Source organism: Glycine soja, unplaced genomic scaffold, assembly GCF_004193775.1.
Source record: "Glycine soja cultivar W05 unplaced genomic scaffold, ASM419377v2 tig00014833_1_pilon, whole genome shotgun sequence".
Lineage (NCBI taxonomy): Eukaryota > Viridiplantae > Streptophyta > Magnoliopsida > Fabales > Fabaceae > Glycine > Glycine soja.
Genome location: NW_021143704.1, coordinates 1 through 54,371, shown reverse-complemented (window position 1 = coordinate 54,371; position 54,371 = coordinate 1). Strand labels below are relative to the sequence as shown.

Sequence of the window (54,371 nt, the reverse complement as noted above, 5' to 3'; positions counted from 1 at the left end):
AAACCATACAAGATTTATTAGAGGAAAGTTACCCATTTTAGTAAGACAAAATGACTCAAGTATAGCAAAGGAGCACAAAAGAATTTGTCAAAGGGGGTACCAGTTAGTACAACTTGGTGGGTAACATTTATCCCCACTGCAAGTACATCTACCCCACTTGTAAATACAACGTCTGCAGCCTCTGAATAACCAAATATCTGGAACAAATCCAACCAAAGAGTTAGACAGATTGAGTTGTGAATGATATAATATTTATATGGAAGATTAGGAATTTGAATACATGATGGAAATACTCACGTTGACTTCAACAGTTGGATTCAAATTGCCATTTACTACAAAAGCACCACCAAGAATCACTCTCTAAGTTCTTTTTATGAAATTATTTTATTTATATTCATTCGGGTGATGCACGAATGTTTATTATAGGTACAAATTTTAGAACTTTCTATAATGTTTGTGTAATAAGTATGTAACATGATAACTCTAGATTACATATACCAGAATAATCTAATGTTTCTGGAAGCAATAATTTTAGATTGAACTAAATATTAAATATTTGTAAATTGTCTTACTATAGTCGGTGCAGCAACTCTTAACATATCCAAAGAACACCATATTTTATTAAGCTAGTAAAAGTTGGAAGATATTGTCTTAATAACATGTCAAAATATTGTCTTAATGTCAACATAGTTGGAAGATATTGTCTTAACTCTGGAGGTAATATAGCTGCATCTTCTAAGATATTGTCTCCACGGTGGTGGTATTGTTCTTCGTCGTCGTGATGGGGTTCTCTGCGGTGGTAGCGTTGTTCTTTGCCTCTGTGATTCCGTGGTGGTGGTGCTGTTCTTCGTTGCCGTGATGGGGCTCTCCTCAGTGGCTTTTGCGTTAGTGTAGCAGAAGTGCAGAACAGCAAAAGCCAAGATCGAATAGAGGTAAACGAAAATGACAAATGAGTGAAGTAGGTTATTTTAAAATGCCAGTCTTTAAAATAAGTTAACTTACAACTATTTTTATGTAAAAATCAAGTTATTGAAAATACCTATAACTACAAAACTAGTTATATTTATATAACTACTTTTAAATAACCAGATATTATATACCTAGTTATTAGTAACTATGGGAATTTTTCAAAAGCCCGGTTATTTTTTAGAATCTATAGTTATTAAATACAAAGACAATCTTTTTTATTCAAATTATAATAAAGTATTTCTTGTTTTTTATCATGTGTAAGAACTAAGAGAAAATTAAATATGTATTAACAGTAGTGTAAATATGTTTTATAGAGTCATCAAATCACACATATATATATATATATATAATATATATATATATATAATATATATATATTATATGATAAGTTTGTTGTTTTGATGATAACTACCTTGAAAGTCATGCGAAAGAATATTTTTAATTGATCATTGACAATGTAAAAACTTTTAAACTGGCAGTCTATGCTATCCACATTAAATTTGTTAGTAAGATATAATATTTTTTCTCAAATCAATGACTAAAAATTTAAATACATTAAATAAAAGCAATACATTAAATGACTTAGTTTAGTTGTTCTTATCCACATCTGGACCCAATTTAAAATTAAAAGTGGGTAATGTACTAAATGTATAATGATGTCCCCATTGGCTGCTTTGGAAAGACACGGATTACAAAACACACAATCCTGCTAGTCTCGCTGATAACATCAAATAGAAAAAACTTATTTCCACCGTAATAGCTTTCAAAGCTTTATAATGAGTAATTGTGCCAATGCACCCTGAATATACATCTTACCATCCCTCTCACACCTCTAATTATTTCCACCGCACAAAATCTGCACTATAAAGTCCATCACCTCCTCTTGTATTCACCAAATAGACTATTAGACCCAGAGGTCCAAGACTGACCCTAATCACACTTTATAATTATTTTTTTTTCGTGTTGGCATATTTCCTTTTTCTAAACTTTTTGTTCTCTTTTTGTTTGTGGTAGATCCATGAGCCAGAAAACAAAATCACATTCATGGGCCTTCGTTGCAGATCTACTTGGTTGGAATTCATTGATCGAGTCTTATATTTCTTTGCCCTCTCTTTTATGCTTTGTCTTACCCTTTGCGGTAACCATGGCCAATAAACATCTTCAACGACCATGATTTAATTGATTAATTAAATAAGGTAAAAGTTCTAATTTTTTCGTTATTCTAAATTGAGTTATTTAATAGTCACAATTACATGATTAATTTGTATTCTCCTTAAAAGTCATGGTCGATACCCACACGAATTGATTTGTTGCATATCTACACCAATGTCTTTGTTAGTTCAAGGAGGAACCCACACAAATAAGATCTTTTTAGGAACATTTTGAGAGAGAAGTAGATTAGTTAGGCAATTCATGTTTGGTAAACAAGGTACAAAAAGTATCACCAATTTTTCCAAATCATTTAATACTTTACAAAGCAACCACAGTTGTTAGAGTACTCATAATTTCTTTCAAGCCACTCACCATAATTATTGTTGGTACCAACAAATGGTTTATCCAAGTGGTACTAGACAGAGATTCCTTAAGCATGTGGTCAAAGATTTGAGTCTTCACCGATGCGTGTGGAGAAAATCTTGTTGAGAGGGGCATCCCACGTATGTTTTCCAACAGGTCCCTTGGACGAGATTAAAATCCTCTTGGTTGGCTGATATCCTTCTTTGTTATCATATACAACAAAAAATAATTGCCTAGAAACCTTATTTCCCATCCCCTGTTAGTAGTAGTAAAAGTAGGTACTGTTTCTGGTACAGGAATAAACATGCAATATACTTTATCTTTATTCCAACTGCTCTTCTCATAATTGGTGTGGCTATATTAATAATATCTCGTATGTAATCTAAAAGGCTAAACTATCATATTTGTTTAAAATATATGCTAGTAGCAGATTTTATTAACATCCAAATTAAGTTGTGAATTTATTGGCATTATTTTGAGATTGTGTGGAACAATTAGAAACTCGAATTGAAATAGTTAATCTTTCTAGCTAGACCAAACTCATGATTTTTGTTAGATGGGTCTAGCTTCTGGTTCTACATCCATACCAGAAAGTATTCGCACAGAGAGTCTTGAGGTGTAATTCGGCAATTACACAATGATAAAGATGGAAGAAAGTTCAGGGTTTCCTGTGTTATTTGGTGGTGAAAATTCAAACCCTCCTGATGATGGTGGCAAAGACAAGATTCTGGGGCTGCAACTTAGTGCAAGACTTCAAAACAATAGTCTCAAAGATAAGATATTTCTAGGGTTGGAACTTATTGCAAGACTTCAACACCGCACCAGAGGTTTAAGACATTTAACTAGGATACATGGTGTGGATTTGACGAACGAAACTCAGGATACATGCCCCAAGAGATCTATAAAGAAAGAAATATATGAAGAGGTGCTGGGAATTTCTTATTCCACGGTGAGTCAATCAGAGAAGGTTGTGGCACATGATCTGAAAGAGCCACATTCTGGTGCAATAAAGACCATGTCAGCTAGCAGGAAGCTGAACACAGGAGAAAAAACTGTGCTTTCGTGGATGATTGAAACTGGAACAATACTACAACATGAGAAGGTTCATGCGAAAATGACACAACAGTATTAACAAATGATGGTTATCACTGGCGCAAATATGCACACAAGATTATCAATGTAATTTTATTCCCCAGGTATTGTGCTCTCTCTTGACTCGGTGCACATGCAAGGTTATTTATATTTGTTTACATTTATGGCATGATTCATATATACATATATACCCGTGTGATGCTATCTGTTATAGATTGCATATATAAAATGGAGAATATTGACGAGTACTTCTATGCTCCTTGTTTCGTTTGCATCAGTCGTGGCTATTGTCCTTTCTTGCATATCAGTTTATCATTTGAATAACGATTCTTCATTTGTGGGAAAGGAAATGAGATGTGTGTGTAGAAGAGAGGGATAGAAAAGAAAATAATATTTCCATATTATAATAATTGAAATTATGACTATATATATATATATATATATATATATATAACTTTTCTTTTTCATAAAATTTGTTTTCATCTGTAGGAGGATTATGAACATGGAGATGAATTGTGAAGCTGGATTTATGTGCGCAAAAGTCTCACGTACAGTGCATCAAACGGGTGGTTCATGCACAGGAACCAATACCCAGGCTGCAAACAAAAAACAAATTATGCTGGCTATGAAAATTTTGAAAATGAAGATTATCTTATTTGTAATTTCAGTCTTTAGGCTTCCATTATTTCAGTTCAGTTCAATATACATACCTATATTTGTTTCATTCCCCTCTATGTCAGTTTCCCTCCCACACCAACACACCTACTTTCAATTCACTATCCTTTATCTATCACAATCTCAAAAACTCACTCTATATCTCTTTAACATTTAGCACCAAATTCATTCTGTTTCATATAATTTTTTTAAGATTTTCTTTTAAATGAATATTGCTCAACTCGAACATATGTGAAAAATTATGAACATATTTTCGAGTTGATAGACATAAAAGACACTATGAAGTTTTGAAAGTGTCAAGAATAAAGCAATTTGGTAGAGAACTTTGCTGAATCATTTTAGAATTTTATAAGGCTCAATGAAACACATAGTAAGTTTGCAAGACTTGAGGGCCCTACCAACTTCAGTCCATGCCCAAAAACACATAATAACCCATTTGAATATTATGCAAAATGTACCAATATCAAGATTATCAATCCTAGGAATCATGTTGTCAACACGTCAAAATAAATGGATTTAGTATGTTTTTAATACATTAATTAATCAATTTAATTTGAAATTTGTGATATATGTACATTTATATGGTATTCAAACACAGAAAATATTTTCAATTCAAATTATAATAACATATTTCTTTTTTTTTGTTATACATAACAGTGAATGCTAAATACACTCAAGAATTAATTCATATCAATTTTTGATATTATTTAATGTCTTAAATATATTTTTTATCCCTAATAAATTATTTCTTTGCATTGATTTCCTAATAAAATAATAATTTTATTTTTGGTCCTTGATAATTTGTTTTACCATTTTTAAATTAGCAAATTTTTTGTTTGCTCCCTGCTAAATTACTGAATTTTTTAGTCTTAACTAAGAAAACTGAAAAACAATTACAAGGAAATAAACACAAAATTTGCTAATTTATCAAGGACTATAAATAGTTCTAAGGACAAAATTAAAATTTTTGTTTAATTAAGGACTCAACGAAAAAGAAAAGTTTATTAAAGAGCAAACACAAAAATTAGATATTGATTAGGAATCAAAAATAAATTTATAGCTTTTTATTTAATTGAAAAATACAATATACTTTTAGAAAATCATTAAATAGAATACTATATCTCAAATTAAGAACTGATAATTTAAACACATTAAATAAATGGAGTACATTACATGGGTGAGTTTAGTTGTTGGTTTTCTCTAGATCTCAACCCAATTTCAAATTGAAAGAACATACATCGAATAAAAAGTGGGTCATGTACCTATAATGACATTCCATTGGCTAGTTCGAAAAGACGAGGATTGCCAAAAAAAATTATTCTGAGTTGTTGATAACATCAAATCAAACGATTTATATTTCTTTGTGCTAGTCCCGTTGGATCGCCGTGTAGGTTTCTAAAGCTTTATAATGCACACCTTCCATCTACATCTTAGTATCACTCTATCACCTGCAATATTCCTACCACATGAAATCTACACTATAAAGTGCATCATCTCCTCTTGTTCTCACCAAATAGGTTATTAGACCCAGAGGTCTAAGATTGACTTTGTCCACACTTTATAATTATTTTTTATCGTGTTTGTATCTTTTTGTGTATGCTAGATCCATGAGCCAAGGAACAAAACCCCATTCATGGACCTCCGTTGCAGATCTACTCAGATGGAATTCGTTGACCATGTCTCATATTTCTTTACCCTCTCTTTTATGCTTTGCCGTATCGTTTGTTCTAACCATGGCCAATAAACATCTTCAACGACCATGATTTCTTTGATTAACTATATAAGGTAAAATTTCTACCTCTTTTGTTATTGTAAATTATATCATTTATTAATAACAATTACATGATTAATTTGTATCGTCACTAAAAGACATGGTGACTACCCACACTAATCGATTTGATGTAGATCTAGTCATATCTTTGCTAAATAGTTGGGGGAAGAATCCATACGTATTAGATATTTTGAGAAACTTATCATGATAGAATTAGATTTAGGTAGACAATATATTGTTGGTAAATGAGAATAAATTTTTTACCAAGGTACAAAATGTGTCACAAAATTTCCAAATCATCTAATACTTTACAAAGTAACCATCATTGTTATAGTACCCATGATTTCTTTCAAGCTGCTCACCATAATTATTGTTGGTACCAAGAAATGGTTTATCCAAGTGGTACTAGACACGAATCCCTTAAGCATGTAGTAAAGGGTTTGAATCCTGACGAATGCATATATGGAGAAAATCTTGTTGAGAGGGAGATCCCACTTATGAGTGCCAACAGGTCCCTTGGAGGATAATAAAATCCCCTTGGCCGAAAGCAGATATACTTATTTGCAATCGTATGCAACAACAACAATTATTGTTGAGAAGTCTTACAGTCATTGCGAATAGCCAATTAGCCGCCAACAAAATGATGTTATTTTAAGAGTTTATTCTTCTGTGAAATCATTTTAAGATTTGTGATATATGCTATTGTTTTGCCATTATTTTCATTTCATTTTTACCTTCTGCAGACAAGATTTTGCAAGAAATTGATGCTGTATCATACAGAGTGCTTGGCTAACTTCTTTTTGGCACTATCAGAACATTCTATAAAAAGGTTGAATATGTGCTTGAAGATTGTAATGAGGTTCTCGTCAAAATCAACAAATTTGTCATCAACAAAGAAGGCTTAGTATGTGTGGAAACGTTGTGTATGCCTGTTACTAAACCAGAAAGATTTGAGTTGGATGCTTTTGAGTTAGATGAACCTGAAGATGCTGGCAGGTATGCTTTTATTAGGTTAGACTTTAGAAGCTTAATGATTATGTAATTTTCTTCATACTGCTTCTCTGGAAGAAATTATGCTTAGAGACAAAGATATTAGAATTGTTTCACTATTTTACTTTTATAGTAAATGTAATCTTATTCTATTGTTTGAGTAATACACTTTTAAGTGAAACAAAATTTGTGTGTAAAACTGAGGGATTTGGGCTGTTTTCTAAGGAGAAGGTATGCATTCCATAATAATTATAAGTGGTACAAGAATAATGTTTCTTCCATTTTATCTATGCAAGTATTTTTTGTTTATTGTTTATCTTCAGCTCTTTACTAATACTAGTATATGCTGTTTAATTTCAAGGTATATAGTTAGAAAGAGCATAAAGAGTGCAAAAGACATAGTTCGTTTCCCTTTCCAACAGGATGCCACCATACTTTACTTATTGCACACTGTGTACAGAGGCAGAGAGAATCTCCCATTACTTACTGTGCACTATGTAAGTTTGATTTGATCACCTTTCTTTTTCTTTTTTTTATAAGCTCTTCTATCTTTACTAACATTGTTTTTCTCCATGTTCTTCCTCTGACCTTCAACTCCTATTCTCAAAATAAAATGAAAATGCGTAATTCCCTTAAGCTGTTGGCATTCCCCTAATCCCTTCTCAATCCTCAGGTTGCCTTGAAATTGTGGAAACTCCAAGGATGTTTGATGTACCTGAATCTCAGGATTTTGACATTCCAATTTTTATTGAGATAAAATCCTTTTGGAATCTCCCGAAACAAATGAAGTGCCTCATTTGATGGATGAGGTAAAGAATAACTAAATGATGAAAATACTCTTTGACATTCTAACAGGCACACTATGAGTGGTTAGCAATACATTCATAATTGTCTCCACGCAAACTCGCATAAAGAAAAACCATATTGTTGTTTGATCTAGGAACTTTGAATTGGTATGAAACTTTAGATTCTAAGATAGAGGAAACTTATCCTAGTACTAACCCTTTGTTTCATTATGTCTGTCTCAGGAAACAAATTCATGTGGAACTATATAACCAATCAGAATTATGTAAGAACCCTTGCAAATCTCCAGTTAAGTTTTATTAAATTCTATGTTTTGCTTAATAGTGCATGATTTCTTTATTTTTTTCTCTTTAGTAGCTGGCTTTGGAAAGTTGTCAGTTTGATTATTGCTTACAAGATTGGCTTATGATGGTCTTCTTTAATGATGTACCGGAAAGTTGCAAGTTGCCTACTTCAGAGTTTTCTGTGTGCAAGAAAACAAAGAGAGGAGGACATTGTAAACTTTTCACAAGTTTTTGAAGGCCAGGCATGGAAAGAATCTGCACTGCTATTTAATGAAAAGTTTGGTGACTTCTGTAAAAAAAAAAGTTTGGTGACTAATTTTCTTATGGCAGTGATGCAGAAACTTGAGTTATGTTTTCTTGTCTTACTACTCTGCTTTTTCTGTAGATGACATACTTTGTTAAAGGATGAAAATTTGTTCTTCGTAACTATCAATTCTACTTTTATCTGAGTGATGATAACAGGAAAATGTGGAATTGTAGTTGTCCAGTCGGTTTGTTTGTCAAACAATAGTGATGTACTTCTATAACTTTTTTTAGGGTGATCGATGCCCTTTCAGTTAATGGATCAACTTTGTCTGATTGGAATATAAGTATATCAATCTCCAATGCAACGTGGAACTTATGTTAGTCCTTTTGCTCTTTCTTAGCAATCATATTTTGTAGCAGCAGAATAATTCAAGCATGCATAATTATGAACTTCTTATGTGATAGCCTACCAAAAAGTATATTCATCTTGATGCTATAATTTGTATCAATTAATTTCTTTTAAGTTATCCTTAACTGTATATTCTCATACCTGTACAGCCTCGGGATTTTTCTCGTTCCGGTGTGATTCACATGAGGTATTATAGACATCAAGAAAATAAGAAAATAAGCAGGGAATGAAGGAAGACAAAAAGAAAGAGTGTATAATGGAAAAAGACAGGGACATTATGATAAAACAAAAAAAAAAGTAGTCATTGATATTTAAATGAAGTTAATTTATTTGACAGACACAATATCCTTTCCCATGATGGGAGACATATTACACTCTTCCACGATAGCCTTGATGTACCCATGGACCAAACTCATTAAATCTGTGAGTTAGCCAGATTAGGCTTGGAAAAAAACCACATTGAATGCTCTACTTGTTTTAAGGCTTGTGGCACATCCTGATTATTGGTTAAACCAATGGTGTACAAGCTATGACCCTTACGTACATACCTATGGTTATTATATTTGGTATCTAGACATTTAAAAATATCATGATATCGGTCCTTTAATTTCTTTCCCCTCGTTAGTCACTCAATAATTTAATTTTCTAGTAAATTATTTTGTCAATATTTTAAAAAGGAATTCTTGTTCATATTTATCCTATTTGACTCAAATACGATTGTTTTAGGTGAGAGATACAAGGGATATTGAAAAAGAAAGTTAAAAATTAAAAGAAGACTAATAACAAAAAAGTAAGAGGCTTATTTAGTAACAAATTAAAATTTTGAAAACTTCTTTGAAAGATAAATAGTTTAAAACATCTTTCTAGAAATAGTTTAAACTTCTTTGAATAGATTCTCAAGTCTACTTTAGGCCTAAATATGCTTTTGGTCCCTATAAATTAATGTTTTTCTGGTTCCTGTAAGTTCATTTTTCTAATTTTAGTCCTTGTTCGCTCTTTTTCAATTTTTGTTTCTGTAAGATATTGTGCTCATTTTTTGTTCCTACTGTAAGATATTTTGTTCATTTTTGAAAAACATAAACTTACAAGGATTAAAAATGAGCAAAAAACTTATAGGAACCAAAATTTGAAAAGCATAAACTTACTATAAGGACTAAAATTAGAAAAATGAACACAATGACCAAATATCAAAAAACACAAACTTAAAAGGACCAACAACATATTTAGGCCTCTACTTATTATATGAATTTTCCATAAGGAACAAATTTTGAGCCAAAACAATAAGCAAACTTCCATTCTCACTTCTTTTTATTTTTCCTGTCAACTTGTATGATTTTTCTTATTTTTTTATTTTATCCAAATCACTTGGTTCTTTTTATATAATTTTTTTCTATATGCCAAGGAAATTCAGTAAAAAGTTCAGCTTAAAATTCAAAGTGACAAATTCCCAGTAATTTTTATAAGTTCGTATGTTCAAATTGCCAGCACCAGCGATTTCAGACTTTGAAATTTTTTAAGCATGGTATATTGATTTCCATTGGTTTACTTTCAACTTTCCTATGTATGTTAAATTCACTAGGCCTATTTACCACAACTTTAGGAGTTCAACATTCACTTAGGATCAAAATTTCAGCCAGTAATTCAATCACCAAAACTCAAATTCACAATAGACACAATCATAAGGAAACCTAAAAGTTCAAGAAAAGGTTCACAATCAAAGACTCTCTAAGAATTATGCATGAACATGTTAAGGACTAATTAACATGAAAGATTTGACTCAAATCAAATTATAGGCTAAAAAAATTTCATACACTCATGAACAAATGAGTTAGACAAAGAAACAAGAAAAATAAAATTCAACACAACATAAGAAATCTTACGTGACAAGTTTTATGACTAGACATGACTTTTATGACAAAACTACAATAGGTGAATATGTCATTCTAGATTTTTGAGGTTTTCTTCTACTTTAATGTTTTTGTAAGAATTTTATGGTTTAGGTTTCAGCCAAAAAAATTGACAATATAAAACTCAAAGGAACCTAAACTCAACACAATTCATGGTTCAAGAACAAGAACAAGGAATTTGAACCATAGAAAATCAAATCTAGCTTCTATAGCAAGCTTAATTGGTGGAACTTCTAAAAAATTATGTTAACAACATTCAGCACAAGACACGTGAGGAGATACATGGAGAGAAACGAAGAAACAACAATGGAGGAGAAAGTAAAGCTGAAAATTAGTGGAGGTTTAAGGAGCACCTACTTGAAGCTCTTGTGCTCTGATACCACTTGTTGGAAGCTTGCTTATGAAGCTTCTATGGAGGCTGGATCTTTGAGCTTCAATAAGGTCCTTCAATGGTGATTTTTAGTCATGGAATTGCAGCGAAAGATAAAGGAGAAGAGGTTAGAGGAGACGTCATCCACTAGAGAATAAGTCATGGAAGGAGAAGCTTCACCACCAAGAGAGTGGCTTGGATAAGAAGCTTAAAGAGGAAGCTTCAATGGAGGAAGAAAATACCAGAGAGAGGGGGAGGGGGGGGGGGCGAGGTGTGGGAATTGAAGGAGATTAGAGAGAGAAGTTGAACTTTGAAGTGTTTCTCACAAGTTTTTCATTCATCAAAGTTACGACAAGTGTTACTTTGAAGATGTTATATAGGTTTTTTCAATGCCACCTGGTTAATAGGAACAAATAAAGATTCAAAACAACAAAGAAGGTTGACAAGGAAAAAAGAAAACAAGATGGAAATTACGAAAACATAGGAAGAGGATATGATGTAAGTTAACAAGATTCAATGATGGTGAGAATAGATGTGATTCGGGAACCTACCAGCCAAGGTGAGATTTTGTTTAGAATTTGTAAAACAGACGGTACAGAAGAAGGGCTTAGATTCCTCAACATTTTGAGGCCATGTAGGGTGTAAAACATATGTTCCCTTCACAATGCAAACATATCAGGATATACTCGTGAAGATGCTGATGAGTTCATTTTTTGTAGCTACAATGGACACAACTGGGTATCTTCCAAGGTAGAATGGTTTCATGAGTAAAGAACACTCCAAAGTGAATCTGAAGTTATTCCTTTCTTGAAAGCATCAATAAGTGACAGTTTTTTCAATCTTGAAATCAGATTTTACCTTTTATTTTAATTTTGTATTTTTTAAACTTTTAGATAACAAGTAATTACGAAAACAATCTTAGTATTGTACACCAAAATATTTAGGACAAAAAATCTATTTTTTTTAAATGTAAATTAATTATTTCAGGGTATTAAAGAAATTTTATACATTTAATTAAAATAAAATCTCAATTTTCTCTCCTCCATAATTCATGTATCCTATTTCTCTCTCCTTAGTGATCACATTCTCGGTTCCCGTATATCCTTTCTCTCTTCTCTGTATCTCATCAGCTCACAGATTGATGCCGCACTGGGCATTGTGAGTCACAACGATGACTTTCAATGCGGTGTTGGACCCAAATTCAGAGTCTCTCTGGTGGAGCACGCTGTTGCAGCGTGAAAATTTGGTGAAGAGAGGATGGAGGGCATATCCAATGTGCAGGGGGAAAGGATATGAAAAAAAAAAAAAAACTAAGAGGCGGTAGAAGTTTCTGACTGTTCAGAGTTGGAAACTGCACAAACTGAGCAATGCCGGTGTGACGAAAAATGGTTATGACCAGCGATTGTACCCGCTGGTTGCGGTGGTAAAACCTGTGGGTGAGAGTAGAGAGAGAGTGCAAGTAAAGCAGAGTAGAAAAATAGATAGATGAAAGAAGCAAGAATACTCATGGTGAGTGCAAAATTTTGCTGCTGAATTGCAAAGATAGTCACGAACTGATGGTGGATGGAGCTTGAATAGTTTACTAGGTGAGGGAGACAAAGAAATTTGGAAATTTTGGATGAAACTTGAAGATGTGGTAACATACGAGAGAGAAAGATACCTTTGGCCTAATTATAGAGAAAGTGTGTGAAATGTATTTCCAAAAGAAAGGACAAAGGGTTGAGAATCTCTATCACATGCATGCTGATTTGTAATAGTGAGCCACAAATTCATTAACATGAATTTTAAATGTAACACAGGGAAAAAAAAACAAAGAAAATACTCTTTATAATCACATACCACATTTTAATTTAGACATATAAAATAGAGACATTATAGAAGAATGTAATTTCAATTCATTTATAAAGTAACATAATATAATATATAAAAAGATTACTGCAAAACTATATATATAATCTTCTTTTATATTTTTCTGGTCTCTTCCAACCTTGGATCTTAGGTCGTCACTCCTCTAAACTAGACCTTGGATTAAGCACATAGAATTTAGTATTTTCCCTCTCAACTAAATTCTTTCTCGCATCCTACTCCAGTCTTTAGCAGTTCTGATTGCAGTAATGGGCAATTTTTCTTAAGATACTCAAAACCATCAGAATGCATCACCGCTGCAATAGACATAATAATGAAAGAAATGATATGAGAATCAACTGTCAACTAACAAATAATGTAGACACCAAAATGATGAAAATATATTACAAGCTAAGAAGTAATTGGCTATGAACTCAAATGTAGAGTTGGGTTTGAAAGTTAAGCATGGAAACTCACCATCAAAGTTTTCAGCAGAAAATTTTTGACAGATGGACTTCAAGTGGGTAGCACAATAATGGTCCGCAAGAGCAAAAATATAGGCAACAGAATCTACAGATATGTCTTTACAAAGTATAGATTCACACATCAACATTAGTCTTGGCAAACCATACTTTTCTCCAGCAGCTAACAACTTTGCTATAAATGATTCAGACAACGAAGGAAAGAATGACGAATCCAACATAAAGAGCTCTTCATCTTCCAAAAGAGTGTCTCTATAAACAAAATGAAGTAAAGCCTGCTCAACATAGAACACGATTAAAATTAGATAGCCAACCAAACGATAGGCCAGATTTTAACTGAATTAAATAGCATATATCTTGTGTGGAACAAAAAACAGCTACAAAGGTATAGAGAAAAAGAGGAACTTTTAATGAATGTGACACCTTGAAAACCTTAGGTTCCATGTCAATAACAACTATCTCCTGATCATCCTACTTCAACGCATTAAAAAATTGAGTTTCAAACATGGTTGATCGAGCTGCCAAAACAAGCTTATGAGCATAAAACCTTTCTCCACCAACCGAGAAAGTAACATCAAATGATTCCTCATCCTCTAACAACATCCCAAAATGTTCACCAATATCAGATTCAGGAACCTGTATTGTGTTTAACTGAGAAGAATCTATGGACGACACTAAAACCGCAATAGTGCAATTTATCTTCAAGCAGTCATCCTTGAGAAAATTTGACGTCTCAAGGTGTCTCCGTTTGAAAAACCGCGTATAGCCCCTATTACACAACAAGTGCATCATTGATCACTACTTAATGTACACCACAAAAATGGATACAAGAGCTAATAAATCATGATGATATCCAAATCATATCACCAAAATCACAAGGTTCTCTAGTTCCTTTGAAAATTTAATTTTTATGTCTTATATTCTAATAAAAGAGCTATCTCTTTAACCCCTGACAATAGTGAAAAAAGATTAAAAGAAAAATCAATAACACTTTGCTTTATTTTAAAGACTATATTGTTTACATAAATGTTGGACATACGAATATAATAAGTTTGTATAGAGACTAAAACTAAATTTTAAAATATTAAAAAACTAAGATACATTTCAATATTTATTTTCTAAAAATAAAAATAAAGAAAACACTAACACTAACCACATGCTGCCATGGTTTATGAGAGTGTAAGGCCCAATCGTGAGGGAGTGACTGAAGTGGCTATGAACCTTGTGCTCTCCTTTCTTGCATAGGTCAAGCAACGTGAGATCGAACAACGCACGAACGTTGGTGCTCTTGGAATGGAGTGCAACAAAGACAGAGACATAAGCGGCATTATCTTTGGGGTCCCTACCATCAGGGAAAAAGTATATGGCCCATTGGAACCCTCCCACTATGAAAGTCTCACTCACGATGTATTTCCCAATGCCCATTCCTTTCGTTAGTGAGTAACCCTTGATCACAAACTCGTGGGAACCACTCATTGTCTCTGTCACCGATTTTGAACTCGTTTGGGACCCTAGAACACTCCTACTCACCATTGCTGGGTTGCACATCGCATGCGACATTTTCTAAGGAAGTAAATTTTTCTCGAAAAGTAAAGGAACACGGATTTGCACTGAATCAGATCTTATGTTTTTGGCTTCAATCCAAATAAGTTATGGATTTCATTAAATTTTACATTAAATAAATAATAAATGGCAAGTGAATAAAAGAACGATGGCATTTAATGATTTAAAGATTTTTCTTTTATACTTTAATCTGATCTTTATTCTTGAAGCTTTTGTGCGCATGAGACAACCAGATTTTCATCTCAAATATCATCAATGACTTACACATTATAAAAAAAATTTGTGGTTTACTGTCTTTTTAGTCTCTAAACTTTTTAGGATTTCTATTTGTAATACCTGTACTTTTTCTTACTAGTCAATGTTCCTTAATTTTTTATTAGGGACTAGAATAAAAAATCCTAAAAATTTTAGTGATTAAAAATATAATATGTGCCCATTTTGTCCTATTCGACGAAAACGTTAGAAAAACCAAAAAGGGGGTCTGTAAATTTTGAAAAGAAGGGTTCGGGAGTTGTTTTTGCACGGGGAAGGTATACACGTCCGTCACAATGGACGACAACCTTTAATAGAGTGTACATAATGTAACTTCAAAATTATGTTGTTTTCTTTTTTATGTTTCTTTATTTTTTTTGGGTTAACAAGGGTGTTGCCCTTGCTCCTACGTATCCTCAGGTGCGATGAGGTACTAGTTTAGTTTCACCAAAATAACCCGCAGACGCAAACATTGAAAACACATCCGTCTGCCCCAACATTACAAGCTAGATCCCTTCTCTCTTTTCTTCCTTTCCCCGTTTGTTTCCCTTCTTCTCTCAGGCAATTCCTCAATCACGCTTTTCCTTATTTTTTCTTTTTTGCAATTCCTTCACAATTTCCCTTTTCTTTTTCATTTTCCCATCTTTTTTTCTTCTTCTTACGTGTTTTACACCGCGAAGAATAATTTGATTGATTGATTAACGCATCAGGAGAAATTTCAGTTACATTGCAAACTTATCTGAACTTGATTCAATTTTCTATATGCTTCAGCTTTTGTATATTATTATATTATTATTTGTTTTTATTTATACTTTGCCTGACTTGTTGCATATATAATGTAATAGTTCGATTTCCATGCCCTTGGTTTGCGTGTTTATCTGTTCGTGTTTGGGTAAAGAGAGTGTGTAGCCATATGATACATCATCATCTTCTTCTTCTTCGTTCTGGACACGCGACAATTAACATAGGGTTTGGGATTGATGCGCAGGTTACATGGCATGTTGCCGTTACTTGCTGAGTTTTATTTTGAAATTTGAATTGAAATAAGAATGTTGATTGTGAATGGTTTAACTGAACCCCTACTTTGTAGTTCATTCTTTTTTATTTTTTTCTTTTTTGTTTTGTTTTGAGTAGTGGTGATTGCTACACAACTAGATACAATTAGCTATGAGTTTTAAAATGAGTCAGTTAGATTCAAAAGGAGTTGTAGGGACCACTCATTTATTGAAAGGTCAATTAATATTTGTATTGTGTGTGTGTGGAATGGGTGTGTTTGTGATTTGGAGACAAATTTTAGAGAGAGAAATGCTGATTGAAAGAGTTAGGGTTAGGATGTATGTGTTTTTTGTCATAACTAAACAAGGTTGATTAGACAGTTGGTGGATTAATCTTAATTCACAGTATTTTCTTTTATTCTTATTATCCCCTATCTCTGCAGTGACATTATAATTCAAGGGCTGACCATTCTTGCTCCAGTTGACTCTCCAAACACTGATGGAATAGATCCAGGTAAATTATTATTATTATTATTTCCACTGGCTTTCAGAGGAAAACATTAGATAAAAAGAAAAAAGGGAAAAAGCTATGTGGGATTAACAATATACTGGTACTTAGTTGTTTATTAGATGCTATATGTGAGCTAAATCTCTGTTCAAATATTAGGCGACTCATGTTTAAGAAAGAATTTGACACAAGCTATGTGGGATTCAATTCTGGATCAGAGCTTCTCTCTCGTCAGAATTTATGTAATGCGTACCTTGACTTCTAAATACATGTCATCTTGCTACCTTCTATATGGCTGCTCTGTGCCACTATATGGAATTGACTCCTATGCTTTTGACATTAGTTTGTAAATATTGCAATTCAACTTGTTTATTTATGGAAGAATTCATTCAGCCTTATTTTGGTTGCTAAAGAAAAAAATAATTGCTTATAATTTTTGTTTGAGTGCAGCCAAATTGCTATTCCAGAGTTATAAGTGTTAATGGCGATGAACATATTATAATATTTGCGAAGAGGGACATTAAACAGTGGGAAGAGCTTACATATGATTACAGGTTTACCTCTTCTCCAAATGAGGCAGAGGGAGCAATTGCTGTTATTATTATTAGGAGTGTTTGGAAAGCATCCTTGAATATCTTGCTGATCAGAAGGACCCTACTACTTTATGCCAGAAATTTATTGATGAGTTTGATCGATGCATCCTCAGTTATTTTGCATTTAATTGGAACCAAGCTTCTTATATGATTAGTCAGGTACAGTATATATAATTTAGAACAAAACTTTGCATGCAGTATACTTCAAGCAGATTTTGGTACTAATAAGTGTCCTAACATTTGTTACTTTTGGGGATGATAATAATAGGCAATGTATAAGTAGAGTATTAGAGTATTTGTATCATCCTCGTATTTATTGAACAGATTTGGCTATATTATTTGGGGATGTTTTAAAAAAATGTATATATGAGATGCTTGTAATACTTCTTACAAAGTAATAAAATTAAAAAATATATATTTAATATTTGTTCATTTAATAATAAGATTATTAGTAATATATTACAGGAGATTTATTCAAACATAAATATGCAAGGTTATTATTAGGAATTGGAATTTGTGTCCCCTGAGAATGTCTCCTAGTGTATCCAATTGATTGATGAGGTCCGGCTGCTTCCTGAAGACCATAAAGCAAAAGTAGAAAAGCTGGAGGTAGACTTCATACTAATAATAATTAAAAAATGTTTAAAAAGAAATAAGAGAAAATCACGTGAGATTGAAAAATAGAGTAGGAAATTAATTTAAATTAGAAAAGAGATGAGGAAATCAAGAAAGACATATAAGAAAGAAGAAGAGAAATCTGATAAAAAGAAAATTTTCAAAACGAAAAGGTGTAATTCACCTTTTATACATAAAACTATCAATTAAAATATCATATTTCACACAAAATTACAAATTTATTTTAAAAAAATTATCGATCTATGAAACTTTAATCTCACTTGCCATAAAATCTTTCACATTTACTCACATTTTCAGATTTGCTTGCTACCTTTGAACCTTTAAAATCATTTTGCATTCCGAATTTGTCACAAGCCTCTAATTATTTAAATAAAAAAATCTAAGAAATTTTCATAAAAAAAGAAGAAGAAGAATTGAACAAGAGAGTTAATGAAGAACTAGAAACGCTCCATGAAAGCTAAGGAAATGGAGAGACATACAATTTAAGTGGAACTGAAAATACGAAATTTAAAAAGCAAGAAAATTTTCTTGTTTGTGCGGTGACACAAAGCAAGTAAAGAACGTAACCATGCTTTAGCATAGTAATAGTAATCAGTCACACTTTGGACATGAGGAAGTAAGAGTAGAAGGTGACGACATGACCCTTAACGCCTACGGCAGGGTTAGTATCGTTGGTCCAACAATTGCGGTCGTTAAGTGATATATCATATGTTTCATGTTACATAATACTCCATATAATTAAGACATGCAGCATCTGATTACCTTTGGATTCACCAACGAAGCAACTCCGGCGTCCTCCACCTCTGGCTCTGGGGAAACATGGTTCCTCACCTCAATCGCTGCGTCATATGACATATTTTAAACAATTCTGTTTCAATAGGATAGGAGGCAGATAGCTATTTCGTTCAAAATAGAACCATGGTAATGTGAGACATATGACCATATGTTCTTGGTAATGTGGCTATCTGCATGTGCATGAATAGCTCAAGAGTGAATCAGAACCATGGTCATGTGAGTTCAAGTGCTTGGTTCTTTGACATGGATATCCTTATTTTATATGATTTTGATATTTCATATTTGCATATGATTATATTTATAGTTTCTAGCAATTTGTTCATTTCAGCTTAATTCATATATTGCTGATTTGCAGGGTGTAAAATGTGGTATTTATGGTGCCAATTCTGCAGAATGGATTATGAGCATGCAGGTACATTTTATTTTTGAATTTGCTTCCCTTGTTTTCTGGTGAGTTTTTTCCATCTTGATTTTTCTGCTCACTCTATATGTTGGAGGTTTCTATTGTATTATTTAGATGTTGATATGTTGATTTTTGTTTCTTTTTTGCGCTGAGTATCTATTGTTATTTCTATTTCTACTATATTGTTTCTTTGGTAGTTGGATTTTTGTAGTCCTTATTGAGCTTAATGGAGAATAAGGTATTTCTAGATTGAAGCTTTGTTTCTTATATTGAATATCTACTCTTTGCAGAGTTCCACTTATTTACGAACAAAGTCCTTTTAAAATAATGCAAGTAAAGAACTTACACTGAAACTTGTCCGGTACCTAAAATTGGGATATATAACTTTTCTAACAATGATATGTTTTTTGAAGTTTACTGCATGCAGTAAATTCAAATGGTGCATGGTACTGGGAGAATATCTCATTGTACAAATATTCATTTTTCAAATTAAACTTATAATTTTCAGTTGCTTTGACACTCTCATTCATATGACACAGGTGTTGGGGCTATAGAGTTTATTATATGCCATTCAGAGGTCTCAATTGCACTTGCAAAAGAGAAGAAGATACCTGAGGTTCTCCTATCTAAGCCCTCTGTTTTATAGCAGTTTAATTGTTAGGAAGGATTTGAGAGTTGTGTACAATCTTTTGTAAACAGTTAGTCTCACCCAAATATTTGTTTTGAAACTTTTCAGCTATTCAAGACATTTCCAAATGCAACAAAGTATCTCAAGAGTAAGTTTTGTTGATTCTCTCCTTTCTTTCCTAAAATGCTTGTGCTTTAGAAAGAAGCATTCATTTTTATGTCTTTGTTACAGCAATTAATGAATATAACTTTTTTGTGCAATGGAAATGAAAATATAAGGATATCTTGTAAATGGAAACTTGGGGATTGTTTGGTTTGACCAATTTATACAGAATCATATACATTGGAATTTATTTTTCTGAGGTTAATTTCAGTCATGACCTCAAGGAATTAATTATGTCTTTTGCTTTGAATATTTTGTGTTTCCCATTCCTAATTCAATTTTTAATACTGTCACAGGATCAAACTCAGAGCTTTGAACTTCCTATTAAGAAAAGGATGTATACATATCTTACCTTCCACTCGCACATACTTTTTTTAGGACCATTGAGGAGATATTCATATGGCATGGTGCTTCAAATGGTTTCTGGCGTGGGGTAAGTATATGTAGTATATGTATATCTGTCATTATGAAATAAACATTTGATGTAATAATTAAACTTTGGATTTGTTTGATCCCCCCCCCCCCCCACACAAAAGTTGAACTTTGGATTTGGAATATGACCATCATTTACTCAATGGCTGTAGGATGTCAAATTGTTAATTGATGAAGTTGGGCAACTAAAACCAACTATTTTCTGTGTTGTTCCCCGTGTGCTTAATAGAGTGTACTCAGGTAAACTCTTGAAAATTCTCATGATTGTTGACAGTTTGATGATCTTTCCATAATCATATAATCTTGATGGTAAAATTATTATTTCAATAGGACAAAGCTACTCTGCAAATTATTTCTTGATCATTGGAGTAGCATTTTTCTTACTTTTCTTTTTCATTTTTCTTCCTTCCCCTTCCCAATTGGGAAAAAAATGCATTGACTCTCAACCCCTATCTGATACACAGGTTTGACACAGAAGATTTCTTCTGGGGGCTTCTTGAGGAAGACATTAAAGAAAGACAGCAGAATCTCCTTTTATGTTTATTATTATTTTCAAAACTCAAAAAGAAAGACAGATTTGAACTGTAATTATGTTTATGTATGAACATGCGCACACAGTAGAATCTCCTTTTATGTTTATGTAGTCTAATTTTGGATTTTGAATGCTAATTATATGGGTCTAAAATTGTTCTTGATTAATTTGATTAGGGAAATGACGATTAGCTAATACTTCTAGATTTAAATTTATTTCTTATAAATATAAATCAATAAAATTAAGAGCACAACTATAAAATTATGTCTAACTGAAATATATGTGGAAGTTATTCTGATGTCTTGTCACTCTAACTTTGTGTATATATGCAAAAGATATTGTAGACATCTTTATGGTCCTTGTACTAGATTAGGGTCTTGATGTCTTGTCACTCTAATAGTGGAGGGTCAGCTCTAGCCAAGGCCTAGGTAATTATGAACTTGGCAAAGCTAGTTGGAGTTGGAGCTGGAAGGATCGTTGGATTGCTGCACTGCCCACATTCAATTATGTATGTTATAAGCTCTCTCTAAGATCTAAACATTTACCTACAGTTGAAGATGATAGGTACATGTTAAAGACTTTTACCTACAGTTAGGAGATGTAAGTAGAAGTTAATGATTTTTACCTACACATTATACATAGTAGGTAAAACCTATAGTGACAGACAATTAGCTGTCATTATACGCCCCCTCAAAGTTGACAGAAGAAATGTCTGTAGGACAAAGTTTATTATTCATTTACCTACGGATTTTTTACTTATAGTGACAGTTTTTGTCTGTAGGTATAGGTCATTTTTATTGTAGTGATTGCACTAGGTGTGTGGCTTGTTTACAAGCCTAGTCTAGGGTGATACCTCATAGGCTATACACACCCTTACTCATCCCATTTGCACCCTCGGTAGACATTAGTATGGACTTTGTTCTTGGGCTTCCTTGAACCCAAAGACGTGTAGACTCTATCTTTGTGGTGGTGGATAGGTTTAGCAAGATGGCACACTTTATACCATGGCATAAGGTAGATGATGTTTCTCACATCTCAAAACTCTTCTTTGGGGAAATTATGAGACTCCATGGTTTGCGTAGGATTATTGTGTTAGATAGAGATGCTAAGTTCCTTAACCTTTTCTGGAAAACCTTATGGGCTAAGCAAGGAACTAAGCTTCTTTTCTCTACCACTTGTCATCCATAAATTGATGGGCAAACAAAGGTAGTGAATGGGTCTCTATCCACCCTTTTAAGGGCTTTTCTGAAAGGAACCCATAAGTCTTAGGATTAGTATCTTCCTCATGTAGAACTTTCCTACAACATGGGGATTCATAGAACCACCAAGCAATCCCCTTTTGAGGTTATCTATGGGTTCAATCCTCTAACACCCTAAGACCTAATTCCCCTCCCACTTGACACTTCTTTTATACATAAAGAAGGGGAATCAAGGTTAGATTTTGTAAAGAAGTTGCATGAGAGGGTTAGGAACCAACCAAAGGTGTATGCTACTAAAGGAAGTAGAGGAAGAAATGAGCTAGTTCTTAATGAAGGGGACTGGGTTTGGCTCCATCTTAGGAAGGATAAATTCCCTACTAAGAGGAAATCCAAGCTTAGTCCTAGAGGATGGACCTTTTCAGGTCTTGGAGAGGATCAATAAAATGCCTATAGGTTGGACCTCCCAGAAGAGTATGGAGTCAGCACCACTTTTAACATTTCTGATTTAATTCCTTTTGCAGGTGGAGCCGATAATGAGTAGGAGGAACCAACAGATTTGAGGTCAAATCCCCTTCAAGGGGGAGGGGATGATACAATCCTCCCTAGGAAGGGATCAGTCACCAGAGCCATGAGCAAAAGACTCCAAGAGGATTGGGCTAGAGCTGCTAAAGAAGGTCCTAGGGTTCTCATGAACCTTAGGATAAATTTCTGAGCCCATGGGCCAAGGTTGGGTCCACTTTTCTTTGTAAATATTAGAATAGGTTTTCCTACTTTTAGGCCTTGTATTTTGGCCATTTTAGGTTTGTAGGGAACCCTACAAATTAAGGGTACAAGTTAAGGGTACCCTAGTAGTATAAGGTTTTAGCCTTGTATTTCAGGGCATTTTGAGTAGTCTTTGTAATAAGGACTTTAATTTTTGTATTTTCATGTATTTTGGCATGGGGTGAGCTTAGCTATTGAAGAGGTGTGAGTAGCCCCCCTCTAGCTTCTCAAGGAAGGTTTCTTCCTTACTTCCCAAGGAAGCAACCTTCCTCGCTTCTCAAGGAAGCTTCCCATGTGCTAGGCTATAAATAGAAACATGTGTAACACTTGTCATAACTTTGATGATTGAGAAACTTATGAGACACACCTCAAAGTTCAACTTCTCTCCCTAATCTCCTTCAACTCCCATTCCCCCCTCCCCCCACCCTCTATGATGCAATCCTACCCCCTAAGGGCATTGAATAGAAGACTCAAAGATGATTGGGTCAGAGATGCAAGAGAAGGCCCTAGGATTCTCATGAGCCTTAGGGTAGATTTCGGGCCCATGTCATGGGCTAAGTATGAGCCCACTAATCTTTGTACATATTAGATTAAGGTTTCATTATTTTTGGCCTTGTATTTAGGGCTCCATATTATAGGTACGGTACCCTAGAAATATAGGATTTTTCAGCCCTTGTATTTTAGGGCATCTGGACTAGTTTTTGTATTAGGAGTAGTTTTGTAATTTTCACATGCATTAGTCTCACTTTGTAATTTGCTTGCTACTCCCCATTGCCACATCATATAGTCTCACTTTGTGCATGTCCTTCATGCTTTACATGCCTCATAACACCTAAGCATACTTAGTGGAGAATCCTAAACTTGATCTTGGATTAGTGGACTGAACCATAGCTGAAATTCACTAATCATAATTAGTGAAATTTTGGCTCCAAAATTTGGTTCCACAAATTCAATTTCAAATTCAAATTGAAATTTGAGTAGCAAGTAAATGCTCACCCCCCCCCCCCTCTGAAATTTACAAAACTACCCCTAATACAAAAACTAGTCTAGGTGCCCTAAAATACAAGGACTGAAAAATCTTACATTTCCAGGGTACCCTACCTATATTATGGAGCCCTAAATACAAGGGCCAAAAATAATGAAACCTTAATCTAATATACAAAGATAAGTGAGTTCATACTTAGCCCATGTCATGGGCCTGAAATCTACCTTAAGGCTCATAAGAACCGTAGGGCCTTCTCTTGCATCTCTGCCCCAATCTTCTTGGAGTCTTCTATCCAATGCCCTTAGGGGGTAGGATTGCATCACTCTATCTCTCTCATTCTCTTCCTTCATTGAAGCTTCCTCTGTAAGCTTCTTATCCAAGGCACTCTTTTGGTGGTGAAGCTTCTCCTTCCATGGCTTATCCTCTAGTAGATGGCGCGTCCTCTCACCTCTTATCCTTTATCTTTCGCTGCAACTCCATGGCCGAAAATCACCATTGAAGGACCTTATTGAAGCTCAAAGACCCAACCTCCATAGAAGCTTCACAAGAAAGCTTCCATCAATATTATACTTAGACTATCCTAAAAAATGATAGCTTTTTCAAATGGAAACCCAAGATTGCTAACCAGACCTTTAAGTCAGATCCCATCCTTTATTGCTTCTATTAGAGCATGCACTCTACCTTTGTAGTGGATAAAACCACAATGGGCTAAAGAGTTTCCTTCCAACTATCAAGAGAGTTGCCAATCATGAATGCGTACCTTGTCATAGTTCTCCTTGCATCCAAATCTACAGCATAGTCAAAATCTAAATAACCAGCAAGAGCACTAGACGTGTCTCCATGGTAGACAAGTCCAATATCAGTTGTACCCATTAGTACCCAAATATACATATCACAACCTACCCTTCGGCGGGAAGGCGACGCGGGGCTCACGGGTGTGTCATCCAAGAAAGGAAAATGCGCGGAGTTGCCACCAACGTTTATTCGAGGAAAACGTTGGAAAACCCGAAAAGGTGTGGTCTACGAACTTTAAGCGTGAAAGGTTCAGGAGTTATTTTTACGCACGGGGAAGGTATTAGCACCCCATGCGTCCATCAAAAGGGACATCAAACTTTAATCAAGTGTACAAATATGATTTCAAAATGTTTTATTTTCCCTTTTTTATGTCTTTTTTTGTGTTTTTATGCTTTTTATGTTTTTTGTATTTTTTATCTTTTTGTGGTCGAGAAGGGTGTTTCCCTCGCACCTATGTATCCTCAATTGCGAGAAGGAAACTTCCAAAGAAAAACGTCCGATTGATTTTTTTGATTACTTTATTCAAAGATATTTTGATTATTTTATTATTATTTTGCCCCTTTTTTGGTTTTAACCGAGATTAGTGCATGAACGATCGGTTGGATTTTATTTTAACAGTGATTAAACAAGATAACAACACAAATGAACGGTTGAAAATCATTTTATTATTTATTAGGTGAGAAAACGGCTTAAATAAATGGTTAAAGCACGTTAAAAGGGGGTACAGAAAACAAACAAAATGAAAATAGAAGTATGCGAAACAAGTGGGGACCACTAAGGGTGCATAGAATGAATTGAAAGATTCGATTTTGGGAACTTACCGGTTGAAGACCGAAGAACGACGAAGAACGATGAAGAACGGTGAAGAATCTTCACGAAATCGCTCACGGAAAAGTCTCGAAAGCGTTACGGAAGCACCTCGGCATGGATGTTTTCCACGGAAAAAAATTTCCTCACTACTTTCGAGAGAATCCTAAACTACCAGAAGGGTTGAACAATTTACTCTACCCTCTTTCCCCTATTTATAGGAGAAAAGAGGGAGGTGGTTGCCGCCCAGGCGAGCTAGGTTGCTTCCACTAGAAGGCACCGCCTTCTGTTGGAACATCCTAGAAGGCCCTAGTGGGCCTGGTTGCTATTTGCACCCCCTTTCTGTTTTTACTAAATACATCCCTTTTGTATTTTTTATGCTGATTCCTTTTCGAAACTTTATGGATTTCGTAATGATACACATTTTCTTTTCGGAATGTTGAGAAACTTGACGGATTACCTAACGAAGGGTGTTAAGTACCTCGAGGTGGTCAAGCGAAGGTTGCATGCCACCAAACAATGGTCACCGAATGAAATTAGGGTATGGCAGTTGCCCCTCTTTACTTATCTTTTATTGGAGATAAAAGCGAAGTAAAGATAAGACACTAATTTCGTTCGAGCGGAACATCATTCGACCGGTCAATATCCCAACCAACGGAACCTGTCATTCAGAAAGAAAGAAAAGGCATCAGAAGCGTCAACAAAACTTTAGTGTCTTGAAAGCGATAAAATGGGATAACCACGACGTTTCCACGCGCTATCAAACTTGATCGTCACCGCCCAACAGAGAAGAATCTCGTTCGTCGTTGGGCTTGAATATCTTCGGACGACTAAAGTAAACCTGCAAAATTTTTGAAAATAATCAGAATCGAATGACCAACATCATCCTGATACCGTTGAATTCGTTTGCCTCGGTTGACAAAAGGTGCAGATAACCATACGGTACCCCGCATGTCACTTGACTTCATGGGTCAGGATGACAGAAGGTGCAGAAGACGACGTTAGTCTCTGCGCGTCAACGGGCTCGTTTGCCCCTGGTTGATGAAAGGTGCGGATGACCATATGGTACTCGCGCTTGTCAGCTGACTTCATGGGTCAGGATGAGAGAAACCGTTTGTACGGATAACCTCTTGGGTATCTCTGCATGTCACCTGACTTCACGGGTAGGGATGACAGAAACCGTTTGTACAGATAATCGCTTGGGTATCTCCGTATGTCACCTGACTTCACGGGTCAAGATGACAGAAACCGTTTGTACGGAAAGCCGCTTGGGTATCTCTGTACGTCACCTGACTTCACGGGTCAGGATGACAGAAAGTGCGGAAGACGATTGGCCCCTGATTGACAAAGGGTGCAGAAGACGACGTTAGTCTCTACATGCTACTAGACTCTGAGTCTGACAGACAGCGAAAGAGTGTTTATACGGATAATCAATTGGGTATCTCCGCCTGCCACCTAACTTCACGGGTTAGGATTAACAGAAATCGTTTGTGCGGATAACCACTTGGGTATCTCTGCATGTCATCGGACTTCACGGGTCACGATAGCAAAAAGTGGGGTGGTCGACAAAAGCAAGGTTTTTGCTCCTACGTATCCTCAATTTGCGATGAGGAACTCAGACCTACGTAGTTCTTGCTTTTGTGATGTGCGAGACTAAAATAGTCTCTATCGGGAGATGCTGACATCTTCGAAAAGGGTGCAGATGACCACATTGGCCTCTACTTGTCAATCGAACTTGGGGTCTCCGAATGACGAGGTGCGGATAACCGAAAGGTGTCTCCGCATGCTACCAGACTCTTGGGTCATGATAGCAAAAGGTGGGGTGGTCGACAAAAGCGAGGCTTTTGCTCCTACATATCCTCCATTTGTGATGAAGAACTCAGACCTACGTAGTTCTTTCTTTTGTGAGACTAAATAGTCTCAGTGTTCTTTCACTAAAATGCGAACATGCTTTAGTAAACAAACAAAACCTCCAATTGATCAGAGCAACATATATGATTTTTTTGATGAAAAACAATGTGCCTATTGGGGAAGGAGAGTATGCTGATGAAATTTTCTCATAACCATAAATGAGATTTCGGATGTTAGCGTTCATTCCTAAACGACCATTTAGAGGAAACACTGGGCCCGACAGAATAGAAGAATATCACTCGAAGTGTACCAATCTCACACAGGTAAGTGTTTTATCCTAATTCCTCCGATCTTTGATCGGGAACTCTCTTCTATTTTTTTTGTTTTCTTCCAAGGGCAGGGTTTGTGGTAAGTTGGGATTTTGGCTCAAGGCTTGTAGAACGGCTGGACATGATATATGTCAGGATGTTGGTTTGGCCAGCGGCTCAGGGAAAAAGGAGAAGTCCCACATTATTTCCATGATACACATGCAACACTGATGATTAGGAAATTTTATGCCAAACTGGTAATACATGCACCCATGTGGACACTCAAGCATTAAGTTTTTTATGGTCATGTGACATTAGGGCTCAGGATTTATTTCCTATTTTAGTCAACCCAGTGCTCCCAAAACATGTTCTTTTATCAATTCACGCATTCATCCGAGTCCATTAGGGGCGTTCGGGAAAATTTTCACAGCATTCACCCTTCAGGTGTATACACATTTTCCAACAAAAAACCCTTCGTTTTGATCGGTGAATTTTTGTTCAAAGAAAAGCTGGAAGTTATTTTCTCATCAAAAGCATGTTGGCTTTTTAGCTAACCAAATTTATTTTTATTTATTTTTCATCTATTAAGTTATTATTACTTATTTATTTTCTCTTTCTGAAAAGGTCATGCGGATGAGGGCACACACAGCCTACCTATGTCAAATAACAAAGCAAACAGAGAAGAATGCAATGGTAAGTCACAACAAAAAATAGTGACAAAATAACTGAGAGCCGTAATGCCAGATCATAGCGGAAACAGAAACAATAATTGAAAGCAGTAATGTTAGATGACAACAAAAACAATAACTGAAAGCAGTAATGTTAATCACAAAAAAAGTGCAGCGACCTTGGTCATGTGGCTCCGCTCCCTCGCAAGAAACCGAGCAGGTCATTCATATCCTCATCCATACGGGATTCATCCGCCTTACTCGGGGATCCAGTAGGGTCCTCCCCTGCCTGGGCATCGGGCTAGTCACCAGGCCATGCGACCTCAGCCCCAAACTGCTCTGGGGTACGACATACAAAAGGGGCGGAACCCTGGCCCTGCTGACTGAGGCTGAACCAGTAGAGACACTCATGTATCTGCACCTGTCCATGGTGTTTGGCCGCCTGCTGGTGAACCAAATGATATATATACCGCTCCACATGCAGTGGCCCAACCGAATCGGCCTGCCGAGGTGGCGGCGGTGCGCCCGCGTCCTGATGTGCGTTGCCCTGCGCCTGCCTAGGCGTGCAGTACTTCTCGATGAAGGCTCGGGTGATCAGTGGTCGGATTACCTTGCTGGGGGTGATAGGAACTCCGTAGGACTGGCAGAGGCCCGTGATCAGAGCCGGAAACCCCAAGGCCCTGTTGGACTTCTCTGGGTCCAGAGGGTGCCTAGTAGGCGCCATTCCAGCAAATAAATAAATGGCATCAGCAATCACTTGGGCCATGTGAACGCTCATCTGTGTCAGGATGGCATGCACCAACGACACTTAGGCAGAGGGAGGTCAGAGTTATGGTCGCTAGGCAAGACATTGCTATGCAGCAGTGTCATCCATATCTGGGTCAAGGTAGTCATGTTGGTGCGCATGATCCGTACCTGCCTCCCTGCAGCGGTCCGGGCGAAATCCTGTCCTGGCATGCACAGCAGTTGGGCGATGGCTTCCTCATCGAAACCGTCTGCCTGTCTCCTCCTCTGGCTGAATTCGCATTGCTGGTCTTTCTTCAAAATCAGTGGGTCGCCCAAGAACTGGCTGCTGACATCTGCATCAAAGGGGACCCAGTGACCCCTCACCCGTGAGCGCATGTACCGAACCCCCTCCTCAGTAGGCCAGGCATTGGCATAAAATTCTATGACTATCTCCGGGTCAAATTTAGCCATAGGAGTCACTAGTCGTGCCCAATGTCTGCAAGAGATATCTCCCTGGAAGTCAGGATACTTGTCTCTCCCTGTGGAAAGACCATCCCATGATGGCCTCGAAGCACTATTGGTGCTCGACACACCAAAAACGGTGACTATCAAACTCCAAGGCGGCACTGGAGCCTTATGCATAAATTCTGAAATAAGAATAAAATAAAATTACTATAACCGTTGAAGAAATAGTAAACCATACAAGATTTATTAGAGGAAAGTTACCCATTTTAGTAAGACAAAATGACTCAAGTATAGCAAAGGAGCACAAAAGAATTTGTCAAAGGGGGTACCAGTTAGTACAACTTGGTGGGTAACATTTATCCCCACTGCAAGTACATCTACCCCACTTGTAAATACAACGTCTGCAGCCTCTGAATAACCAAATATCTGGAACAAATCCAACCAAAGAGTTAGACAGATTGAATTGTGAATGATATAATATTTATATGGAAGATTAGGAATTTGAATACATGATGGAAATACTCACGTTGACTTCAACAGTTGGATTCACATTGCCATTTACTACAAAAGCACCACCAAGAATCACTCTCTAAGTTCTTTTTATGAAATTATTTTATTTATATTCATTCGGGTGATGCACGAATGTTTATTATAGGTACAAATTTTTAGAACTTTCTATAATGTTTGGGTAATAAGTATGTAACATGATAACTCTAGATTACATATACCAGAATAATCTAATGTTTCTGGAAGCAATAATTTTAGATTGAACTAAATATTAAATATTTGTAAATTGTCTTACTATAGTCGGTGCAGCAACTCTATACATATCCAAAGAACACCATATTTTATTAAGCTAGTAAAAGTTGGAAGATATTGTCTTAATAACATGTCAAAATATTGTCTTAATGTCAACATAGTTGGAAGATATTGTCTTAACTCTGGAGGTAATATAGCTGCATCTTCTAAGATATTGTCTCCACGGTGGTGGTATTGTTCTTCGTCGTCGTGATGGGGTTCTCTGCGGTGGTAGTGTTGTTCTTTGCCTCTATGATGGGGATTTACGTGGTGGTGGTGCTGTTCTTCGTTGCCGTGATGGGGCTCTCCTCAGTGGTTTTTGCGTTAGTGTAGCAGAAGTGCAGAACAGCAAAAGCCAAGATCGAATAGAGGTAAACGAAAATGACAAATGAGTGAAGTAGGTTATTTTAAAATGCCAGTCTTTAAAATAAGTTAAATTTACAACTATTTTTATGTAAAAATCAAGTTATTGAAAATACCTATAACTACAAAACTAGTTATATTTATATAACTACTTTTAAATAACCAGATATTATATACCTGGTTATTAGTAACTATGGGAATTTTTTCAAAAGCCCGGTTATTTTTTAGAATCTATAGTTATTAAATACAAAGACAATCTTTTTTATTCAAATTATAATAAAGTATTTCTTGTTTTTTTATCATGTGTAAGAACTAAGAGAAAATTAAATATGTATTAACAGTAGTGTAAATATGTTTTATAGAGTCATCAAATCACACACAGATATATATATATATATATATATATATATATATGATAAGTTTGTTTGTTTTGATGATAACTACCTTGAAAGTCATGCGAAAGAATATTTTTAATTGATCATTGACAATGTAAAAACTTTTAAACTGGCAGTCTATGCTATCCACATTAAATTTGTTAGTAAGATATAATATTTTTTCTCAAATCAATAACTAAAAATTTAAATACATTAAATAAACGCAATACATTAAATGACTTAGTTTAGTTGTTTTTATCCACATCTGGACCCAATTTAAAATTAAAAGTGGGTAATGTACTAAATGTATAATGATGTCCCCATTGGCTGCTTTGGAAAGACACGGATTACAAAACACACAATCCTGCTAGTCTCGCTGATAACATCAAATAGAAAAACTTATTTCCACCGTAATAGCTTTCAAAGCTTTATAATGAGTAATTGTGCCAATGCACCCTGAATATACATCTTACCATCCCTCTCACACCTCTAATTATTTCCACCGCACAAAATATGCACTATAAAGTCCATCACCTCCTCTTGTATTCACCAAATAGACTATTAGATCCAGAGGTCCAAGACTGACCCTAATCACACTTTATAATTATTTTTTTTTCGTGTTGGCATATTTCCTTTTTCTAAACTTTTTGTTCTCTTTTTGTTTGTGGTAGATCCATGAGCCAGAAAACAAAATCACATTCATGGGCCTTCGTTGCAGATCTACTTGGTTGGAATTCATTGATCGAGTCTTATATTTCTTTGCCCTCTCTTTTATGCTTTGTCTTACCCTTTGCGGTAACCATGGCCAATAAACATCTTCAACGACCATGATTTCATTGATTAATTAAATAAGGTAAAAGTTCTAATTTTTTCGTTATTCTAAATTGAGTTATTTAATAGTCACAATTACATGATTAATTTGTATTCTCCTTAAAAGTCATGGTCGATACCCACACGAATTGATTTGTTGCATATCTACACCAATGTCTTTGTTAGTTCAAGGAGGAACCCACACAAATAAGATCTTTTTAGGAACATTTTGAGAGAGAAGTAGATTAGTTAGGCAATTCATGTTTGGTAAACAAGGTACAAAAAGTATCACCAATTTTTCCAAATCATTTAATACTTTACAAAGCAACCACAGTTGTTAGAGTACTCATAATTTCTTTCAAGCCACTCACCATAATTATTGTTGGTACCAACAAATGGTTTATCCAAGTGGTACTAGACAGAGATTCCTTAAGCATGTGGTCAAAGATTTGAGTCTTCACCGATGCGTGTGGAGAAAATCTTGTTGAGAGGGGCATCCCACGTATGTTTTCCAACAGGTCCCTTGGACGAGATTAAAATCCTCTTGGTTGGCTGATATCCTTCTTTGTTATCATATACAACAAAAAATAATTGCCTAGAAACCTTATTTCCCATCCCCTGTTAGTAGTAGTAAAAGTAGGTACTGTTTCTGGTACAGGAATAAACATGCAATATACTTTATCTTTATTCCAACTGCTCTTCTCATAATTGGTGTGGCTATATTAATAATATCTCGTATGTAATCTAAAAGGCTAAACTATCATATTTGTTTAAAATATATGCTAGTAGCAGATTTTATTAACATCCAAATTAAGTTGTGAATTTATTGGCATTATTTTGAGATTGTGTGGAACAATTAGAAACTCGAATTGAAATACTTAATCTTTCTAGCTAGACCAAACTCATGATTTTTGTTAGATGGGTCTAGCTTCTGGTTCTACATCCATACCAGAAAGTATTCGCACAGAGAGTCTTGAGGTGTAATTCGGCAATTACACAATGATAAAGATGGAAGAAAGTTCAGGGTTTCCTGTGTTATTTGGTGGTGAAAATTCAAACCCTCCTGATGATGGTGGCAAAGGCAAGATTCTGGGGCTGCAACTTAGTGCAAGACTTCAAAACAATGGTCTCAAAGATAAGATATTTCTAGGGTTGGAACTTATTGCAAGACTTCAACACCGCACCAGAGGTTTAAGACATTTAACTAGGATACATGGTGTGGATTTGACGAACGAAACTCAGGATACATACTTATATTTGTTTCATTCCCCTCTATGTCAGTTTCCCTCCCACACCAACACACCTACTTTCAATTCACTATCCTTTATCTATCACAATCTCAAAAACTCACTCTATATCTCTTTAACATTTAGCACTGAATTCATTCTGTTTCATATAATTTTTTTAAGGTTTTCTTTTAAATGAATATTGCTCAACTCGAACATATGTGAAAAATTATGAACATATTTTCGAGTTGATAGACATAAAAGACACTATGAAGTTTCGAAAGTGTCAAGAATAAAGCAATTTGGTAGGGAACTTTGCTGAATCATTTTAGAATTTTATAAGGCCCAATGAACACATAGTAAGTTTGCAAGACTTGAGGGCCCTACCAACTTCAGTCCATGCCCAAAAACACATAATAGCCCATTTGAATATTATGCAAAATGTACCAATATCAAGATTATCAATTCTAGGAATCATGTTGTCAACACGTCAAAATAAATGGATTTAGTATGTTTTTAATACATTAATTAATCAATTTAATTTGAAATTTGTGATATATGTACATTTATATCGTATTCAAACACAGAAAATATTTTTAATTCAAATTTTAATAACATATTTCTTTTTTTTTTTGTTATACATAACAGTGAATGCTAAATACACTCAAGAATTAATTCATATCAATTTTGGATATTATTTAATGTCTTAAATATATTTTTTATCCCTAATAAATTTTTTCTTTGCATTGATTTCCTAATAAAATAATAATTTTATTTTTGGTCCTTGATAATTTGTTTTACCATTTTTAAATTAGCAAATTTTTTGTTTGCTCCCTGCTAAATTACTGAATTTTTTAGTCTTAACTAAGAAAACTGAAAAAAAATTACAAGGAAATAAACACAAAATTTGCTAATTTTTCAGGGACTATAAAAAGTTCTAAGGACAAAATTAAAATTTTTGTTTAATTAAGGACTCAACGAAAAAGAAAAGTTTATTAAAGAGCAAACACAAAAATTAGATATTGATTAGGAATCAAAAATAAATTTATAGCTTTTTATTTAATTGAAAAATACAATATACTTTTAGAAAATCATTAAATAGAATACTATATCTCAAATTAAGAACTGATAATTTAAACACATTAAATAAATGGAGTACATTACATGGGTGAGTTTAGTTGTTGGTTTTCTCTAGATCTCAACCAAATTTCAAATTGAAAGAACATACATCGAATAAAAAGTGGGTCATGTACCTATAATGACATTCCATTGGCTAGTTCGAAAAGACGAGGATTGCCAAAAAAAATTATTCTGAGTTGTTGATAACATCAAATCAAACGATTTATATTTCTTTGTGCTAGTCCTGTTGGATCGCCGTGTAGGTTTCTAAAGCTTTATAATGCACACCTTCCATCTACATCTTAGTATCACTCTATCACCTGCAATATTCCTACCACATGAAATCTACACTATAAAGTGCATCATCTCCTCTTGTTCTCACCAAATAGGTTATTAGACCCAGAGGTCTAAGACTGACTTTGTCCACACTTTATAATTATTTTTTATCATGTTTGTATCTTTTTGTGTATGCTAGATCCATGAGCCAAGGAACAAAGCCCCATTCATGGACCTCCATTGCAGATCTACTCAGATGGAATTCGTTGACCATGTCTCATATTTCTTTGCCCTCTCTTTTATGCTTTGCCGTATCGTTTGTTCTAACCATGGCCCATAAACATCTTCAATGACCATGATTTCTTTGATTAACTATACAAGGTAAAATTTCTACCTCTTTTGTTATTGTAAATTAACTCATTCATTAATAACAATTACATGATTAATTTGTATCCTCACTAAAAGACATGGTGAATACCCACACTAATCGATTTGATGTAGATCTAGTCATCTCTTTGCTAAATAGTTGGGGGAAGAATCCATACGTATTAGATATTTTGAGAAACTTATCAAGATAGAATTAGATTTAGGTAGACAATATATTGTTGGTAAATGAGAATAAATTTTTTACCAAGGTACAAAATGTGTCACAAAATTTCCAAATCATCTAATACTTTACAAAGTAACCATCATTGTTATAGTACCCATGATTTCTTTCAAGCTGCTCACCATAATTATTGTTGGTACCAAGAAATGGTTTATCCAAGTGGTACTAGACACGAATCCCTTAAGCATGTAGTAAAGGGTTTGAATCCTGACGAATGCATATATGGAGAAAATCTTGTTGAGAGGGAGATCCCACTTATGAGTGCCAACAGGTCCCTTGGAGGATATTAAAATCCCCTTGGCCGGAAGCAGATATACTTATTTGCAATCGTATGCAACAACAACAATTATTGTTGAGAAGTCTTACAGTCATTGCGAATAGCCAATTAGCCGCCAACAAAATGATGTTATTTTAAGAGTTTATTCTTCTGTGAAATCATTTTAAGATTTGTGATATATGCTATTGTTTTGCCATTATTTTCATTTCATTTTTACCTTCTGCAGACAAGATTTTGCAAGAAATTGATGCTGTATCCTACAGATTGCTTGGCTAACTTCTTTTTGGCACTATCAGAATATTCTATAAAAAGGTTGAATATGTGCTTGAAGATTGTAATGAGGTTCTCATCAAAATCAACAAATTTGTCGTCAACAAAGAAGGCTTAGTATGTGTGGAAACGTTGTGTATGCCTGTTACTAAACCAGAAAGATTTGAGTTGGATGCTTTTGAGTTAGATGAACCTGAAGATGCTGGCAGGTATGCTTTTATTAGGTTAGACTTTAGAAGCTTAATGATTATGTAATTTTCTTCATACTGCTTCTCTGGAAGAAATTATGCTTAGAGACAAAGATATTAGAATTGTTTCACTATTTTACTTTTATAGTAAATGTAATCTTATTCTATTGTTTGAGTAATACACTATTTTACTTTTATAGTAAATGTAATCTTATTCTATGCAAAAGACATAGTTCGTTTCCCTTTCCAACAGAATGCCACCATACTTTACTTATTGCACACTGTGTACAGAGGCAGAGAGAATCTCCCATTACTTACTGTGCACTATGTAAGTTTGATTTGATCACCTTTCTTTTTCTTTTTGTTTATAAGCTCTTCTATCTTTACTAACATTGTTTTTCTCCATGTTCTTCCTCTGACCTTCAACTCCTATTCTCAAAATAAAATGAAAATGCGTAATTCCCTTAAGCTGTTGGCACTCCCCTAATCCCTTCTCAATCCTCAGGTTGCCTTGAAATTGTGGAAACTCCAAGGATGTTAGATGTACCTGAATCTCAGGATTTTGACATTCCAATTTTTATTGAGATAAAATCCTTTTGGAATCTCCCGAAACAAATGAAGTGCCTCATTTGATGGATGAGGTAAAGAATAACTAAATGATGAAAATACTCTTTGACATTCTAACAGGCACACTATGAGTGGTTTGCAATACATTCATAATTGTCTCCACGGAAACTCGCATAAAGAAAAACCATATTGTTGTTTGATCTAGGAACTTTGAATTGGTATGAAACTTTAGATTCTAAGATAGAGGAAACTTATCCTAGTACTAACCCTTTGTTTCATTATGTCTGTCTCAGGAAACAAATTCATGTGGAACTATATAACCAATCAGAATTATGTAAGAACCCTTGCAAATCTCCAGTTAAGTTTTATTAAATTCTATGTTTTGCTTAATAGTGCATGATTTCTTTATTTTTTTCTCTTTAGTAGCTGGCTTTGGAAAGTTGTCAGTTTGATTATTGCTTACAAGATTGGCTTATGATGGTCTTCTTTAATGATGTACCGGAAAGTTGCAAGTTGATGCAGAAACTTCTGTAAAAAAAAAAAAAAAGTTTGGTGACTAATTTTCTTATGGCAGTGATGCAGAAACTTGAGTTATGTTTTCTTGTCTTACTACTCTGCTTTTTCTGTAGATGACATACTTTGTTAAAGGATGAAAATTTGTTCTTCGTAACTATCAATTCTACTTTTATCTGAGTGATGATAACAGGAAAATGTGGAATTGTCGTTGTCCAGTCGGTTTGTTTGTCAAACAATAGTGATGTACTTCTATAACTTTTTTTAGGGTGATCGATGCCCTTTCAGTTAATGGATCAACTTTGTCTGATTGGAATATAAGTATATCAATCTCCAATGCAACGTGGAACTTATGTTAGTCCTTTTGCTCTTTCTTAGCAATCATATTTTGTAGCAGCAGAATAATTCAAGCATGCTTAATTATGAACTTCTTATGCGATAGCCTACCAAAAAGTATATTCATCTTGATGCTATAATTTGTATCAATTAATTTCTTTTAAGTTATCCTTAACTGTATATTCTCATACCTGTACAGTCTCAGGATTTTTCTCGTTCCGGTGTGATTCACATGAGGTATTATAGACATCAAGAAAATAAGAAAATAAGCAGGGAATGAAGGAAGACAAAAAGAAAGAGTGTATAATGGAAAAAGACAGGGACATCATGATAAAACAAAAAAAAAGTAGTTGTTGATATTTAAATGAAGTTAATTTATCTGACAGGCACAATATCCTTTCCCATGATGGGAGACATATTACACTCTTCCACGATAGCCTTGATGTACCCATGGACCAAACTCATTAAATCTGTGAGTTAGCCAGATTAGGCTTGGAAAAAAACCACATTGAATGCTCTACTTGTTTTAAGGCTTGTGGCACATCCTGATTATTGGTTAAACCAATGGTGTACAAGCTATGACCCTTACGTACATACCTATGGTTATTATATTTGGTATCTAGACATTTAAAAATATCATGATATCGGTCCTTTAATTTCTTTCCCCTCGTTAGTCACTCAATAATTTAATTTTCTAGTAAATTATTTTGTCAATATTTTAAAAAGGAATTCTTGTTCATATTTATCCTATTTGACTCAAATACGATTGTTTTAGGTGAGAGATACAAGGGATATTGAAAAAGAAAGTTAAAAAGTAAAAGAAGACTAATATTTATCCTATTTGACTCAAATACGATTGTTTTAAGGACTAATTAACATGCAAGATTTGACTCAAATCAAATTATAGGCTAAAAAAATTTCATACACTCATGAACAAATGAGTTAGACAAAGAAACAAGAAAAATAAAATTCAACACAACATAAGGAATCTTACGTGACATGTTTCATGACTAGACATGACTTTTATGACAAAACTACAATAGGTGAATATGTCATTCTAGATTTTTGAGGTTTTCTTCTACTTTAATGTTTTTGTAAGAATTTTATGGTTTAGGTTTCAGCCAAAAAAATTGACAATATAAAACTCAAAGGAACCTAAACTCAACAAATTCATGGGTCAAGAACAAGAACAAGGAATTTGAACCATAGAAAATCAAATCTAGCTTCTATAGCAAGCTTAATCGGTGGAACTTCTAAAAAATTATGTTAACAACATTCAGCACAAGACACGTGAGGAGATACATGGAGAGAAACGAAGAAACAACAATGGAGGAGAAAGTAAAGCTGAAAATTAGTGGAGGTTTAAGGAGCACCTACTTGAAGCTCTTGTGCTCTGATACCACTTGTTGGAAGCTTGCTTATGAAGCTTCTATGGAGGCTGGATCTTTGAGCTTCAATAAGGTCCTTCAATGGTGATTTTTAGCCATGGAATTGCAGCGAAAGATAAAGGAGAAGAGGTTAGAGGAGACATCATCCACTAGAGAATAAGTCATGGAAGGAGAAGCTTCACCACCAAGAGAGTGGCTTGGATAAGAAGCTTAAAGAGGAAGCTTCAATGGAGGAAGAGAATACCAGAGAGAGAGGGGGAGGAGGGGGGGCGAGGTGTGGGAATTGAAGGAGATTAGAGAGAGAAGTTGAACTTTGAAGTGTTTCTCACAAGTTTATCATTCATCAAAGTTACGACAAGTGTTACTTTGAAGATGTTATATAGGTTTTTTCAATGCCACCTGGTTAATAGGAACAAATAAAGATTCAAAACAACAAAGAAGGTTGACAAGAAAAAAGAAAACAAGATGGAAATTACGAAAACATAGGAAGAGGATATGATGAAAGTTAACAAGATTCAATGATGGTGGGAATAGATGTGATTCGGGAACCTACCAGCCAAGGTGAGATTTTGTTTAGAATTTGTAAAACAGACGGTACAGAAGAAGGGCTTAGATTCCTCAACATTTTGAGGCCATGTAGGGTGTAAAACATATGTTCCCTTCACAATGCAAACATATCAGGATATACTCGTGAAGATGCTGATGAGTTCATTTTTTGTAGCTACAATGGACACAACTGGGTATCTTCCAAGGTAGACTGGTTTCATGAGTAAAGAACACTCCAAAGTGAATCTGAAGTTATTCCTTTCTTGAAAGCATCAATAAGTGACAGTTTTTTCAATCTTGAAATCAGATTTTACCTTTTATTTTAATTTTGTATTTTTTAAACTTTTAGATAACAAATAATTACGAAAACAATCTTAGTATTGTACACCAAAATATTTAGGACAAAAAATCTATTTTTTTTAAATGTAAATTAATTATTTCAGGGTATTAAAGAAATTTTATACATTTAATTAAAATAAAATCTCAATTTTCTCTCCTTCATAATTCATGTATCCTATTTCTCTCTCCTTAGTGATCACATTCTCGGTTCCCGTATATCCTTTCTCTCTTCTCTATATCTCATCAGCTCACAGATTGATGCCGCACTGGGCATTGTGAGTCACAACAATGACTTTCAATGCGGTGTTGGACCCAAATTCAGAATCTCTCTGGTGGAGCACGCTGTTGCAGCGTGAAAATTTGGTGAAGAGAGGATGGAGGGCATATCCAATGTGCAGTGGGAAAGGATATGAAAAAAAAAAAAAAACTAAGAGGGGGTAGAAGTTTCTGACTGTTCAGAGTTGGAAACTGCACAAACTGAGCAATGCCGGTGTGACGAAAAATGGTTATGACCAGCGATTGTACCCGCTGGTTGCGGTGGTAAAACCTGTGGGTGAGAGTAGAGAGAGAGTGCAAGTAAAGCAGAGTAGAAAAATAGATAGATGAAAGAAGCAAGAATACTCATGGTGAGTGCAAAATTTTGCTGCTGAATTGCAAAGATAGTCACGAACTGATGGTGGATGGAGCTTGAATAGTTTACTAGGTGAGGGAGACAAAGAAATTTGGAAATTTTGGATGAAACTTGAAGATGTGGTAACATACGAGAGAGAAAGATACCTTTGGCCTAATTATAGAGAAAGTGTGTGAAATGTATTTCCAAAAGAAAGGACAAAGGGTTGAGAATCTCTATCACATGCATGCTGATTTGTAATAGAGACATTATAGAAGAATGTAATTTCAATTCATTTATAAAGTAACATAATATAATATATAAAAAGATTACTGCAAAACTATATATATAATCTTCTTTTATATTTTTCTGGTCTCTTCCAAACTTGGATCTTAGGTCGTCACTCCTCTAAACTAGACCTTGGATTAAGCACATACAATTTAGTATTTTCCCTCTCAACTAAATTCTTTCTCGCATCCTACTCCAGTCTTTAGCAGTTCTGATTGCAGTAATGGGCAATTTTTCTTAAGATACTCAAAACCATCAGAATGCATCACCGCTGCAATAGACATAATAATGAAAGAAATGATATGAGAATCAACTGTCAACTAACAAATAATGTAGACACCAAAATGATGAAAATATATTACAAGCTAAGAAGTAATTGGCTATGAACTCAAATGTAGAGTTGGGTTTGAAAGTTAAGCATGGAAACTCACCATCAAAGTTTTCAGCAGAAAATTTTTGACAGATGGACTTCAAGTGGGTAGCACAATAATGGTCCGCAAGAGCAAAAATATAGGCAACAGAATCTACAGATATGTCTTTACAAAGTATAGATTCACACATTAACATTAGTCTTGGCAAACCATACTTTTCTCCAGCAGCTAACAACTTTGCTATAAATGATTCAGACAACGAAGGAAAGAATGACGAATCCAACATAAAGAGCTCTTCATCTTCCAAAAGAGTGTCTCTATAAACAAAATGAAGTAAAGCCTGCTCAACATAGAACACGATTAAAATTAGATAACCAACCAAACGATAGGCCCGATTTTAACTGAATTAAATAGCATATATCTTGTGTGGAACAAAAAACAGCTACAAAGGTATAGAGAAAAAGAGGAACTTTTAATGAATGTGACACCTTGAAAACCTTAGGTTCCATGTCAATAACAACTATCTCCTGATCATCCTTCTTCATAGCATTAAAAAATTGAGTTTCAAACATGGTTGATCGAGCTGCCAATACAAGCTTATGAGCATGAAACCTTTCTCCACCAACCGAGAAAGTAACATCAAATGATTCCTCATCCTCTAACAACATCCCAAAATGTTCACCAATATCAGATTCAGGAACCTGTATTGTGTTTAACTGAGAAGAATCTATGGACGACACTAAAACCGCAATAGTGCAATTTATCTTCAAGCAATCATCCTTGAGAAAATTTGACGTCTCAAGGTGTCTCCGTTTGAAAAACCGCGTATAGCCCCTATTACACAACAAGTGCATCATTGATCACTACGTAATGTACACCACAAAAAATGGATACAAGAGCTAATAAATCATGATGATATCCAAATCATATCACCAAAATCACAAGGTTCTCTAGTTCCTTTGAAAATTTAATTTTTATGTCTTATATTCTAATAAAAGAGCTATCTCTTTAACCCCTGACAATAGTGAAAAAAGATTAAAAGAAAAATCAATAACACTTTGCTTTATTTTAAAGACTATATTGTTTACATAAATGTTGAACATACGAATATAATAAGTTTGTATAGAGACTAAAACTAAATTTTAAAATATTAATAAACTAAGATACATTTCAATATTTATTTTCTAAAAATAAAAATAAAAATAAAGAAAACACTAACACTAACCACATGCTGCCATGGTTTATGAGAGTGTAAGGCCCAATCGTGAGGGAGTGACTGAAGTGGCTATGAACCTTGTGCTCTCCTTTCTTGCATAGGTCGAGCAACGTGAGATCGAACAACGCACGAACATTGGTGCTCTTGGAATGGAGTGCAACGAAGACAGAGACATAAGCGGCATTATCTTTGGGGTCCCTACCATCAGGGAAAAAGTATATGGCCCATTGGAACCCTCCCACTATGAAAGTCTCACTCACGATGTATTTCCCAATGCCCATTCCTTTCGTTAGTGAGTAACCCTTGATCACAAACTCGTGGGAACCACTCATTGTCTCTGTCACCGATTTTGAACTCGTTTGGGACCCTAGAACACTCCTACTCACCATTGATGGGTTGCACATCGCACGCGACATTTTCTAAGGAAGTAAATTTTTCTCGAAAAGTAAAGGAACACAGATTTGCACTGAATCAGATCTTATGTTTTTGGCTTCAATCCAAATAAGTTATGGATTTCATTAAATTTTACATTAAATAAATAATAAATGGCAAGTGAATAAAAGAACGATGGCATTTAATGATTTAAAGATTTTTCTTTTATACTTTAATCTGATCTTTATTCTTGAAGCTTTTGTGCGCATGAGACAACCAGGTTTTCATCTCAAATATCATCAATGACTTACACATTATAAATAAAATTTGTGGTTTACTGTCTTTTTAGTCTCTAAACTTTTTAGGATTTCTATTTGTAATACCTGTACTTTTTCTTACTAGTCAATGTTCCTTAATTTTTTATTAGGGACTAGAATAAAAAATCCTAAAAATTTTAGTGATTAAAAATATAATATGTGCCCATTTTGTCCTATTCGACAAAAACGTTAGAAAAACCAAAAAGGGGGTCTGTGAATTTTGAAAAGAAGGGTTCGGTAGTTGTTTTTGCACGGGGAAGGTATACACGCCCGTCACAATGGACGACAGCCTTTAATCGAGTGTACATAATGTAACTTCAAAATTATGTTGTTTTCTTTTTTATGTTTCTTTATTTTTTTTTTGGGTTAACAAGGGTGTTGCCCTTGCTCCTACGTATCCTCAGGTGCGATGAGGAATTCAGACCTGTTCTTTAAGTCCGAATGTTTTGTGTGTTAAGTTGGTTTTATGTTTTTTGAAAGATTCATTTTAATTGTGAACAAAAAGGTCGTTTAAGGCGTTGGACCTTGAAATGATGTTTTAACATTTGAAAAGAGGAGAGAACCGTTAAGGAGTTGGACCTTGAAATGATCTCAAGTGATATTTGATAAAAAGTAGTTAGTTATGAGTTGATTTTATCTTGGTTTCGTTTGTTAACTTCCAACCTCTTTAAAGATAACTTTACAACATTAGTGATCAGTTAAGATTGAACTTTACAAAGAAAATGAGATCACCGATGATAGATGGAGGAAATGAATATGCACAAAACACAAGGGGGACCCATAAGGGTGCATAGATCACATTCAAATATCAAAAACAAAACTAATCGACGGCCACACGAAGAACACTGAACAAGGAACAATGTAGGGGTCGATCACGGTCGTGATTCAGTAGCGCCTCGGCTTCATTTTCTCTTCTTTCTTCTTCTTCTCTCTCAATTCTCTCAATATCCTTCAATGCTGAACCTTGGAACCCTTTACTCAGCCCCCTTCACGCCTATTTATATCCAAAAATGGCATTTGGTGGACCTGCAGCTCACCCAGGCAAGCTGAGACTTAGCCATGAAGCAATTGGCTCACCTAGGCGAGCCAAAGACTGGTGTTGAACAACACAGTTTGGCTAGCGCGAATCAATGAATGACAGTCCCCTGACGAAGTTAGGGTATAACACTTCAGATGAACATTTCTCTCCTATTTATGAGAGTTATGGGCAAAAGGCTTAAGATGGGTTCTATTTGGCTAACGGGTATTTGTTCAAAAAGGGAAAGCTTTGCATATCCCAAGGATCCATCAAGAAATTATTTGTGAAACAGAGCCATGAGGGTGGCCTCATGGGCCATTTTGGGATAGACAAGACCCTTGTCTTACTGAAAGAAAACTTTTATTGGCCCCATATGAAGAAAGATGTCCATAAGCATTCACTACAAGAAAAATGACCTAAGCCTACGGACGCCTTTTTCCTACAGACATTAATTAGTGTAGGTAAATCTCAAAAATACTTTTACCTACAAGGGACTAATGTAGGTAAAACTCAACCATTTGTACCAACCATTATTTGGTGTAAGTAAATTCATTAAAACTGAAAAAAGACTTCTACCTACAATTACATTGTGTAGGTAAAACTTCAAAAAACTTGTGCCTATGGTTGATTAGTGTAGGTAAAACTCAAAAGGATGACTACCTACAAAAGCACAGTGTAGGCAAAATTCTAAAAAACTTATACCTACAACTACGTAATGTAGATAAAACTTCATAAAACATGTGCCTATAATTGGTTGATGTAGGTATACCCTCAAAAGTCTTATACCTACAATTGTTGGCGTAGGTAAAACTCTTTAAGACTGTTTAAATTTGAATATTAATCTCTTGTTTTTTTTAGTAAATACTCAATCTCAAAAAATAACCATTCAATTTAAATTAATTTTTAGTTAATAATTGTTCAAAATTTTAAAGATAAAATATATTAATTAGTAATATTAAATTTTAATTTAGATTATTATTTTTATGGATTAATTTAGATTAACATTATTTTTTATGGCAATTTCTTGTTAGTTTCAACAATGATATTCATTTTATCTTGAAATCAAACTCCAAAATGGCCACAAGCCTTTGGATTATGGACCGGGCCTTTGAATTGATGCAGAGAAGGTACTAGTTTAGTTTCACCAAAATAACCCGCAGACGCAAACGTTGAAAACACATCCGTCTGCCCCAACATTACAAGCTAGATCCCTTCTCTCTTTTCTTCCTTTCCCCGTTTGTTTCCCTTCTTCTCTCAGGCAATTCCTCAATCACGCTTTTCCCTTTTTTTCTTTTTTGCAATTCCTTCACAATTTCCCTTTTCTTTTTCATTTTCCCATCTTTTTTTCTTCTTCTTACGTGTTTTACACCGCGAAGAATAATTTGATTGATTGATTAACGCATCAGGAGAAATTTCAGTTACATTGCAAACTTATCTGAACTTGATTCAATTTTCTATATGCTTCAGCTTTTGTATATTATTATATTATTATTTGTTTTTATTTATACTTTGCCTGACTTGTTGCATATATAATGTAATAGTTCGATTTCCATGCCCTTGGTTTGCGTGTTTATCTGTTCGTGTTTGGGTAAAGAGAGTGTGTAGCCATATGATACATCATCATCTTCTTCTTCTTCGTTCTGGACACGTGACAATTAACATAGGGTTTGGGATTGATGCGCAGGTTACATGGCATGTTGCCGTTACTTGCTGAGTTTTATTTTGAAATTTGAATTGAAATAAGAATGTTGATTGTGAATGGTTTAACTGAACCCCTACTTTGTAGTTCATTCTTTTTTATTTTTTTCTTTTTTGTTTTGTTTTGAGTAGTGGTGATTGCTACACAACTAGATACAATTAGCTATGAGTTTTAAAATGAGTCAGTTAGATTCAAAAGGAGTTGTAGGGACCACTCATTTATTGAAAGTTCAATTAATATTTGTATTGTGTGTGTGTGGAATGGGTGTGTTTGTGATTTGGAGACAAATTTTAGAGAGAGAAATGCTGATTGAAAGAGTTAGGGTTAGGATGTATGTGTTTTTTGTCATAACTAAACAAGGTTGATTAGACAGTTGGTGGATTAATCTTAATTCACAGTATTTTCTTTTATTCTTATTATCCCCTATCTCTGCAGTGACATTATAATTCAAGGGCTGACCATTCTTGCTCCAGTTGACTCTCCAAACACTGATGGAATAGATCCAGGTAAATTATTATTATTATTATTTCCACTGGCTTTCAGAGGAAAACATTAGATAAAAAGAAAAAAGGGAAAAAGCTATGTGGGATTAACAATATACTGGTACTTAGTTGTTTATTAGATGCTATATGTGAGCTAAATCTCTGTTCAAATATTAGGCGACTCATGTTTAAGAAATAATTTGACACAAGCTATGTGGGATTCAATTCTGGATCAGAGCTTCTCTCTCGTCAAAATTTATGTAATGCGTACCTTGACTTCTAAATACATGTCATCTTGCTACCTTCTATATGGCTGCTCTATGCCACTATATGGAATTGACTCCTATGCTTTTGACATTAGTTTGTAAATATTGCAATTCAACTTGTTTATTTATGGAAGAATTCATTCAGCCTTATTTTGGTTGCTAAAGAAAAAAATAATTGCTTATAATTTTTGTTTGAGTGCAGCCAAATTGCTATTCCAGAGTTATAAGTGTTAATGGCGATGAACATATTATAATATTTGCGAAGAGGGACATTAAACAGAGGGAAGAGCTTACATATGATTACAGGTTTACCTCTTCTCCAAATCAGGCAGAGGGAGCAATTGCTGTTATTATTATTAGGAGTGTTTGGAAAGCATCCTTGAATATCTTGCTGATCAGAAGGACCCTACTACTTTATGCCAGAAATTTATTGATGAGTTTGATCGATGCATCCTCAGTTATTTCGCATTTAATTGGAACCAAGCTTCTTATATGATTAGTCAGGTACAGTATATATAATTTAGAACAAAACTTTGCATGCAGTATACTTCAAGCAGATTTTGGTACTAATAAGTGTCCTAACATTTGTTACTTTTGGGGATGATAATAATAGGCAATGTATAAGTAGAGTGTTAGAGTATTTGTATCATCCTCGTATTTATTGAACAGATTTGGCTATATTATTTGGGGATGTTTTAAAAAAATGTATATATGAGATGCTTGTAATACTTCTTACAAAGTAATAAAATTAAAAAATATATATTTAATATTTTTTCATTTAATAATAAGGTTATTAGTAATATATTACAGGAGATTTATTCAAACATAAATATGCAAGGTTATTATTAGGAATTGGAATTTGTGTCCCCTGAGAATGTCTCCTAGTGTATCCAATTGATTGGTGAGGTCCGGCTGCTTCCTGAAGACCATAAAGCAAAAGTAGAAAAGCTGGAGGTAGACTTCATACTAATAATAATTAAAAAATGTTTAAAAAGAAATAAGAGAAAATCACGTGAGATTGAAAAATAGAGTAGGAAATTAATTTAAATTAGAAAAGAGATGAGGAAATCAAGAAAGACATATAAGAAAGAAGAAGAGAAATCTGATAAAAAGAAAATTTTCAAAACGAAAAGGTGTAATTCACCTTTTATACATAAAACTATCAATTAAAATATCATATTTCACACAAAATTACAAATTTATTTTAAAAAAATTATCGATCTATGAAACTTTAATCTCACTTGCCATAAAATCTTTCACATTTACTCACATTTTCAGATTTGCTTGTTACCTTTGAACCTTTAAAATCATTTTGCATTCCGAATTTGTCACAAGCCTCTAATTATTTAAATAAAAAAATCTAAGAAATTTTCATAAAAAAAGAAGAAGAAGAATTGAACAAGAGAGTTAATGAAGAACTAGAAACGCTCCATGAAAGCTAAGGAAAAGGAGAGACATACAATTTAAGTGGAACTGAAAATACGAAATTTAAAAAGCAAGAAAATTTTCTTGTTTGTGCGGTGACACAAAGCAAGTAAAGAACGTAACCATGCTTTAGCATAGTAATAGTAATCAGTCACACTTTGGACATGAGGAAGTAAGAGTAGAAGGTGACGACATGACCCTTAACGCCTACGGCAGGGTTAGTATCGTTGGTCCAACAATTGCGGTCGTTAAGTGATATATCATATGTTTCATGTTACATAATACTCCATATAATTAAGACATGCAGCATCTGATTACCTTTGGATTCGCCAACGAAGCAACTCCGGCGTCCTCCACCTCTGGCTCTGGGGAAACATGGTTCCTCACCTCAATCGCTGCGTCATATGACATATTTTAAACAATTCTGTTTCAATAGGATAGGAGGCAGATAGCTATTTCGTTCAAAATAGAACCATGGTAATGTGAGACATATGACCATATGTTCTTGGTAATGTGGCTATCTGCATGTGCATGAATAGCTCAAGAGTGAATCAGAACCATGGTCATGTGAGTTCAAGTGCTTGGTTCTTTGACATGGATATCCTTATTTTATATGATTTTGATATTTCATATTTGCATATGATTATATTTATAGTTTCTAGCAATTTGTTCATTTCAGCTTAATTCATATATTGCTGATTTGCAGGGTGTAAAATGTGGTATTTATGGTGCCAATTCTGCAGAATGGATTATGAGCACGCAGGTACATTTTATTTTTGAATTTGCTTCCCTTGTTTTCTGGTGAGTTTTTTCCATCTTGATTTTTCTGCTCACTCTATATGTTGGAGGTTTCTATTGTATTATTTAGATGTTGATATGTTGATTTTTGTTTCTTTTTTGCGCTGAGTATCTATTGTTATTTCTATTTCTACTATATTGTTTCTTTGGTAGTTGGATTTTTGTAGTCCTTATTGAGCTTAATGGAGAATAAGGTATTTCTAGATTGAAGCTTTGTTTCTTATATTGAATATCTACTCTTTGCAGAGAGTTCCACTTATTTACGAACAAAGTCCTTTTAAAATAATGCAAGTAAAGAACTTACACTGAAACTTGTCCGGTACCTAAAATTGGGATATATAACTTTTCTAACAATGATATGTTTTTTGAAGTTTACTGCATGCAGTAAATTCAAATGGTGCATGGTACTGGGAGAATATCTCATTGTACAAATATTCATTTTTCAAATTAAACTTATAATTTTCAGTTGCTTTGACACTCTCATTCATATGACACAGGTGTTGGGGCTATAGAGTTTATTATATGCCATTCAGAGGTCTCAATTGCACTTGCAAAAGAGAAGAAGATACCTGAGGTTCTCCTATCTAAGCCCTCTGTTTTATAGCAGTTTAATTGTTAGGAAGGATTTGAGAGTTGTGTACAATCTTTTGTAAACAGTTAGTCTCACCCAAATATTTGTTTTGAAACTTTTCAGCTATTCAAGACACTTCCAAATGCAACAAAGTATCTCAAGAGTAAGTTTTGTTGATTCTCTCCTTTCTTTCCTAAAATGCTTGTGCTTTAGAAAGAAGCATTCATTTTTATGTCTTTGTTACAGCAATTAATGAATATAACTTTTTTGTGCAATGGAAATGAAAATATAAGGATATCTTGTAAATGGAAACTTGGGGATTGTTTGGTTTGACCAATTTATACAGAATCATATACATTGGAATTTATTTTTCTGAGGTTAATTTCAGTCATGACCTCAAGGAATTAATTATGTCTTTTGCTTTGAATATTTTGTGTTTCCCATTCCTAATTCAATTTTTAATACTGTCACAGGATCAAACTCAGAGCTTTGAACTTCCTATTAAGAAAAGGATGTATACATATCTTACCTTCCACTCGCACATACTTTTTTTAGGACCATTGAGGAGATATTCATATGGCATGGTGCTTCAAATGGTTTCTGGCGTGGGGTAAGTATATGTAGTATATGTATATCTGTCATTATGAAATGAACATTTGATGTAATAATTAAACTTTGGATTTGTTTGATCCCCCCCCCCCCCCCCCCACACAAAAGTTGAACTTTGGATTTGGAATATGACCATCATTTACTCAATGGCTGTAGGATGTCAAATTGTTAATTGATGAAGTTGGGCAACTAAAACCAACTATTTTCTGTGTTGTTCCCCGTGTGCTTGATAGAGTGTACTCAGGTAAACTCTTGAAAATTCTCATGATTGTTGACAGTTTGATGATCTTTCCATAATCATATAATCTTGATGGTAAAATTATTATTTCAATAGGACAAAGCTACTCTGCAAATTATTTCTTGATCATTGGAGTAGCATTTTTCTTACTTTTCTTTTTCATTTTTCTTCCTTCCCCTTCCCAATTGGGAAAAAAATGCATTGACTCTCAACCCCTATCTGATACACAGGTTTGACACAGAAGATTTCTTCTGGGGGCTTCTTGAGGAAGACATTAAAGAAAGACAGCAGAATCTCCTTTTATGTTTATTATTATTTTCAAAACTCAAAAAGAAAGACAGATTTGAACTGTAATTATGTTTATGTATGAACATGCGCACACAGTAGAATCTCCTTTTATGTTTATGTAGTCTAATTTTGGATTTTGAATGCTAATTATATGGGTCTAAAATTGTTCTTGATTAATTTGATTAGGGAAATGACGATTAGCTAATACTTCTAGATTTAAATTTATTTCTTATAAATATAAATCAATAAAATTAAGAGCACAACTATAAAATTATGTCTAACTGAAATATATGTGGAAGTTATTCTGATGTCTTGTCACTCTAACTTTGTGTATATATGCAAAAGATATTGTAGACATCTTTATGGTCCTTGTACTAGATTAGGGTCTTGATGTCTTGTCACTCTAATAGTGGAGGGTCAGCTCTAGCCAAGGCCTAGGTAATTATGAACTTGGCAAAGCTAGTTGGAGTTGGAGCTGGAAGGATCGTTGGATTGCTGCACTGCCCACATTCAATTATGTATGTTATAAGCTCTCTCTAAGATCTAAACATTTACCTACAGTTGAAGATGATAGGTACATGTTAAAGACTTTTACCTACAGTTAGGAGATGTAAGTAGAAGTTAATGATTTTTACCTACACATTATACATAGTAGGTAAAACCTATAGTGACAGACAATTAGCTGTCATTATACGCCCCCTCAAAGTTGACAGAAGAAATGTCTGTAGGACAAAGTTTATTATTCATTTACCTACGGATTTTTTACTTATAGTGACAGTTTTTGTCTGTAGGTATAGGTCATTTTTATTGTAGTGATTGCACTAGGTGTGTGGCTTGTTTACAAGCCTAGTCTAGGGTGATACCTCATAGGCTATACACACCCTTACTCATCCCATTTGCACCCTCGGTAGACATTAGTATGGACTTTGTTCTTGGGCTTCCTTGAACCCAAAGACGTGTAGACTCTATCTTTGTGGTGGTGGATAGGTTTAGCAAGATGGCACACTTTATACCATGGCATAAGGTAGATGATGTTTCTCACATCTCAAAACTCTTCTTTGGGGAAATTATGAGACTCTATGGTTTGCGTAGGATTATTGTGTTAGATAGAGATGCTAAGTTCCTTAGCCTTTTCTGGAAAACCTTATGGGCTAAGCAAGGAACTAAGCTTCTTTTCTCTACCACTTGTCATCCATAAATTGATGGGCAAACAAAGGTAGTGAATGGGTCTCTATCCACCCTTTTAAGGGATTTTCTGAAAGGAACCCATAAGTCTTAGGATTAGTATCTTCCTTATGTAGAATTTTCCTACAACAGGGGGATTCATAGAACAACCAAGCAATCCCCTTTTGAGGTTATCTATGGGTTCAATCCTCTAACACCCTAAGACCTAATTCCCCTCCCACTTGACACTTCTTTTATACATAAAGAAGGGGAATCAAGGTTAGAGTTTGTAAAGAAGTTGCATGAGAGGGTTAGGAACCAACCAAAGGTGTATGCTACTAAAGGAAATAGAGGAAGAAATGAGCTAGTTCTTAATGAAGGGGACTGGGTTTGGCTCCATCTTAGGAAGGATAAATTCCCTACTAAGAGGAAATCCAAGCTTAGTCCTAGAGGATGGACCTTTTGTAGACAAAGGATCAAGCTGAAAGTTTTGATGATGCCAAAGGATTACATGAATCATATGCTTCTCAAAGATTTACTCAAGACAAAGCAATTAGAGTTAATCAAGATGGATGATCAAGACAGTCTATAGAGTCTTAGAAAGGATATTAAAATGGAAGGGAATTCCAATTGGATTAGCAAAAGGTTTGGCCAAGAATTTTAAGCTAAAAAGTGTTTTTCAACAAATTTACTCTCTGGTAATCGATTACCAGAGGATGTAATCGATTACCAGTGGCCAAAACTGATTTACAACAGCTATTAAAATTTGAATTCAAAATTTTGCACTGTGTAATCGATTACACATATATGGTAATCGATTACCAGCAGTTTCTGAACGTTTTAATTCAAATTTTAAAGAGTGTAATCGATTACACACTTATTGTAATCGATTACCAGAGGAGTTTTTTCAGAAAACATTCTCATGAGTCACATCCTTTCATGTGGTTATTGAATGGCTTTCATAAGGCCTATATATGTGTGACTTGAGACACGATTTTGACAGAGTTTTTTTAGAACAAAAAGTGTTTATCCTCTCAGAGAGCAAATTCATTTTATCCTCTTAAGAATTCCTTGGCCAATTCAATTGCAATTCATTAAGGAATTATTTGAGCGCTCAATCTGTAAAAATCTATCTCTTTCTAGAGAGATTTATTCTTCTTCTTCTTCTCATTCTCTAAGGGATTAAGAGACCGTGAGTCTCTTGTTGTAAAGGAATTCTAAACACAAAGGAAGGGTTGTCCTTGTGTGTTTAGAACTTGTAAAAGGAATTTACAAGATAGTGGAACTCTCAAGCGGGTTGCTTGGGGACTGGACGTAGGCACAAGGGTGTGGCCAAACCAGTATAAAACTGAGTTTGCATTCTCTCTTCCCTTAATCTCCTTTATTCATTATTGCTTTATATTCATATTCAATTGTTTTATTTGAATTAATATTTAAGAAGATTTCATTAAGGGAATTCATAACTTGAATAAAAAGTGAAATAGAATTTTAAATTAGGGGAAGTAGTTTGGAATATCTTAATTCAACCCCCCCCCCCTTCTTAAGATATCTGAGGCCACTTGTCTAACAAGTGGTATCAGAGCTTCATTCTTGTATAAAGTTTAGAAGCTTCAAGAAAATATGGCCTCAGCAAATTCCTTATTTCCAGAAGGGAATTCTATCAATAGACCTCCAATCTTTAATGGAGAGGGTTACCACTACTGGAAAACCCGAATGCAAATTTTTATCGAGGCAATAGATCTAAATATCTGGGAAGCCATAGAAATAGGGCCTTATATACCCACCACAGTAGAAAGAGTTTCAATAGATGGTAGTTCATCAAGTGAAAGCATAACCATAGAAAAACCTAGAGATAGATGGTCTGAAGAGGATAGAAAATGAGTACAATACAACTTAAAAGCCAAAAACATAATAACATCTGCCCTAGGAATGGATGAATATTTTAGGGTTTCAAATTGTAAGAGTGCTAAGGAAATGTGGGACACTCTTCGATTAACACATGAAGGAACTACAGATGTTAAAAGATCTAGGATAAATGCACTAACTCATGAGTATGAATTATTTAGAATGAATGCAAATGAAAATATTCAAAGTATGCAAAAGAGATTTACACATATAGTGAATCATCTAGCAGCCTTAGGCAAAGAATTTCAAAATGAGGATCTTATAAACAAGGTGTTAAGATGTTTAAGTAGAGAATGGAACCCAAAGTAACGGCCATTTCTGAATCAAGAGATTTGTCTAACATGTCTCTTGCCACTTTATTTGGAAAGTTGCAGGAACACGAGATGGAACTATTGAGATTGCACCAAAATGAAGAAAATGACAAGAAAAAGAAAGGAATTGCTCTTAAAGCATCATCCTCAATTCAAGAAGAAAGTGATCAGGATAATGATCCAGATGATGATGATGATCTAAGTCTTTTTGTAAGAAGATTCAACAAGTTTCTTAAAGTAAGAGGAAATCAGAGGCGACCAAATTTTAAATCAAAGAGAAGGACAGGAAATTCATCCTCTACTCTAAAATGCTTTGAATGCAATCAACCTGGACATCTGAGGGTTGATTGTCCCATCTTCAAGAAAAAGATGGAAAAATCTGAAAAGAAAAATCATAGTGAAAAGAAACTGAAGAAAGCATACATTACATGGGATGAAAATGATATGGAATCCTCTGAAGATTCTGAAAATGAAGAGATAAATCTCTGCCTTATGGCTAAAAGTTACGAAAGTGATGAAGAGGTAACATCTTCGAATAACTTATCTATATCTTTTGATGATTGCAAGATGCATTTGCTGATTTGCATAAAGAGTCAATTAAACTTGCAAAATTAGTTTCATCTTCAAAGAAAACAATTTCAAATTTAGAAAATGAGATTTCGAAATTAAACAAAGAATTAGATCTTCTTAGAAATGAAGTCTCAATTTCTAAAACAAATGAAAAGTAATATCTCCACTATTTCTGACAAGAAAATATCAGATTCTTGTAGTTGTTGTGATAAATATGTAAAAGAATTAAAGAGTTGAAGAATTCACTTTAAAATTTTCATACAGTAAAAATAATTTAGATGTTATATAAGTAAACAAAGATATGTGTCTAATAAAAATGGACTAGGGTATAAATCTGATAAACAACAAAAGTTTCATAAAAAAATTTTCACTTCCACACAAAAATGTAATTCTAATTCTATCACTTGTTTTTACTGTGGAAGAAGAGGACAT

The 54,371-nt window shown here is 34.5% G+C and overlaps 2 protein-coding genes and 6 long non-coding RNA genes across 8 annotated transcripts; 6 read left to right on the top strand and 2 right to left on the bottom strand.

The window, feature by feature from the left end:
- Positions 1-6,326: 6,326 nt before the first annotated feature.
- Positions 6,327-8,527, top strand: LOC114404261. The gene is made up of 5 exons (XR_003664878.1): positions 6,327-7,018; positions 7,374-7,509; positions 7,686-7,821; positions 8,041-8,081; positions 8,171-8,527. It is a non-coding gene; the product is annotated as an uncharacterized LOC114404261 (long non-coding RNA).
- Positions 8,528-12,907: 4,380 nt separating this feature from the next.
- Positions 12,908-14,986, bottom strand: LOC114404258 (BTB/POZ and MATH domain-containing protein 4-like). Its single transcript, XM_028367312.1, has 4 exons — positions 14,513-14,986; positions 13,783-14,128; positions 13,355-13,634; positions 12,908-13,194 (listed from the first exon to the last, which is right to left on the bottom strand). Exons 1-2 carry the CDS (start codon positions 14,917-14,919, stop codon positions 13,831-13,833), a joined length of 705 nt encoding a protein of 234 aa, XP_028223113.1. The 5' UTR covers positions 14,920-14,986; the 3' UTR covers positions 12,908-13,194; positions 13,355-13,634; positions 13,783-13,830.
- Positions 14,987-16,297: 1,311 nt separating this feature from the next.
- LOC114404259 lies at positions 16,298-17,516 on the top strand. Its single transcript, XR_003664875.1, has 2 exons — positions 16,298-16,683; positions 17,128-17,516. It is a non-coding gene; the product is annotated as an uncharacterized LOC114404259 (long non-coding RNA).
- Positions 17,517-18,847: 1,331 nt separating this feature from the next.
- LOC114404263 lies at positions 18,848-20,328 on the top strand. The gene is made up of 4 exons (XR_003664880.1): positions 18,848-19,113; positions 19,644-19,720; positions 19,841-19,880; positions 20,191-20,328. It is a non-coding gene; the product is annotated as an uncharacterized LOC114404263 (long non-coding RNA).
- A 14,741-nt stretch (positions 20,329-35,069) lies between these two features.
- Positions 35,070-36,970, top strand: LOC114404262. The gene is made up of 4 exons (XR_003664879.1): positions 35,070-36,060; positions 36,238-36,373; positions 36,593-36,633; positions 36,723-36,970. It is a non-coding gene; the product is annotated as an uncharacterized LOC114404262 (long non-coding RNA).
- A 3,418-nt stretch (positions 36,971-40,388) lies between these two features.
- Positions 40,389-42,338, bottom strand: LOC114404257 (BTB/POZ and MATH domain-containing protein 4-like). The gene is made up of 4 exons (XM_028367311.1): positions 41,916-42,338; positions 41,179-41,524; positions 40,751-41,030; positions 40,389-40,590 (listed from the first exon to the last, which is right to left on the bottom strand). Exons 1-4 carry the CDS (start codon positions 42,320-42,322, stop codon positions 40,487-40,489), a joined length of 1,137 nt encoding a protein of 378 aa, XP_028223112.1. The 5' UTR covers positions 42,323-42,338; the 3' UTR covers positions 40,389-40,486.
- Positions 42,339-45,557: 3,219 nt separating this feature from the next.
- Positions 45,558-46,651, top strand: LOC114404260. Its single transcript, XR_003664877.1, has 2 exons — positions 45,558-45,818; positions 46,263-46,651. It is a non-coding gene; the product is annotated as an uncharacterized LOC114404260 (long non-coding RNA).
- A 2,971-nt stretch (positions 46,652-49,622) lies between these two features.
- Positions 49,623-50,104, top strand: LOC114404264. Its single transcript, XR_003664881.1, has 2 exons — positions 49,623-49,707; positions 49,932-50,104. It is a non-coding gene; the product is annotated as an uncharacterized LOC114404264 (long non-coding RNA).
- Positions 50,105-54,371: the final 4,267 nt, after the last annotated feature.

Excerpts from the sequence above, each read along its gene's own strand:
- LOC114404258 (XM_028367312.1), bottom strand. The coding sequence starts at position 14,919 with ATGTCGCATGCGATGTGCAACCCAGCAATGGTGAGTAGGAGTGTTCTA. Across the intron at positions 14,129-14,512 it reads ATAAACCATGGCAGCATGTG|GGGCTATACGCGGTTTTTCA; the intron begins GTTAGTGTTAGT and ends GTTGTGTAATAG.
- LOC114404257 (XM_028367311.1), bottom strand. The coding sequence starts at position 42,322 with ATGTCGCGTGCGATGTGCAACCCATCAATGGTGAGTAGGAGTGTTCTA. Across the intron at positions 41,525-41,915 it reads ATAAACCATGGCAGCATGTG|GGGCTATACGCGGTTTTTCA; the intron begins GTTAGTGTTAGT and ends GTTGTGTAATAG. Across the intron at positions 40,591-40,750 it reads TTCTGCTGAAAACTTTGATG|CGGTGATGCATTCTGATGGT; the intron begins GTGAGTTTCCAT and ends TGTCTATTGCAG.